This window comes from Magnolia sinica, chromosome 1 (genome assembly GCF_029962835.1).
Source record: "Magnolia sinica isolate HGM2019 chromosome 1, MsV1, whole genome shotgun sequence".
Classification (NCBI taxonomy): domain Eukaryota; kingdom Viridiplantae; phylum Streptophyta; class Magnoliopsida; order Magnoliales; family Magnoliaceae; genus Magnolia; species Magnolia sinica.
In genome coordinates, this window is record NC_080573.1 from 4,773,450 (window position 1) to 4,845,538 (window position 72,089).

Genomic DNA, 72,089 nt, shown 5'->3' on the forward strand with positions numbered 1-72,089 from the left:
TTAACTTGTTGATTAGGTCACAAAAACATGGATGACGAGAATACCCTACTATCGGAAGCATCCAAAATTGATGTTGACCATTCATGCGCAGCTACTTTTTTTAATGTTAGCCATTCAAATGCTGGTTTTTTTTTTTTTTTTTTTTTTTTTTTTAAAAAAATTTTTATACGAGCACCTCTCACCCCTGCACTCATGCTGTAGTGGGATTTCACCACATGGGTACTCAACCCTAGACCTCGTATTGAAACTCTTGGGAGTATGCCAACAAGGCAAGCATAGTCAACATAAGATTTCATCCCCTTCATATATTGCAAAATGACTTTAATTGGTGTGAAAAAAATGGATGGACGGAGTGGATAGTATTCTTAAATCACGCTGGGACCCATGCACACACTACACATAAAGCTACACATAATGTTAAGCGAGCAAACTATTCGAATTTGGTTCTGTCAGTAGCGAATTTGGATCAAGCTAATATTTGAGTAGTCTCTACCCTATCTTTAGCATATTCATATATCAATCCATAATCTCTCTTTATATATATATAGTCCCGGTCTCCTGCACACAAGGCCGTACGGTGCTTAAATGCAAGCTTTTATAAGAGCTGTAGGTTTATACTCATCGGCTGAGATTCAGCAGCTGGGACAATGAGAGACTCTGCAAAAGATGACTCGCGCGACAAGATTTTTGCAATCTCAAGGGAATTGCAGAGATTCCCTCGTGCTCACGGCAATGGCACCTTGTTCACAATAGTAGTTATTGGACAATGCTTTGTGAGTAAATCATGTTGTAGGTGTTTTATCCATACCATTCATCTATTTTTTTCATATCATTTTGGAGCATGAGAATGAGGTAGATCCAAATCTCAAAGACCCACGGAACAAGAAAGCAACGATGATTGAATATATTCTAATTGCAAGCATTTCATAGGTCCCGCCAATTTGTCACTCGTGCAAGACACCCAATCCATGCAAATGGTGGGCCACATCATGAAGATCACGTGGGGGGAATCAGGATAGTCCACTGGGACACACCACCTATCTACAAGGTGTTTGGACTCTGTGGACCCCACCACCTATCTACAATCGTCACTGAACAATGTTCCATGCTTCCGTGACGATTATGACTGTTGATATTTAGAGTTGAATGCAAGCCATTGGAAAACTTCTTTTCATTGTCTAAGTGCATCTACCTATAGTGATGGTCATGATCATCTATTCAACCTAAGTTTCTTATGGAGGCCCAGATAGCATGGAGTTCATAACATGAATGGTTTTGATCATTGCAACCATGGGTTATTTGGGCCCCAGTGTCTGGCAAACACGTGCTGGCTTCTGAGTCTGTGACAAAGGCCAAATTAACTCATTACACAGTATGGTCATCTTGAAAATTTGTTAGTACCATAATCCTATACTAGTTTGCACCATTTAAAATGGTTGTGATCTGTCAAACGTACACATGCATGGCATAGTTGCAAGGCAATCCAGATGGTCTAAATCACTGACTCAACCGTGGATGGAGCATAACCAGGAATTTGCAATGATAAGTAGCTATCCAATTTTCCCTTCGATTTCGGACCACTCGAAATTTTACTTTTAACAATCCATTTGATAAACATTAATTGGATAGTTAGGATTGGTTGATCATTGCAATTTCAATGCTATCCCCCACATGTAATAGGACCCACAATTTCGATGGTCTGGACAGCAAAGCAGTACATCAATGCCCACATGAGAGGATTATCGTCCGGGCCAAGATTTGGGCCCACCGTGTTGTAAGTGTTACACCATTCATCACTTTTATCAGATTATTTTTAGGTATTATCCTAAAAATGAGGCATGTCCACAACTCCAGTGGACCACATGAAAGGAAGTTGAAGTGATAATTACACACCATTGAAACCTTTCTAAGGGCCACCGTGATGGTTTTTTTTATTACCATCCAACCTATTCATAAGGTCATGTAAATGTGAATGAAGTGAAAACACAAATATAAGCTTGATCTGAAACTTCTCCCGCTCCCAAGAAGTTTTTAAAGGTGGACGTCCAATCCCCACTTTGTGGTCCACTGTAACTGTGGACCTGCTTTATTTTAAGGATCATACCTTAAAATGATCTGACAAAAGTCATGAACGGCATGAATAAAACACTTCCATCACGGTGGGCTCCACAGAGCCCTACTCGGATAAGAACAGGTTTAAGGCTTTTGTGAGCAAAGGGAGGACAAAGCTAGGGTTTTGTTAGAAGTGGGCATCAAGCCGAGTCGAGTCGAGGTGGGCCAAGCTTGGCTTGGCTTGTCGATGCTGTACTCGAGCTCGAGCTCGGCTTCGAGCTCAACATTAAAGCTTGGCTTGTTTGCTAAAGCTGTCGAGTCGAGCTAGTGGTTTGAGTCAAGTCGAGTTTACCTCGAGTCGAGCTCGAGCTTGTTGGGTGAGAGAGTAATGGATTTTGTTCTTGATCTTCCTCCATTGATAAAAAAATTCAAAAATCTTAGGAGAATCAAAGAAAAACCCGATGAAAAAATCAAAAAAGCTTCGAATCAGATGAGGAAACCTGTAAGAACCGATCTATTCTTGATCCTCTTCCACCAACAGAAATCCAAGTACTAAAAAACAAACAGAGCATAACATAGATCAGAAATCCAAGTAAAGAGCTCTAGTCAATCAGATGATTGGATTTCCTTGAAGCTCTAACAAATTTGAGAAAAACCCATATCGAATTTCTTAGGTTTCTCGCCCAAGAAGTAGATCTCAAGAGATTGAAATCATACTATTATGGAGATGAAATGAAAACTGGTGGTGGTGGTCCGGGTGGGCGTGCGGCTGGCAGCGGGTAGAGAAAGAGAAGAAATTGAAAGGGAAATGAAAAGGGGGTGTGTGCGGTTGAGTAGAGACTCTAGGGCTTCTTTCCTTCTTCTTCTTTTTTTAAAGTTAAAACTTAAAACTTATATTAATATAATATATATATTATATATAATATATATAATATATAATATATTTATTAACCAAGCCGAGTCGAGCTCGAGTTCGAGCTTCAAGTCGAGTTGAAATGCCCCCTGGTCGAACTCAACTCGAACTCAACTCGAGCTTCAAATAACTAGCTTAACTCGGCCCGAATCGGCCATTCAAGCCAAGTTAATCTGAACTGACTCGAGCCAAGTCGAGCGAGTTTTTCGAGCTAGCTCAACTCATGACACTCGTGGCTGGTGGTCGGTCATTTGTGGGCCCCACCATGATGTATATGTTTCATCCATTCCGTTAATCCCTTTTTCACAGATCATTTTAAGGGTTGATCCCAAAAATGAAATGGATAGAAATCTCAGGTGGACCACACCACAAGAAAACAATAGTGATTGGATATCCACCATTAAAATCCTCATAAGGCCCACTGTACTATTTATTTGACATCCAATTTGTTGATTAGGGCATGCAGGCCCAGATGAAGGTAAAAAAAACAAAGATCAGCTTGATAAAAAACTTTTTTGGCCCCAAAAGGTTTTTAATGGTCGACCTTTATTCAACATTGTTTCCTGTAATGTGGTCTAGTTGAGATTGGGATATACCTCATTTTTTGTCTCGTCTTATAAAATGATCTGAAAAAATAGATGGATGGCATGGATGAAACACATACATCATTGTGGGGCCCACAGAGCACTGACCACTAGCCATTGGCTAGTAGCAGGAAGAGTAGCCAATCCGTTCCCTCCGGTAAGGTACCGTGCACGAGGGGACACGGATTTCTTGTGGAAGCCTTTCGCAGGAAGTTTCTGCGCAAGATTCTGGGTGGGGCCCATTTTTATGTTTTTGAGAAAGCCACTCCGTCCATCCGTTTTTCGAGTTCATTTTATGACATGCAACCAAAAATGAGGATGAAAAACTCAAGTCAGCCAAACGAGAGGAAATAGTGGGGATTTAGTGACCACCATTGAAATATTTATATGGCCACAAAAGTTTTGTATCGGTTTAATTTGTTAGTTTTTTCACTTCCGTCAGTGAAAATGACCTTATAAACGGTTTGGATGAAATATAAATATCAACGTGGATCCTAGGAAGGTTCCAATGGTAAGAATTCATTTCCCTACTGTTTCATCTCGTATGGCCCACTTGCGCTTTGGATCCTCATCATTTTAGGTCTTATGTCTTAAAATGAGCTCGAAAAACGGATGGACGGGTTAGATTTCTCACAAATATCACATTGGGCCCCACCCAGAATCCTTGCGCAGGAACTTCATGTGAAAGGCTTTGGCAGGGAATCCACATCCTGAGCAAGGACGTGGATTGGATACTGACAGGTTAGCTACTGAAGTGACGTCACCAACTTCTGTGGGCCCCACCATGATGTATGTGTTGTATCAACACCATCCATACATTTGGGAAGTTTATTTTAGAGTATGGTCCAAAGAACAAGGCAGATCCAAGGATGGGGTGGACCCCACCACAAAAAACAGTGATGAGAGTGACGCCCACCGTTGAAACCTTCCGAAGGTCCACCATGATGTTTAGTTGAGATCCCACCTGTTCATGTGTTAAAGCAGACATGAAAGAAGGGAAAACACAAATATTAGCTTGATCAAAAACTTTCATGGCCCTTAGACTTTTTAACAGTGGGTGTCACTCTCCCTGCTGTTTTTTGTGGTGGGGTCCTCTCGAACATTGGATCTAATTCATTTTTTGGATCATGCCCTAATATGATCTCTCCAAATGGATGGACGGTGTAGATACAAAACATACATCATGGTGTGGTCCACAAAACTTGGTGACGTCACTTTAGTAAGAGTCTTGCTATTCAACATGCAATTCCCGTGAGATTGCGAAATTCTTGGCACGCGAGTCATTCTTTTGCAAACTCTCTCATTGAGAGAGTTGTTGAATCCCATCCGATGAGTGTAATCCAAGAGCTCTTATATAAGCTCGCATTTAAGCACCATACAGCCTTGTGCGCAGGAGACCATTTCTGTATATATATATGTTTTGTACAGAAACATATATATATATATATATATATATATATATATATATAAAGCTAATATGTGAATAGTCTCAATCTTTCAGATGAACCTTTTTAAGGAGGGTGTTGTAAAAGGAGTTCTACTCTAACTTATATATTAACCAAAAAGGCACTATATGACAACTAAGGAAGGGAGAGAGTGAGAGGATTTTAGAGAACTTATATTTGGTAAGTTTATTGTCTTCCTTTTATTTTTTTTTATTTTTTTTGTGTATTTAATATAATTTGACTTAATCTATGCAATGAATTATATGAATCAACCACGCATTCATTACATTGATCTGTAAGTAGATACGATGCAAAGATGATAAAAGTCTAAAATCTCATAAGAAGTTTCTTGTTACAAAGACTGATCGGTATGCATTTGGTCGAATCATATTAAATTTATACGAATCATATGATATCTAAGGCCAAATTATATAAGGGCCCTAACTTCTATATCAATCTGACCATCGGATGGGCTATATAGTAAGATTTGTAAATGTTTAATAAGAAAAACTTAGATTTCTACGCAAGTGTTAGTATCATTTAGCATAGAAGATCAAGATAGGCCATCGGTGTATGTGCGGTTAAATTTACACCATTCATTCAATGTGTAGAGGAAAAATATGTTAAGACCTCAAAAATCTAGTGATCCAATCATCTTATGAGTCACCCTAATCAATCATTTGTTATTCAATTTCAGAATTTTTTTAAAAAAATAATAATTTTGATAATTGAATTTAATGAACATATTATATATGAAAACTTCAATTATTTGGTTATTTAGTATTTGGCCACCTAAGATGTTAATCAAAAGTGGGCCGCACTGTGTAATATAAGTAAAAGAATAACAATGTTTTTTTTTAGATGAATAACAATATTATGGATATAATTGATGGGATTTCTAAATTTAAACTAAACTGATTACCTTATAGATTCTACACTACTAGACCCAAGTGAGTAACCTAACGTGTCTCATGATTCATTGGAATTAAAATAAATTGTTTGTGATGATTTAATTGATTGATGTACTGATTGGAGTATTTTGTTACGATGTACGCTATGGTAAATCACATGTTAATATGTGTCAAATTGCATGAATTATGATAATTATACATTAAATTCACATATGAATGTTCTGATCAAAATAAGTAACTATGGTAATTAAGAAAATAATGCTTACATACATCATCCCGTATTTATTGCATTTGCATAATGTATTGTCGATCCTATGGGCCCTTCGTAGAAAAAATGTCGATCTTAATAGAGCGTTACTAGAAGCGGACTATGCTCCAGTCTACCGAAAGATGAAAGCTTACTGAAAGGTGAAAGCCCTTCTAAAAGGTGAAAGCCTACCCAATGGGTGGACACGAGTTGATGATCTACAAAAAACCATATAAATAACCAATTAGCTAATGAATTGGCATAAGAACAAGAAGTTATGATTGAACTGATGCACAACATACGTGAGATATGCACATACCTATCAGAAGAGGAATTGGCCGCATTTGGACAATTCCTGATTATTTAATTAGAAATTTATTTGTTAGGATAATATGATTTTTATATAATAAATGATGATATTAATTATAACATTTTAAGCATTTGATTAGCTTTATTTAATTGAATTGTTATAGGTCCATAGAAAGTATTCATGGGTAAGCTACATTAACTAATGAATAATGTCTAATTTATGTTGATTTAATGTTTATGTATATTGAGGATGGGCCGATGTTAGTGCTTAAATCATTTTGAGTGAAGGATTGTGAATAGAACTAGTTAGAATGTAAAAATAGATATTACTTTTGACCTCTGAATAATCGTATAATCGAATTAAGTTAGTACACTTTATGTACGAGTTACGACTCGAAACTCAGGTTTACGAGTGCCCACGCTATAATTGAATTTCGAGATGTAACACATCAAATTCGCTCCCACTCTACAATAGAAAGTTGGAGAAAATTGATCCGAGACATCTAACGAGGACTTGAATGCATATGAGAAAAATGAATGGTTAGGCAAAAGCCAACCAATTCTTGATATTCAACATACACATTTGAAGTGGCACTACTGGATGTCCAGAATCCGGAAGTTATGTAGCAGGGGGATTTTTAAAATCGCCCTTATCCCCAGAGAAGCAAACGGGGCTACTAATAGGTTGGCGAAAGTGGGAAGCTCTTCTCAATCTGACCACCAGTTTTGGAATGTCCTCTACCTCCCTCGGATGATCAAGGGTCGTTTCCTTTTAGATAAAACCGGTCTAGGATCTGTTAGGAAACTCAGAAATTTGAAATTTGTATAGATATGATAGGCAGGTAGTCAAGATACTGCCTCCCTGCCCGAAATACCATAGGCTGTAATCCTTCTCTACATTTATGAAAGCTGGTGGGCCTGCAGCTAGCATCACCTTTTTGGAAAAAAAAAAAACATACACATTGGACCACCTTTTATGAGTGGACCATCTTAATTACTTTGTCATGGTAGGTTCCACGCCGCTTCCACCATATAAATGATCAGGATACTCTTTATATGACAAAAGTTGACACGTTTGCTGAGAGTCAACTGCACAATAATTTCTCTTCGCAACGGCCACCTCATTAATTTTCGACGGTGTGGATTCAGAGGTTTTTCCGGATTAATAAGCTTCTGATCTCCCGTGCGCTTGAATTGCTAGTATCCCGTGTCATTAGTCTTTTTCAGTAACATGACCTAATGACTAGTAGCATACACGGCAGGAACATGAAACCGCAATGCATTGGGTCTCAAGGTGTCTAGGCATGATCATTGTAATTGTGCAGGAGTAGTACGTTCCCTCCAGGATAGGCAATCAAATATATATATATATATATATATATATATATATATATATATATATATATATATATATATATATTTGATTGCCTATCCTGGAGGGAACGTACTACTCCTGCACAATTAGTTTGAAAACACAAAAAACTCTTATCCAACTCAAAACCCTTGAAGCCGCCACATTATTAATGACTTTCCCGTTAAATAAATTCAGCCAGTCTTGTAAATTCTCCTGCATCATAATCTCACTGGCCCACGGCTCTTTCGCTGTTGAAACATGCTCGATGGGACCCACAGCTTTCCTTGCTAGCTTGGGTCTACGTGAGGGGGAGTGGATTTGTTGTTACCCAGGAAATAAGATAGTGGGTGTTTCTCTGGCCGTGGGGCCCACCTTGATCTATGTATTCTATATCCACGCTGTTCATCCATTTTGCCAGCTCATTTTAGGGCATGGCCCAAAAAATGAAGCAGCTCCAAATCTCAGGTAAACCACAGCACAGGAAACACCCGCTAACATGTTCCCCGGTGTGGCGCAAGGCACTCACCACCCTCTACTGCCATATGATAGGCCCAGCTAGCGTGATGTATATGTTTTATCCATACCATCCTGTTACTTGATATATACTCTGGCAGAGGGTGATGGTCGATAATCTGGCGGCCTGTGACTGTAAAGTAGCATTCATTAACTGGATGTAAACCACCCATATCCGGAAATTCGGTGTAGGTAGATCGTTATCTCAAAATTAGATTGGTGGAACAATATTCCTAACATATCTAATTTGAGGATAATCTTAGTTGGGACCGCAGGCTGTCTTTCATGTGGACTGTTATTTGTTTTACTTTTTGGTTTATAGTCCATCTAGATTAGGGTGAACGGTTTTTATCTGAGCTATCAACGCACTACGTGCACGGTTTTTGAGTTGAAACTTCACATTCGGCTTCTGGAGAGATTGCAGAGAGAATTCGCAGGGCACACGTGCCAAAATGGCATAAGTGTATGAGATATCCACCATTCATCAGGTGGGACACACGAGGAACATGTGCTGGTCAAAACATCAAACCCCTCGAATCATCCATTGGGCTTAAATGCACATGAAAAAACTGAACGGTTAAGGAAAAGCCGACCAATTCTCAAGACAGAACATACACATTTGACCACCTTGATGAGTGGACCATCTTAATTATTTGGTCAGCTTTGGTTCCCCCTGCTTCAACCATTATCCTCTCTAAATGTGAAAAGTTGGCACGTTTGCTAAGAGTCACTCAATCTTTTTCCACAAGACCCACCTCATTATTATTTAATGGTGAAGATTGTTGGGTGAAAGGCGGAATCATACGGAGATGAATTTAGGATAACAATCCAATAGTTCCAAGCAAATGCAAAGAGAATACAACGATTTAACGTGAAAAAACTCCTTCAGAAAAAAACCATAACACAAAGTGACATAAAATTCACTATAAAAGCAAAAATTACAAAGAGAGAATGCTTACCATTCGAACAACCCCAAATCTATCTTTACTACACCTATTTGAAACCCTAGAACTATTTAAAAACCCTTGGCATACCTTTCAATCCCGTTTACACTTATATATATAGCTTTGGAAAGAATCCCAAACGACTTTGGAAACAAATCACATAATTTCGTAGTTTTGCGAAAAATCCGCGTATAGTCTGTCGATACCATCAACAAAGTATTGATGGCATGGAACTAATCCTGTAGATGACATCAAACTGATCGTGTAAATGGCATTAAAGGCCTATTAATGACATCGAAAAAAAATGTCCAGTTAGTCCAGCAACCAACTAAAGAAAATTTAGAAAATATCGATGGAATCAAGAACTATTTGATGCCATCGAAGGTGACATCGAACAGACTGTCGATTGCATCGAAAGACCCAATAACAAAGTCGATTTAAGACATCTTATTACAACAAGGATTACCTCTTTTTTTCGAGTTAAGAAACTTCTTAACTCACGTGTGCTTGAATTGAGGAAGATTCAGGGAGGAGTTTGTCAAATGCACTATCTGATTCAAACTCCGACACCGAGAGTCTGAGAAGGAAGGGAAGGGGAAGGAAGAGTGGGTGGAAGAGTAAATCTTTGCATTTTAGGAGGAGCAGAAGCCACAATTGATCCACGGAGAGTGAATCTGTTGAGGAATCAAGCACGTCAGAGAGCTCCTATCTTTCTAGTGATGAAGGTGTAAAGTGGAGGAAGAAATCCACGAAAAGCCGACACAAGCAAAGGAAGGAGAGGAGCCGGCGAACAAGCAGGAAAATTAAGAGGAGTTATCGCCGTAGGAGCTCTGACATAAGCAGCAATGCCAAGAGTGAAAGTGAGGACTATGATTCTAGCCAATCCTCTGAGGATCAAACAAAATCCAAGAAGCGACGACGTTCCAACTTGTCTTCTCATCCAAAACGGAGGAAGTAAAAGAAGCAGGTGGAATCAAGGAGTGGCAGTTCAACTGGGGGTTCTTTTGATTCAGGCAATGATGCGAAAGGCAATGTTAAAGTAGTAGACGAGGTTATAGCATTCAAGGAGATGATTGAATCCCAAAAGAAACCCGCCCTAGACGAGGTTATAGCATTCAAGCAGGTCATTGGAGATGTTCAATTATGAGGAGAAAGCAAAACGTGAGCACAAGGTTATGGCTGGTCTGCAGCTTACATTTGTGGAAACGAGAGCATGAACAGCCTCGAGAAAGCCCCTCGGAAGAAAAACCGAGAAGGGGGATAGGGGAAACAAAAGATAACCAAAAAAGCTGCACAACGAACACTATCCACTCTCTCTGATGGACCCCAAGCCGACCTTGTCCAGGAAAATAAGGCCTCTAGTATGCAGGGGGAGGTCTTTGAATGATGACCAAACAACGGTTGTCTGTTTTGCGCTACGTAAACACGCCAGGCTATCCACCGGCGCATTGCCTTCTCTAAGAATGGCTCTAAAAACGCAGTTGGTTGCCCGACTCATATTTGCAATCCAATTCAACCACGGTTTCCACCTCCAAGAGGGGGTGGCTAAGCCATTAATCAAGTCTGCCACTACCTTAGAATCTGTTTCCACCTCAACCATCGTCAGCCCGAAGGAGACACAAAGGGAAAGCCTATTGCAAACAGCCCTTAACTCTGCTATATTATTTTGAGCCCATGCCATAGCCCTTGGCAAACGTGAAAATCATCGACCCGTCCTCATTTCTACAAAGAACCCCACCTCCAGAGAGGCCGGGGTTTCCCAATGCTGAACCATCCAAGTTCAACTTATGCCAGCCAACAGGTGGACTGTTCCACCGCACCACCTAGAAGGAGCAAGGACTGTGCACAGTTGGGTAGGGCAGGCCACGAATTGGAAGAGCACCACTGGTTGTATACAAGGACAGGGGCGTACGCTGATTAAGAACACTAGAGATCGTAGATAGCCACCATGAGATGCGCCTAATGGTGGCCGAGATGGAGATTGGGGTGCCATCAAACCGGCACCCATTTTTTGCTTTCCAAATTTCCCAAACCGGGATGGAGACTGGCTGGTCTGCAGTGGTTGGTGCAACGTCATGTCGGGCAGGTTATTGGTCCGACACATGATCCGTTCGCACCAAAAGCCACTGATGCTGCTGATACGTAATCTATTTGTACATTTACTATTCACTGTGTGCATGACTCTTTTGTTTACATATTTTCTAGAAGAAACTATCAAATGCTCGGCAAAATGCGGAAACGGATTGGCTACTCCCCCTGCCAGCAGCCACTGGTGGTCGGTGCTCTGTGTGCCCTACTATGATGTATGTGTTTCATCCATTCCGTTCATCCATTTTTATAGATTATTTTAGAGTTTTATACCAAAAAGGAGAGGGATATAAATCTCAGGTGGACCATTCTACAGGAAAACAATGGTGATTGGATATCTACCATTAAAATCGTCCTAAGGCCCACTGTACTATTTATTTGACATCCAATCTATTGATTAGGTTACACAGGACCAGATGAAGGGAAAAACCAAATATCAGCTTGATCCAAAACTTTTATGGCCCCCAAAAGGTTTTTAACGGTCCACGCTCATTCAACACTGTTTCCTGTAATGTGGTCCAGTTGAGATTGGGATATATCTCATTTTACCTCTTATACCATCAAATTATCTGGAAAAATAGATGGACGGCATGGATGAAACACATACATCATGGTGGGGCCCATAGAGCACCGACCATCAGCCTTTGGCCGGTGGCTGGGGAGTAGCCAATCCGTTTCCGCAAAATGCGCTCAGTAATTCGAATTTCAAGAATGGCTGCATGGCTGCATGTGGTGCCAATTTCAGATACTCTATTTCGAGTGAAAAGACGGGGACTTGTGTGGCTTGTTAATAGGGCTGTTGATGGGCCTGGCAGGTGACGATTTTGAATTGTCCAGGCCGTTCGTATTCAAAGTGTGGCATTTGCTAGGCCCAGCGGTAGCCCATTGACAGCCTTACTTTTTAATCATCACTTTCTCATTTAACATAGAAAATAGAACTATTCTGTATTACTTTGACCTGGGCTAGTTATGTACTCTCATGTTGTGAATACCCAGTACATTTCCTTTCAAAGAAAAAAAAAAAAAACACGTCTGCTTGAATTTCAATGATCCCTTGTCATTGTGTCTTTGTTTACCAAAATGACCACCTGTCCCTTGAATTGTAGCATACACCTCGGGAGCACCTTGAACTGCACTCCCTCAGCCCCAAGGGCACTCAATTCAACCATATTACCGACTATGAGTAGAGCTGGGCATCGGTCCAAGTCGGACCGGATTGGGCCTAACCCGGTCAGATCCGAAATTCTAATAGGCTGACCCGAAATCGATCCGATCGAGACCGAGTCCAGGTCACCTAACTCGGACAGATCCAATGCTTAATTTATTTGACCCGATCCGAGTCTGACTCGGTCAGGGAAACTAAGTCGGATCGGGTTGGGCACTATTTGGATTATTTGATATGGTGTGGTCCACTTCAGTCTTCAATGTATCATAATTTTTTGTTCAACGCCTAAAATGATATGTCAAAATGGATGAACGGCTTAGATAACATATATACATCAAGGTGGGCCCCACATGACTATAAAAAATTTGTATTAACACCTGCTTCCTGTGTTATCCCATCGAGCAGGCTACTGAAGTAACGTCACCAAGTTTTATGGGCCCCACTACGATATATGTGTTATATCCACACCGTCCATCAATTTTGAGATATCATTTTAGCATGAGCCAAATAATGATGTAGATAAAAATCTGTAGCGGATCACATCACAGAAAAAAGTGGGTAGAATGATTCCCACCGTTGAAACTATCCTAAGGCCCACTGTAATGTTTATTTGAAATCCAACCTGTTTAAAAGTTGAAAAATAAAGAAATAAGGGAAAACGCAAATACCAGGTTGATTTAAAACTTTTGTAGCCTTTAAAAGTTTTTAATGGTGGGCGTCACTATCCATAGAGCTTTCTATGTTGGGGTCCACTGGAGCTTTGGATTTCATTCATTCTTTGGATATTGCCCTGAAATGATCTCTCCAAATGGATGGAAGGTTGGATACAAAACATACATCATGGTGGGGCCCAAGGAACTTGGTTAAGTCACTTTAATACATACTCTCGCAGCCTACCGTGTTGACGTGCAAAGCAAGTAATACAGAATACAGCTGTTGCCCGCCTGTTGACGTGCCGTGCAAGTAACTCATACTCACAGGCGAGTGAACTCTGTTGGGGCCCACCGTGAATGCATGTGGTGTATCCACGCCGTCCATTCATTTTTTCAGATTATTTTAGCTGTTGAACCCAAAATTGATGAATATCCAAAGCTCAAGTGGACCACACCATAGGAAAAAGTAAAAATATTGATTTTCACTCCGGATTTAGCCGGATCGGAACGGTCTGGATCTATTCTGATCAGGTTTTCAGATCGGAACGGTCCGGATTAACCACTACCCGATCTCGATCCGAAAACTAGTCGGATCTAAATGATCTTACCCGATCCTACCCGATCCAGGCCGTCAGTTCGGTTCGGAACGGGTTGGATCGGGTCGGATCAGGTCGGATCTACCGGATCGGGTTAAAAATGCCCACCTCTATCTATGAGCAAGAAGTTCCACAAATTTCACAAAGAACAGCCAATCCCATCAATAGTTTGAAAACATGAGAAATCCTAATAAATTCAAGAAGAAACAAACAGTCAAATGAAAGAGTGTCAAACGGTTCATAATCGATGAGGGAAGTAGCCCACTAATCCAGTGGTTACGATGAACTTATGGTGGGCCAGTCGGATATGTTTCAATTAACGTACATATTGTGACCCAAGAAACTGAGGACTACAATTTTGAGTGCTCCCAAGGCGCAACTGACTTCTCCAATAGTCAAGTCATAGTTTGAAAAGAAGACCATTGGAGAAGTCATAGTTTGAAAACATAAGAAATCCTAATAAACTCAAGGAGAAACAAACAGTCAAATGAAAGAGTGTCAAACAGTTCATAATCGATGAGGGAAGTAGCCCACTAATCCAGTGGTAACGATGAACTTATGGTGGGCCAGTCGGATATGTTTCAATTACCGTACATATTGTGACCCAAGAAACTGAGGACTACAATTTTGAGTGCTCCCAAGGTGCTACTGACTTCTCCAATGGTCAAATATGGCTACTAAAGAAATTTTTAGTATTAAGGCAGGCTATTTAGCACTGAAAAGAAGACCATTGTTACATGCACATGACCTTCTGGGCTAGACTTCTTACAGTTCAAGAGGTCTCATGATATATGAGAATGAAAGACCATTTATCCCCCCTCTTGTTTATCAATATCATGGCTTCTAAGATTTCATTTCAATATGCTTTGCACGTTTTCTTGTTTGTCATTCCATCCTGCACTTCAATCGACACCACTAGCCTTAATAAATCCATCACGGACAACCAAACCCTAGTTTCATCGGCTGAAAAGTTCGTGCTAGGGTTTTTCAGTCCTGTCGGTTCCCTCAACCGCTACGTCGGGACATGGTACAACAACGTCAGGAACCAAACGGTCGTGTGGGTCGCCAACAGAGAAAACCCACTTACAGATTCTTCCGGCATCCTCACCATCAACAATAGCAACCTCGTCATCCTGGATGGGAGTAGCACTGTCGTGTGGTCCACTAACGTTTCGACCATCGCAGATTATTCAAGTGCTAGGCTTTTGGATTCGGGAAATCTTGTTTTAAGCTCTGGAGATTATGAAAACAATGTGAAGGTGGTGTGGGAAAGCTTCGACCATCCTACAAATTGGTTCCTTCCTGGCATAAAACTAGGGAAGAACGCTAGGACTGGTCTTGACTGGTACCTCACGTCATGGAAGTCCCCTAATGATCCAGCTCGTGGGGACTTCTTGCTTCGTATCAATATTCAAGGTATACCCCAGTTCTTCTTAATGAAGGGATCAGATTCACGTTGGAGAAGTGGGCCATGGAATGGCAAGAGACTGAGCGGTTCGCGCAGTATGGATATTGAATTTATATCCACCAACCATTATGTTTCAAATGACGAGGAAACTTACCTCACATACAATCGCACTGACACATCGGCGATCTCCTCGTTGACTCTCGATACCACAGGCCAGCTTCAATGGTTAACTTGGATCAAAAGAAGCCAGACATGGAATCCTTACTGGTCGTCGATGGAGGACCGATGTGACGCTTATGCCGAGTGTGGGGCCTACGCCGCCTGTACTACTAATAGAGTGCCATGTGAGTGTTTTCATGGGTTTGAGCCCAAGTCACCCCAAGACTGGTCACTGAGGGATGGATCAGATGGTTGTGTTAGGCAGGCCAGATTGGAGTGTGGGAAGGGTGATAAGTTCATCAAGATCGAACGCGCGAAGCTGCCGGATACCTCCATTGCACATAAGGTCGCCGGAGTGAGGATCGACGAGTGCAAAGATGTATGCTTGAACAACTGTTCTTGCACTGCTTATGCTAGTGCTGATATTAGCCAAGGGGAGAGTGGATGTATGATCTGGGATGGGGATTTGATTGATCTCAGGGTGTTTTCTGATGGAGGGCAAGATTTTTACGTACGTGTGGCTGCTTCAGAACTAGGTACATGTGTTCGCTTATCTCTTCTTCTTTTTTTTCTTTTCTTTTTTTTAAATGAGGAATTATGATGGCAAAAGGGGTGGCAGATGTATACAAAAACAGACCGTGGGGCCAGAATCCAGTGCAACATGGCGTGTAAAACGCACCCATGCTGGTAAGACCCACCCACCATGTTGTATATGTAATCCCATCCTTGATGTTAAGCACTGGAGCCAAAAATCTTAGGTGGGCCAAACCACGAGAAACAATGAAGATGGGATGCAAACCGCATAGGTTTGTATGTGAGGCACCATGGTGTTTATCTTTCATTATAGCCGTTCATCAGGTGTAACTCACCGTGATGAAGGGAAGAAACAAAAATCAGCCTAGTCCAAAACTCACGCAGGCTACACCTTGTGAACATAGAGATCTTAGGAGAAACTTTTTCGTTGTTCTCTGATGTGTGGCCCATATGAGTTTTTGGAACGAGCTAATCTTTTGTACGTAGGGTGAACAAAAGGGTTCTCACCTTTCAGGCCCTGTTCAGATCAAGTGTTGTACGATTGTTTTGAACTAGTAGATGAAGAGTCTGATTGAGCCAATATTGAATATCAATGGCTTGATTGGACTGATATTGTAGTTGAATGGTTTGATTCAAATAATGCTAAATGTGAACAGCCCAATTGGATTGATATTAAAGATGAATGGTTTGATTGTTAAGATAGTAAAGAAAGAATATATTTTATTATTATTTTTAGTCAACAAAGCTACTGCTGCTAACTGCTACTGCTGTGAAGAGAAAACACTTGCTGTTTTTCTGATTTTTCTACACTTCACAACACCGCTATTTATAAGATTAGCTAGTGTTTACAAAAGACATTGTCGCCCCTGTCTAGTACATTTACCCGGAGTAAATGGCATTGGGTAGCCAAACAGTTCTTATAGAGAAACCAACAATCTGGTTGAATCTAGATGAGATAGGGGAGGATGTTGGGGATTTGTGATGCAGAATCACACAGATCTAGATCTAGGATAGCAATTCAATAGTAACAAGCAATCACCAAAAAACGCAAAGATTTAACATGGAAAACCCTTGCGGGAAAAACCACGGCACAAAGCGACAGAAAATCCACTATGAAAAGAAAATTACAAGAGAGGGGACTTTACCCGATTCGAACAACCTCGAATCTCACCCTTGCTATACCCTTCGATAACCCTAGAACCCTTTAGAATGCTTTAGAATAATTTCTTATACCCTAGAAACCCTAGGGACACCTATTTATAGTTTAGGCAACTTCCCTTTTACATCTCTACAAAAACCGACTTAAATTTCCGCAGTCCGCATCAAATTTGGAAACGAATTTGCATAATCACGACTAGTCGAGCCAAGTCCACGACTGGTCGAGGGACCCTACAACCGGTCGAGCGGCCCGGACACCAAAAGGTGAGCTCGCTGGACTTTGAGTCGAGCGGGCCACGACCGATCGAGTGGACCCTCGACTAGTCGAGCGGTCCGCTCGATCGGTCGAGCGCGGACAGTCTTGAAGACTTTCTGATAACAATCTCCACCAAGTCTTCAATCTTTAACCCTGTAGCTTCTGGACATCTTCTCTTATCTCTTCATTTAATCATAGTTTCAATCAACGCTTCTCGTGCATACTCTGTCCTTCTTTTATGTCATCGCCAAGCCTAGAGAAGTTGCACAGAACCTAAACTTCTTTGTAGGAATGACCTTAGTGAGCATGTCTGCTGGATTCACGCTGGTGTGAATCTTTTCCTGTGTGACGCCTCCTTTCTCAAGCATCTGTCGGATAAAGTGGTGACAAACATTAATGTGTTTAATACGTGAGTAATAAACAGAATTTTTAGCCAAATTGATAGCGCTCTCGCTATCACAATTAACCGGCACGACCTCCTGCTGAAATCCCAATTGATTTATTATGCCTCTGATCCAAATACCTTCTTTAAACGCTTCCGTCACTGCCATATATTCCGCTTCAGTTATGAAAAGAGCCACCACTTACTGAAGCTTTGACATCCAACTGATTGCTCCACCCGATAATATAAACGAGTATCCTGAAGTAGACTTTCCGAAATCTATACTACCTGCGTAGTCAAAATCCACATAACCTACCAACTTTGTCTGTCTTTTCAAAAGTTAAGACATAGTCTTTCGTACCTTGAATGTATCGAAGTAGCAATTTCACCACTTCTCAATGTTACTAGTCGGGGTTTGACATGTATCTGCTCACAACACCGATTGCATGTGAAATATCCGATCTCGTATATTAAACTGTCAACCGCATTCGAATAGGGCGCATGAGGCATAACTTGCTTTTCCTTATTGAATTTAGGACATTGTTCTGAGGAAAGCTTGTAGTAAGCAACATGGGGAACGCTCACTGGCTTTGCCTGATCCATCCCATACTTGATTAGTACTTTTTCTAGGTATTCTACCTATGATAACCAAAGCCTGCTCTTCTTCCTATCTCTATGAATATCTATGCCAAGAATCCTCTTTGAAGCCCCCAGATCTTTCATCTCGAATGTCCCTGATAACTGAGTCTTCAGTACGTTGATTTCAGACATATCATGACAAGTGATCAACATATCATCAACATACAATACTAGGATTATGAACTTTTCATTACTCAGTGTCTTGTAATAGACACAGTGATCGTATTCACTCCGATTAAATTTCTGTCTCATCATGAAAGAATCAATTTTTTTATACCACTGTCTAAGCGACTGTTTCAGACCGTACAACGACCTCATTAACATGCAAACCTTTTTCTCTACTCCTTTAACTTCGTAGCCCTCTGGTTACTTCATGTAGATCTGTTCTTCCAATTCTCAGTTTAGGAATGCAGTCTTCACATCCATCTGTTCCAGCTAGAGATCATATTGGGCAACCAGCGCCAACAAGAATCCGATAGATACCTACTTTACCACCAACGCGAATATCTCTGTGAAGTCGATTCCTTCTCTCTAAGCATAACCCTTCGCTACCAACCTTACTTTGTACCTATCCTATTTCCTTTTGAATAACCACTTGCATCTAATCACTTTTTGACCCACAGGAAGCTCCACCAGCTCCCATGTGTAATTTTTGTGCAACGAGTCCATCTCATCATCCATAGCTACCTTCCATTTTTATGCATCAGGTTCATCAAAAGCCTCCTGAATAGTAGACGGGTCCCCTTCATCTGTAATGAGGGCAAATGCAATTTAGAGTCGTCCATATATCTTGCCGGTAACCTACACCACGCGGTGGGTTCCTTCTCACAGGTAGCTACTCCACCTGATCATGTACATCTGTCTTCGCATCTGTCTCTGCCTGAGTATCATCTGTGTCAATCTAAATGTCTACGATCACCTTTCTGGCTCCTCTTGCTCCTCTTGATTATTCTTACGAAATAGGGAGCTTTCATCGAATTCGACGTCATAGTTAGTGATGACCTTGTATGTGACCTTATTAAATAACTTGTAAGCTTTCACACCAATGCCATGCCAACAAGGATATACTTTTTGACTCTATGGTCTAGCTTATCTCTCTCAACTGACGTTACGTGAGAGTAAGCCTCACAACTAAATATGCGTAGACCTAAGTAGTCAATTTTCTGACCACTCCATACTTCCTATGGGATTTTATATTCAATTGTCGTTAAAGGAGACCGGTTCACCAAATAATAAGCCGTGTTAACGGCCTCAGTTTATAGGTTCTTGCCCAATGCAGCATTACTTAACATGCATCTGGCCCTCTCTAGGAGAGTTTGATTCATTCGCTCAGCCACACCGTTTTGCTCGGGCGTGTGGCGCATTGTGTTGTGCTTAATGATCACATCATCTTTGCAATAATCATTAAACTCAATGGAAGTAAATTCTCCACCATTGTCAGTCCTTGAATCCCTCTAGAAGTGGCCCAACGCTCAAATCAGCCCATAAACCATTAATTTTGGGCCCACCTGAGATCTGGATATGCTTAAAATTTGGTCTCAACCCATTATCTGAGGAGACAAGACGGATGAATGGAGCGGATTTCCTGGATCCATCATCATGGACTCCACATGAGTTGGATGTGCATATAGTGTACACGCACGTGAGCTGCACCAGACCAGCCGGTCTGGTCAACCCGATGCTGACCCGTCTCCTTCTTCCGCAGTAACAGCGGACAGACGCTGTCCGTCCATTTTTCAACAGTGGGCCCCACTCGCTCTTCAGATTTTAAATCCGGACCATTCATTCGCTCCAGAGTATAGGCGTAACCATCGCCTAGGAGGCGGAACTCCAGAAGACAATGGAGAGATGATTTCAGCTGTCCAAACGTAAGATAAACGGTGGAAGAAAAATATTTGTGGACCACACCAAAACTCGACAAAAACCAGCCCATTCTGACTGAAAAATCGAGAGGAATCTGATGGACGGGGTGGATTTCATCATAAACATCACCACGGGTCCCACAGAACATGTCAGCGCGTCCGCGTAAGCCTTACGCGCGTCCGGGAAAGCCGGAAGTTGCGGGAAGTTGCGGGCCTCCATCCGTGAACGGATCAGCGATCCAAACCGTCCATTTGATCATACAATGGGTGCTTACACTCACCATGCTGGCAGATTTCAAAGAGGGGAAGACTCCTTCTCTCAAACTGAGTCCAAACGCAATCAGGCTAAGCGGTTCCTGGCGTAGAAACAGAGTTCCGCGAGGAATCTGCCGCGAATGATTTCGCAATCCAGCCAGGCCTCTCCTGCACTGCCCCTGGCACCTATAAAGAGAGAAGAAAGGAGATTTTGAGGGAAAATTTTTGGAGGGATGTGGCTGGACGATTGCAAGAGAGAGAGAGTTCCGGTTTTTTTTCTTTCTTTTCCTTTTTATTTATTTCTTTCCTTTGATTTTTTTTCTGTGGTTTTAGCATGATCATGCTAGGCTAAACCTCTTAGCTGGGGCTAAGAGGTGAAGCTTGTAGCCTGATGGGAGGTTTTTTTTTTTTTTTTTAACTTATGCCTTTTTTTTGTTTAAACTGAACTGATGTTGCTTTTAGTTTAATTAAAGGAATGTTTCTTGTCTTTAATGGCCTGTTGTGACTGAAATTACAATGGATCTGCAATGGCCTTGAATATCTCTTTTTTCCTTTTAATGTATATGACGTCAGGAAGCCCTGTTGTTCACCATCGCCTCCTGGGCATGGTCGGATGATGATACCCTTTCTAACTTTCATGCATTGTTGATTGGTTGGTAATTAGTTTAATTCTGTTGTTTGCTTTGCCTCCCGGGCATGGATTGATGATGGAATCCATTCTAATTCATATACCTATCATCTTTTGAAAACCAGATCAAGTAACGTTCAGTTTAAATTTCATAATTCTTGATGCAGGCATAAGATCTCCCTGATCCCTATAAGTGGATCCTCTGAATCCCTAGTTTCCTTCCTCTGAATTACTTAAGTTTTAGATAATTATTCCACAATGATTCCTTAAATTCTATTTGATTTAGATTGCATCTTAGTCTAGTTTTAGTTCTACTTGGTTTCAGATAACATACAGGTATCAGTCCCTGTGGATTGACGGTTATGATTCTTTGAAATTAATTAGTTTTAGAATTAGTTTGAGATTAGGATTTTACTAACTTTAGTTTTAGATTTTTATTTCTATTTGATTTTTAGAACTAACTTGTTTCCTGTTTTGTAGGATCCTGACATAAACTTCTAAATTGGTAATCCTTTTCTAATTCCTCTACTTTTTCTATTTTTAGAATTAGGGTTTGAATTTTAGAAATTTTCTAATTCTAGTATTTTCCTTTTTTTTTTTTTAGAAATAGTTTATTTTTAGAAACTTTCGTCTTTTGTTTTTAGAAACTTAGTTAGTTATTTCTTTTTTTTTTTTAGAGTTTCTTTCTAATTTTAGAAACTAACTCATCTTTCCTTTATTTTTAGAAATTTTCTAATTCTGGAACTTTCCTTTTTAGAAACTAACTTTCTATTTTTATTAACTTTCTAATTCTAACTCTTTTAGAATCTAACTTTGTTTCCTAATTTATTTTTAGAAATTTTCTACTTGTAGACTTTTGGTTTAAAAACTAACATTACTTTAGAATTTTTAGATTTAGAAACTAATTTCTGTTGTTTTCTTTTGCAGGATCTTAATATAAGAATCTCTAGTCTGGTAACATCTTTCTAACTTCTCCTCTTACTTTATGTATTGCTGTAGGATTTTTCTTTTTTCTAGGATTAGACTCAGAGTTAGGGTTCTACCATGGAAGCGTGGGTACGTGCATATGCCGAGATGGATAAGAGATATTGGGGAATGCCTGAGGATTGTGGAATTCAACGTATACCTCAAGATTTTTCTCCATCGAGAACAGACATTGAGAACCGACTAGAACGTTATGTTCCATCGGTTAATAGGGCCGTATACGATCGTAATTATGGAAATGAGGATTATTATCAACCATCATATCCTCCCATGTATGATCAGTATGACTATTACCAGGGGAAACATCAAAATTTGGGAGATGAACCAACTATATGTTATAATGATTATCCTCTTGGATACCCTACCATTGATATCCAACCAGAAACAATCCAAGAGGATTCAGCTCAGCGTAGCCTGGCCTATCTTACGGAAATGAGAAAATCGTTGGAAGCGCTTAATTCGCGCCTTGATAAGATAGAGGAGGCTCGGTTATCTCAGCCACAATTCATTCCAGAAATACAATGCGAGAAAAGTGATCCTAACTCGCTTTTGAAGAACTCTGAAATTACAAATGAGGAGTTGGATTCCATTAATGAGCATACGGTTCAATTTTTCGATGAGTTGATCTCGATGACTGTTCAAAGGAATGGTTAAGATATGTGGGTATCTTTCAAATATAGTGATGATGACACACTTTCCTCACATGACACACAGGATCTCAATGATGAGGTAGAGGTTAGTTTTTTCAAACCTCAACCGAACTTAGGTGTAGAATGTGAGGAGAGCAACCCCATCCCAAGTGTGTACTGCACGGAATTAGACGATGATGCGTATTGGGATGATGATCATGAATGTACAGCCCAGAATCCCCTAGAATCAATCTCAAGTTTAGTCCAGGTCAATGATCAAGACATACACGAAGTGGTCGGTCATAATGAGCCACTCCCCTCACCTGACATGTCTGATTTTAAGGTGGAGGATGAGCCCCTTACAATCGACCCTTTTAACTCTTGTGAAACATGTTTGGACTACTCCTCTAAATTAAATGATGATGTGATTCGGGAGAAGGACGAGTTGCTCGCTACGACCTTGGAAATTGAAACCACTAAGTTGAGGCCATCATCTGAGCTGTACACGTTTGACAATTCAACGCCTCGATTGAGTAGTTTCAATGAACAAAATGATCACATCGATGCTTCTCCTATTGATTTTCAATCTATCTGTGTAGGGCTGGAGCAAGAGAGCACACCTCCGTTTACCTTTAAAGACAATGGATTCCTTGGGTAGATCATCACGAGCTTTAATGTGGAACATAAGTCACGCTCAACTGAATTTCCTTACTCTTTAGATGATTGTTTGACACACTTTGCAGATTCAAATAATCCCATGATAAGAGACATAGTGAATGCCTTGCAAGAAAACATCTCGGTAGTCATCACTGACCGAGAGAACCCTTACTCTGAAGCCCTTTCTTCCACAGATCCTGAATGTTTACCATTAGGGGAGGAGGAGCTGAAAATTGAACTGGAGTTTGCTACTTTGGAATGTGTTGAGACTACACCACTTCCTGAATATTTTTTTCAATTTGATCTACCTGTAGTCTCTGATTCACCATGGGATACTAACTTTGTAACTTTTTTTGACACAGGTGAATCGTATATACTATAGATACCTAAAGCACTTCAACGGAAAATTTCTTATGAGGTACATAAGTTTCTCCGGAAGGTCATGCTCCAAGGAGTCCAAGCCTATTGCAAAAAGGGCTTTTGGATGATCCTGTTGAGGAACTTACTGAGAAACTTATCATGATATTGGCCAGAAGAGGAACCTTGCGGCTTGACTCAATAGTTTTTCCTTGCTTTCTTAGGACTAGGGTAGTTTCCTTTATTGTTGTTTTAGGATAGACGGTAAACTTAGCGCTCATGGGAGCCAATCTAACTTTTCATTCCATTGCATTTTCCTCGTTAGTTAGATCAATGTGTGGGGGTAACAAGTCTGCAAACCCTCACGAGACTACAACTCGTCCACTAGGGACAACCTAGGGGTTTAAAGGCTTGTTGCATACGCTAAATGCAATCGAGAGTGGTGTAGGTAGGATTTTATTTTTTTTATTTTTATTTTACTTCTATTGGTTTCTCTCTTGTGCTGACCCGATCTTACATAGATATCTTTGGAAAGCCTTTTGATTCTTTCGTCCAGGTACTATCTTTCCATCACTCCTCTTATATTTTTGTTGTCCCATGTGCATTGCATGCTTATTTCTTTTACATTGAGGACAATGTAGATTTTAGGTTGGGGGTGGGAGATTAGGTTTCCTAATCAGCATTTTCTTGGTCTTGAGCAAAAATTGTGAAATTTTTTAATTTTTCTGGACTTTCTTGTGAATTCGAAGGGATTTTGACGGCCATCTAGGGCACTTGGAATTTCAAGATACGTGATGTTGGTAATTTAAGACGCTTGGATTCAGTATTTGTTGGATTTCATAGTTAAGTTTGAATTGTTAATCCAAAATTAGAAGTTGTAAACATTGATTGAGTTATGATCTCACATGTCACATCTCGCTTTCACATTAAGGTTTCAGTTTGATATTGAAGGATTTACTTGGTACTCACTAAGCTTGAAAGGAACCAACCTGAGAAATTGAAAGGATTGGGCGAATGGTCTACACCATAGGTTTGCTCCCTATAGGTGTAGATTTAATTCCTATGAATGATATGTGAAAATTTTGGGTATACATCGTCATCATAGGTTTGCTCCTGTAGGTGAGGATTTGATTCCCCTTCTTGGTGTCACTACAAGAACTCTCACTTTTAGCGACGAAAATTTTCGCCGCTAAAAGTCAAATTTTCGTAGCTAAAGCGTTTAGCGACGAAAGTTTTCGCCGCTAAAAGACCGATGTCGAAGCGTTTTATCAGTGAAAATTCGAATCATCGCTAAATGCAAGCTTTTTAGCGACGAAAATTTTCGCCGCTAAAATCACAAGACTTTTAGCAGCGAAAATTTTCACCGCTAAAAATAAATTACAAAACTTTTAGCGACGAAAATTGTCATCGCTAAAAACTATACAAGACTTTTAGCGGCGAAATTTTCGCTGCCAAAAATAAATTACAAAACTTTTAGCTACGAAAATTATTGTCGCTAAAAAGGAACTTGTAGCAGAAAAAATTTTCACTACTAAAAAAATTGTTCCATTTTTAGAGACGAAAATTTTTGTCACAAAAAAACTGTACAAGACTTTTAGCAGCGAAAATTTTCGCTCCTAAAAAATCGTTCCACTTTTATCGACGAAAGTTTTCGTCGCTAAAAAAACTGTACAAGACTTTTAGCAGTGAAAATTTTCGCGACTAAAAATATTGTTCTACTTTTAGCAACGAAAAGGTTCGCCGTTAAAAAATTGTACAAGACTTTTAGCAGCGAAAATTTTCGTAGCTAAAAAATAAATTACAAAACTTTTAGCTACGAAACTTTTCGTCGCTAAAAGTCTCTTTTTAAAAAATTATTCTAGCTCAAAATTCTGCACAAAATTCCTGATATACACCTGTTAATAATATATTTCATCATATTCATCCTGATATACACCTGTTATATAATATATTTCATCATATTCACATTCACATCCATCTAAACCCAAACAAGAAAATCCATCCAAACATAAAACTACATTCATCCAAACACAAACAATCTTATCCGCATCACACTCATTCACGCATAAATACATATAAGTTTACATAATAAACAAATATACAAAAAATCATTGTCTTCTTCCTATTTCGACAACTTCCTTACCACCTACTTTCTAGTCAAGTTCCATAGCCATGTACACTTGTTTCCTTGTCCTTGCATCTTAACATCATCGCCATCTTTCTCTTTTATAAGCATCAGTGATAATTACAACTTTTGGAAGGGCCACCATGATGGTTTTTTCAACACACCAACCTATTCATAAGGTCATGTAAACCCGGATGAAGTGAAAACACAAACATCAACTTGATTGGAAACTTCTACAGGTCCAACAAGTTTTTTATGGTGAGCGTTCAATCCCCACTTTGTGGTCAACTTAAGCATTAGTTCTAACTCATTATATTGGGCTTGCCTAAATGTGATTCACATATCCAACCCACTCATTATGTGTGTCCCACTTGGATGAGGGGTCAGACCAAGTTTTAGCCGCATCCAAAACTCATGTGGGCCTCATCAAGTGTTTTTATATTTTTTAAGATGTCTTCATATAGTTTTAAATGGTATGGCCCACTTGAGTTTTGTTTATCGATGATTTTTGAGATATCTCATAACTTAAGGGGACACATCAAATCCACGGTATTGATGTTTGACACACATTATGATGGGGCCCACAAAACTTACTAACTTCAATTCTTCGAAGAAAAAGATGCACAAAAAATAGACACGAATTAGGTGGATCCCTGACTCTGGGGCCCAGCACGCTCCATAGTCAAGGATCCACCAAAGCCCCATTCACAAAAAATGAGATTTTGTAAAGATTATCAGGTCAAGCCAGTCCTTAAGAAAATCACCAGCAGCTTAAGTAAAAAAATTACACGTACCAGGCAATTAGGGCATCTATGGCCCACCAGACCAAAAATTCTAATCACTGTATGTGTGTTACATTTAAGACAATTAGCTGTTTATGCTGAAGAGAGTTGGGTCCTGGCTTAGCACTTGAGATGAACCACCAGCCGCCATGAATGTACATGGTTTATCCACGCCGTCCATCTGCTTTTACATGTCATTCTAGGGGTTGAAACCAAAATACGAGGGTATATGAAGCTGAAGTGGACCACATCATGGGAAACAGTGGGAACAATGATTTCCACCGTTGAAACCTTTCTAGGTCCCACCGTGATGTTTATTTGTCATCTAACCTATTTATAAGATCGTACAGACATAATGAAGGGAAAACCCATGTATGAGCTTGATCCAAAACTTCCGTGCCCCAAGATCTTTTCAACAATTCACTGTATACTATGGTGTGGTCCACTTGATCTTTGTAAATGTTTTTTCTTTTTTTTTTTTATCTTTCTTCTTTCTCAAACTATAAAATTGTATGGTAAAATCGGTTGAGTGTGTTGAACTTTTTTTCTGGCAGTTCCTGAAATAGCTCGAGGAAAGCACAAGTGTCATTGTACGGACAGAAATAGCATGCGAAAGGCATTGAGAGATATTTTGAACGCTTTTAAGAAAATACAACTAGTATTGAGCTCAATGATACACATCATTTGATGATGAGGCACGGCGGAGAAGTCCAAAAAATTGCAATTTTTTTTTTTTAAAATTTTTAATTTGATATATCTTCAAGAATTTGATTAATAAAACACTTAACATCCAACAATAACTACACTTTACGAAAACAAAGGTGGATTTGAAGCAGACACATGATATGCAGTGTGGGAGACAGATCACAAGATATAGAAGTAGAATACCAAATAGACCGAGCACCTTAGAAGATTCATGTTACTAAGGTTATGGTAATGATGGTGACAAATGTAAATACTGCAATACTAATGTTTAAGTTACAAGATGGAAACCGATCCAAAATGGAACCTTGAGAATGGCAGAGAGATAAATTGTTGTCGCATGTATTTCATGAAGAAAACAAATCTAAAACAGAAAATCCAATGGTAGTAGTAAATGACAGAAAAAAAACTGTGTTAAATGGTTGAAAACTCATATTTTTAAAAATCTTAAAATGTAAAGTTGACACTGAATATTTCTTTATTGATATTAACTTAAAATGGTGGTGTTTCTTTGTTAAAGTTAGTGTTGAACTCACACCATAAACAAACTAGAAAACTCATGTTAAAAGAAAAGAGTCTTGAAAAGGGGTTTTCGAAAACCCCTTTTTTGAACCCTAGCATGCGACGCAAGCTCTCCTCCACTTCTTTGATTCTCTCAATCCACAAGGACATTGAAGGGGAGATTTCGGCCGATCATCAGAGCTTGCAAGAGGGTCCATTTGTTGTTTTTTTCAAGAGCATTGGAGTTGAAATGAAGGAGAAAATCAGATTTCCCCCTTTCCGCATACATACGGCTATGAAATTGCAATTTTTAGATTTTTGATTGATTGAATCTCTCTTCTTGAGCTTGCAAGAGGTATGTTCTTGCTCCTTAATGAGTTCATCTCTCCACCCTCTCTCTCTCTCTCTCTCTCTCTCTCTCTCTCTCTCTCTCTCTCTCTCTTCCTCTCTCTCTGATCTCTCCACCCCACCGTTGCCGCCAGCCCTACCTACGAACGTGAGGTATCTCTCTCTCTCTCTCTCTCTCTCTCTCTCTCTCTCTCTCTCCCCTTCTCAATCTCTCTCAATCTCAATGTTGATTTATGAATTTGGGGATTTAGTAATTTGTGGATTTGCAATTCGAATGTGTACCCTCATTTAGGGATTTGCAGATTTTAGGGCTTACAGATTTGAATGGGGACCCTGAATTTGAGTTTTTCTGATTTTATAAATTAGGGATTTGGGGGTTTTAGGATTTTGGGAATCTGAGAATTTTTAGAATTAGGGATTTCACCTTCCAGATTTGAAAGAGCAACTTTGGTCTCAAGTTGTGCAGTTTGGATTCACTCAAAGATTTTCCATGCATGTGTTTTATGCAAAAATGTTGGTGTTGTTGTTTGGCCATCTTCTGTATCCGGTCAAGGACCATCAATGGGGAATTTGGCTATTTTTTCTTCACTTACTCGTTGTTGGGATGTGTTGAATCCTCTGTTGAATTCCATGGAACTCGAGATTTCCAATGTTTGAATGCCCCAAGTTCCATGGATTATTCCGAACTTGACCGTACTCAACCTGCATTTGCTCAACCCAAACACAACCTGAATTCAAATTGGATTATTGTTTTCAAACCGAACCAACTCAAGGACCTTGACAGCCTCAGCCAAAATGACCCAAACTCAGGTTGTCTCAAACCCAAGTTGTAGTCCTAATTGGGTATACCTAGTTCTCTAATTACAAACAGAGAGTCTGAATTTCTTCTTCCTAATTATGTTAGCCAAATAGAGAGGACCGTAATAGAAAAATACGAGAATCTCTACAAATTCTCCATAAAATCAAGGTTTGTTGGATTACCTTGATTTGTTTGACCGAGTTTGATTATTTGCTGCCAATCTGGCATCAACCCCACTTTACCCTGCCTTGGGAATGGTTGGCCTGTTGCTACCATGTGGAATTACAATGCTTAACTAATGTCTATCATACCATTTGGATTCCTCTAATATTTTATTTTGTAATTCTTCTATGATCTCTAGAATCTTGTATGCTTTGGAGAACTAGCCCCTCAGATGTTCTCTATAAGAGGGCAACATGCTCATTGATGTGTTAGCTAAGGGATGGAACTTAGACCTTTTTTGATTACCGGATTCATTTATTCATGATCTTAATGGATTGTGTTTCCTTTCCTGCATCTGTTTTCCATTTAGAAATATATTCCTTCGAACATAAAACCTTCTAACCATTTACTTATCTATGGTGCCATCATCGTCATCATCCTTATCATAACCTTGTCCTAGCTATTCGAGGTCGATTTCTCATGATTTTCTTTGTAAAGGTTTTACCACTGGCTGTCCACCTAACATCAACTCTCTTTTGCCTGGGCTTGGGACCAGCTAGAGTGTCACTAGTAGGCGGAGTTGCAATGCCTATCTGTAGTGTCTATCATATTATTGGATTCCTCTGTTGTCATCCATTGTAATTCTTCATTATTCTCTAGATATCTCGCGTATTCTAGAGAAGCAACCTATCGGTATTCATACAAGTGGCCAACACAATCACCAATGTTTTAGCTGATGGATGGGGACTCCTTTTTTGTATGTTGCCAATAAAAGAAAAATGCTATATTTTGGTTGTGGATCAGTTTTATTGTTTCCCGATGTCCATTGTTCTTCAAAATTTGCCATTTTTTTAATTAAAATTTTTTTTTTCCATTTTGGCAGGAACAAGGCATATCAGTTCTAAATGATGCAATTAAAGCTTGCATAGAAGAGATAGACCGGCACAAGGGGAAACTTGTAGTGAAGGAGGCACCTAGAGCTGTGAGTTATATTCTCATTGATAAATCTCTATTTGAACATAAAAGTTTCAGGCTGCTTTTGGATGCACTACTGAACTGAGTTGCAATAATTAGTTTGTGTTTGGAAAGCTCCAAAATTGATGTTCAGCGCTGTTTCCACCATGCTTAATTGAGGTTGAGGGTTGCAAATATTTGAAAAAGACCATGTACAATGGACAGTTCGCCTGATGTATTTTTTTCTATCCGGCAAACCAATTTGAAATCACCATTCAGCTTTGTTCTTGTATAATAAGAGTTGAATGGGAGTTGAGCCAAGTAGGCTGATGCAACTAGAGTTGAAAGAAGCAAATCACTGGAACCTGAAGTTTTATGTGTTAGATCTAGAGTCATGGATAATCACAAAAGAAAGGATAATGTTTAGGGCTTGCTCCGCACAAGGCTAATGCATCACACCCTAAGTCATTACACTAGTGGAAAAATATTTTATGTTGTTGTAAACACCTGTAAAATGCATCGTTTGGTTTTGTTGTTCACATTTTACAGATGAATGTTGCAAGTCTACTTCTATTTGCCCATCTAATCAACTAGTAGAGTGGAAATTTATTAGAACCACCCCTCTGATTCACAAGCAGGATGACCCACCATATATGATCAATGGCTTAGATCATAATATCTAAGTGAATGGATGGGATGGGCCTGTTTAACGTTTACAAATTCAAATGCTTTTGGTTTTACTACTCACAATTCAAAATTATTTATTTATTTATTTATTTTTCTAGGTGTGTTTGATTTTTTGAATTACCTTATTTTTTATAGCAAATAACCAATTATGATTTCTAACACCTGTTTGTTGAGAATATTCCCTCAAAAATCAATTCCAAAAAAGTTTACTTAAATTCTTGAGATCCACCTTGATATATGTGACTTATTCATGCGGTTCACCTATTTCACTATAGCATTATAGTATTTTAGGACATGAGTAAGTTCGATCTAAAACTTGGTGTGGCCCTAAGAAATTTTCAATGGTATAAGTTCAAGTCCATTGTTTCCTATGGTGTGGTCCATTGTTTCCTATGGTGTGGAAACACTACAATGTATTTGTTATATCCACACCGTCCATCCATTTTGAGATATCATTTTAAGTCTTAAGCCAAAGAATGAGGCAGATAAAAACTATATAGTGGACCCCACCACAGAAAACAGCGGGGAGAGTGATTACCACCGTTGAAACTATCTTAAGGCCCATCGCAATGTTTATTTGAAATCCAACCTGTCCAAAAGTAAAAAATACATGAAATAAGGGATTTATTCCAAAAATGAGAGGTATATAAATATTGGTGGGCCTATTTAGATGCTGTAAGTTCTTTTAAGTTGTAAGTGACTTACCCGTAAGTCACTTACAAGTGAAAGTTACTTACAGGTATGGAGTAATAACTCAATTTATGCTATTTTGTTAAGCCCATCAAGATGAATATTTGAGATATTTATTAAGCTAAACCAATCATCAAGTGGGCTATAAAAGTGGGCTTACAAATTCAAAATATCTATAATATGGAGAAATAACTCAATTTAAACATTAAGAATAAACTTCTTCTGTGAAAAACTCAGCAACACAAACATGGTGGGTCTAAGATCCCGATGGAAAAATGGTTGGGCGAGTGGATATATAACACATCATCAAGGTGGGCCCACGACAAGGGTAACACCTACTATTGTGTTACCATGATGGGTGTCGAACATCTACCTAATCAGTCAAATGCACCATTCTATGTTGGGCCCGGGGCTTAAAAATGAAGTCAATCCGTGGCTTTTTTGGGCCACACCACGTACAAAAGTTGAGAGGGGTTACCCTCCATTAAAATATTCATGATCATTTGTTGGGCTCAACAAGATGTGGTTCACAAATCCAGCCCATCCATTATATGTGTCCCACTTGGATGAGTAGTCAGACCAAGTTTCACAAATCCAGCCCATCCGTTATATGTGGCCCACTTCAAAAAGAAGGAATGGTTTGGATTGAAATTGATCATCCACATGCACCTGAGCTTGAAAATTTTGTTCTAGTAACATGGTAATTAATTAATGGGTTTTCCATTGTTGAAACCTTGCTAGGCTCCCTGGTGATGTTTATTTGTCATGCAACCTATTCATAAGATCATATGGGCATGAGCAAAGGGGAAACATTAAAATAAGCTTGATCCAAAACTTCTATGGCCCTTAGGAAATTCTCTATAGTAGATGTTCAATTCACACTTTTTCCTATGGTGTAGTCCATTTGAGCGTTTGATATGCTTCATTTTTGAGCTCAAGCCCTAAAATTATCTATTGAAATGGATGGACATAGTGGATAAAATACATAAATCATGGTGAACCTCAGCATGCAACCTACTTCCGATAAACATGGTGTATTTCTTGGCAATCCCCCACGTGGCAACAGATTAGTGTTTGGGGTTCAGAAGTGTGTCAAATAGGTATTTCACCAACCACTTCCAAATATGGTTTTGTGCCACTACTTAAGGGAGCCACACATGACCCAGTCAAATCCCACCATGTCAAGGCCTTTGTGTTTAGAGAGGTCTGATTCAATCCACTTCAAAGCCAGGCGGGTCGCTATTAAATATGTGATCATCCACATCCCACCATGGATGGTTTGGATTGAGATTGAAATAGTTCATTGTAATATGGTTGTTTTATATGCAAATCAATCAGGTGGTGTGGACATTGGTTTCATTTCTTTATAGGCTTGAGCATTTTATGAAGAAGTCAACATCTTTTAATATTCATATATTTCTTTTGTTAATGATTTAAATAATCCCTTCCCTTCTCTAATACAATATATGGACACACACACCTGCACATGCATGCAGACATATATGTTGAGGTGCATATGAAATAGACACACACAGCATCCATGTTGTAATTACAGTTATCTATAATAGCATTTATATTTCTAAGTCAATTATAATCTTTATATACCATTCTACCCTTTCATAAGTGACTCCAACATCCATGTTGTAATTACAGTTATCTATAATAATAATAATAATTCGTTCATTATAGTGCATTCATAATAGTTATCATTGTGGTTACAGTTATTCATTATGTGACAGGTTTTCAGGTGAGATGAACGAGTTTCAAAACAAAACAATCTGGGATTTGAGAAGCGATTCCCAAGATGTATGTGTGTTTCAATGGCCATCTTGCACCTTGAAAGCATACAATGGAAGGTAAGGAAAGCCTAAACCATTGGAGTGGCCTGGCCATTTGGACAGCCGTGTTTATGTATTTGCTCAAAATTAATGGAGCAGACCGGATGTGCGTCGGAGCTATCCGGATGAGCGGGGTTCCTTGGAAGGTGGGAACCGCAGTTATGACCATGATGAAGTCATCCATGGAAGCATTGGAGGGGCCTGACCATTTGGACAGGCCGTGTTTATGTATTTGATCGAAATTAATGGAGCAGACCCGGATGTGCGTCGGAGCTATTCGGAAGAGCGGGGTTCCCTGGAAAGAGGGAACCGCTATTATGACCATGATGAAGCTGTCTCTTTTTTATGGACAGCATTGGAAGGGCCTGGCCATTTGCGTCGGATGGCCGTGTTTATATCTGCATTTGCAGGGACCATACCCTTAACCTAAACCAAACCCTATGACCTAAAACCTTAACCTATAACCTAAACCTCAACCTTAACCTAAACCTAAACCTTAACCTAAAACTTAAAACCTAAACCTAAACCTAAAACCTAAATGTATTCTCAAATCCCTAAACCTAAACCTACACCTAATCCTAATCTTAACTCCCTAACCTAAACCTATACCTAAACTTGAAAACCCAAACATAAACCCGATCCCGAACCCGAACCCGATTTCTTAAACCTAAACCTTAACCTATTCTCAATTTCCTAAACCTATATCTTATAACCTAAACCTAAACCTTAACCTATACCTATAACCTTAACCTAAACCTGACCTAAAACCTTAACCTACATCTAAACCTAAACCTAAACATAAACCTTAACCTAAAACCTAAAACCTAAACGTAAACCTAAAACCTAAATGTATTCTCAAATCCCAAAACCTATACCTATAACCTAAATCTATACCTATAGCCTAAACCTAAACCTTAACCTATAACCTAAACCTAGACTCATAAAACCTATTCTCAAATCCCAAAACCTATACCTATAGCCTAAACCTAAACCTTAACCTATAACCTTAACCTAGATTCATAACCTTAATCTAAACCTATTCTCAAATCCCAATACCTATACCTATAATCCAAACGTAAACCCGATCCCGAACCCTAACCCGATTTCCTAAACCTAAACCCTAACCTATAACCTAAACTTATACCTATAACCTAAACCTAAACCTTAACGTATAACCTAAACCTATACCTATAACCTAAACCTAAACCTTAACCTAAACCTAAACCTATTCTCAAATCCCAAAACCTATACTTATAGCCGAAACATAAACCATAACCTTAACCTATAACCTATACTTACAACCTTAACCTAAACCTATTCTTAAATCCCAAAACTTATACCTATAACCTAAACCTAAACCCGATCCCGAAACTGAACCCGATTTCCTAAACTTAAACCTTAACCTATAACCTAAACCTATACCTATAGCCTAAACCTAAACCTTAACCTATAACCTAAACCTAGACTCATAATCTTAACCTAAACCTATTCTCAAATCCCAAAACCTATACTTATAGCCGAAACCTAAACCTTAAGCTTAACCTATATCCTATACTAACAACCTTAACCTAAACCTATTCTTAAATCCTAAAACCCATACCTATAACCCAAACCTAAACCCGATCCCGAACCCGAACCCGATTTCCTAAACCTAAACCTTAACCTATAACCTAAACCTATACCTATAGCCTAAACCTAAAACTTAACATATAACCTAAACCTAGACTCATAACCTTAACCTAAACCTATTTTTAAATCCCAAAACCTATACCTATAACCCAAACCTAAACCCGATCTAGAAACCTAACCCGATTTCCAAAACCTAAACCTTAACGTATAGCCTAAACCTAAACCTTAACCTATAACCTAAACCTAGACTTATAACCTTAACCTAAACTTAAACCTAAACCTATTCTCAAATCCCTAAACCTATACATATAGCCGAAACCTGAACCTTAACCTTAACCTATAACCTATAACCTATACTTACAACCTTAACCTAAACCTATTCTCAAATCCCAAAACCCACACCTATAACCCAAACTTAAACTCGATCCCGAACCCGAACCCGGTTTCCTAAACCTAAACCTATACCTATAACCTAAACCTATACCTATAGCCTAAACCTAAACCTTAACCTATAACCTAAACCAAGACTCATAACCTTAACCTAAACCTATTCTCAAATACCAAAACCTATACCTATAACCCAAACCTAAAGCCGATCCCGAACCCGAACCCGATTTCCTAAACCTAAACCTTAACCTATAACCTAAACCTATACATATAACCTAAACCTAAACCTTAACCTATAACCTAAACCTAGACTTATAACCTTAACCTAAACCTATTCTCAAATCCCAAAACCTATACCTATAACCCAAACCTAAACCCAATCTCAAACCCGAACCCGATTTCCTAAACCATTCCCTAAACCTATAACCTAAACCTATACCTATAGCCTAAACCTAAAACAAAACCTATAACCTAAACCTAGACTCATAACCTTAACTAAACCTATTCTCATAACCTATAACCTATACTTATAACCCAAACCTAAACCCGATCCCGAACCCGAACCCGATTTCCTAAAACTAAACCTTAACCTATAACCTAAACTTGTACCTATAGCCTAAACTTAAACCATAACCTATAACCTAAACCTAGACTCATAACCTTAACCTAAACCTATTCTCAAATCCCAATACCTATACCTATAACCCAAACCTAAACCTATAACCTTAACTTAAACTTAAAACCTAAACCTAAACCTAAAGAAAAACATATAACCTTAACCTAAACCAGAACCTATAACCTGTAACCTAAACTTATAACCTCAAACCTAACCTTAACCTAAACCTAAAACCTAAACCTTAACCTATAAACTAAAACCTAAACCAAAACCTAAAACCTAAATGTATTCTCAAATCCCTAAACGTAAACCTACACCTAATCCTAATCTCAACTCCCTAACCTAAACCTAAACCTAAACTTGAAAACCCAAACCTAAACCCGATCCCGAACCCCAACCCGATGTCCTAAACCTAAACCTTAACCTATTCTCAATTCCCTAAAGCTACAACCTATAACCTATAACTTAAACCTATAACCTAAACCATAACCTATAACTTAAACCTATAACCTTAACCTAAACCTAAAACCTAGACTTAAACCTAAACAAAAACCTATAACCTTAAACTAAACAAAAACCTATAACCTATAGCCTAAACTTAAACCGATTTCCTAAACCTAAACCTAAACCTTAACCTATTCTCAATTCCCTAAAGCTATAACCTATAACCTATAACCTATACCTAAACCTAAGCCTAAAACCTAAACCTAAACCTAAAACCTAAATGTATTCTCAAATCCCTAAATCTAAACCTTAACATATTCTCAATTCCCTAAACCTTAACCTATAACCTAACTTAAAACTAAACCTATAACTTACACTTACAACCTAAAACCTAAATGTATTCTCAAATCCCTAAACCTAAATGTATTCTCAAATCCTTAAAGCTATAACCTATAACCTATAACCAAAACCTATAACCTAAACCTAAACCTATAACCTAAACTTATAACCTATAACCTAACCTTAACCTAAACCTAAACCTATAAACTAAAACCTAAACCTAAACCTAAAACCTAAATGTATTCTCAAATCGTTAAACCTAAACCTACACCCAATCCTAATCTCAACTCCTTAGCCTAAATATAAACTTCAAAACCCAAACCTAAACCCGAACCCGAACCCAATTTCCTAAACCTAAACCTTAACCTATTCTCAATTCTCTAAACCTACAACCTATAACCTAAATCTAAACTTAACCTAAACCTATAACCTTAACCTAAACCTAAAACCTAAACCTAAACCTAAACCTAAACCAAAACATATAACCTTAACCTAAACCTTAACCTATAACCTATAACCCAATAACCTAAACTTATAACCTTAACCTAAACCTAAAACCAAAACCTAAACCTATAACCTAAACCAAAACCTAAACTTAAAACCTAAATGTATTCTCAAATCCCTAAACCTAAACCTACACCTAATCCTAATCTCAACTCCCTAACCTAAACATAAACCTAGACTTGAAAACCCAAACCTAAACCCAATCCCGAACCCGATTTCCTAAAACTAAACCTAAACCTTAACCTATTCTCAATTCCCTAAAGCTATAACCTATAACCTATAACCTATAACCTAAACCTAACCTAAACCTATAACCTTAACCTAAACTTAAAACCTAAAACCTAAACCTAAACCTAAAACCTAAATGTATTCTTAAATCCCCAAACCTAAACCTATACCTAATCCTAATCTCAACTCCCTAACCTAAACCTAAACCTAAACTTGAAAACTCAAACTTAAACCCGATCCTGAACCCGAACCCGATTTCCTAAACCTAGACCTTAACCTATTCTCAAATCCCTAAAGCTATAACCTATAACCGACACTTATAACCTAAACCTAAACCTATAACCTAAATGTATTCTCAAATTCCTAAACCTACACCTACACCTAATCCTAATCTCAACTCCTTAACCTAAACCTAAACTTGAAACCCCAAACCTAAACCCGAACCCGAACCCGAACCCGATTTCCTAAACCTAAACCTTAACCTATTCTCAATTCCCTAAACTTTAACCTATAACCTAACTTAAACCTAAACCTTAACCTATTCTCAATTCCCTAAACATTAACCTATAACCTAACTTAAACCTAAACCTATAACCTAGACTTATAACCTAAACCTAAACATATAACCTAAACCTAAAACCTAAATGTAATCTCAAATCCTTAAACCTAAATCTACACCTAATCCTAATGTCAACTCCCTAACCTAAACTTAAACCTAAACTTGAAAACCCAAACCTAAACCTGATACCGAACCCGAACTAGAACCTGATTTCTTAAACCTAAACCTTAACCTATTCTCAATTCCCTAAAGCTGTAACCTATAACCTATAACCTAAACCTGATTTCTTTTCATTTGTCTGGATCACCTCTCATATGTTATCTCTCTTTTCATTTATTTTTTTTCCATAAGATTGTTTGTGTTTAGATGGATGCAGTTTATGTTTAGATGAATGTAGTTTATGTTTGGATGAATTTACATAGTTTGGGTTTCGATGGATGTGAATGTGAATATGATGAAATATATTATATAACAGGTGTATATCAGGAAGAATATGATGAATTATATTCTAACAGGTGATATATAAAAAAAGAGGCTTTTACCTACGAAATATTTCGTAGGTAAAAGTCTTTAGCGACGAATATTTTCCTCGCTAAAAGTCTTATCCACGTTTTTAAAATTGTTACAGCCTTTAGCGACGAAAATTTTCGTCGTTAAAAGTCACATCCAGGTTTTTTAGCTACGAAACGTTTCGTAGCTAAAAGTAATCTTAACTGGTTAAATCCTTATTGTTGCAGCTTTTAGCGACGGAAGTTTTCGTCGCTAAAAGTTTATTCCATGATTTTTAGATACGAATAGTTGTGTAGCTAAAAGTAATTCATTCAATGTTTTGAAAAATTGTTTACAGCCTTTGGCAACGAAAATTTTCGTCGCTAAAAATCTCGTTCACAAATTTTAGCTACGAAAAGTTTCGTAGCAAAAAGTAATCCATTCGAGTGGCTTCAAAAATGGTTGTGAAAATGATTGTAGCCTTTGGCGACGAAAATTTTCGTCGCTAAAAATCTCATCTACGATATTTAGCTACGAAAATTTTCGTAGCTAAAAGTAATCCATTCGATTTTTAGTAAAAGGTGTTTGTAGCCTTTAGCGACGAAAATATTCGTCGCTAAATGTCTTATCCATGATTTTTAGCTATGAAAATTTTCGTCGCTAAAAGTCTCGTGGCTAAAAGTACACTTTTGGCGACAAAAAATTATTTCGTCGCTAAAAGTGACTTTTAGCAACGAAAATGAGTTTCGTCGCTAAAAACCCTCTTTCTTGTAGTATGTCACTTTTAATGGAAAAATCAAAAGTTAAAGAATAAAAAGATGATCCGTGAGGCAAGTTTTGGTTATCATGAATCTTCTTATTGGTTACCAATGATATCCTCAAATAGAGAAGTGAATTTTAATGATGATAAGTGAGATTACACTGTATGCTTATAGATCTCAATGATTAGAATTTTCCTAATTAATAGAATAATACTTTGAACTTGATTATGAAGTTTACCGTGCGCTTGAGTCAGGAGAAAGTAATATCCAACATTCATGAATATGGGAATTCTCATATCTGGATTATTCTACAAAAATCACTCGAGTTTATAGAAATTGTTCTGTAATTCTCAACTTACTTTTCGCATGCTTTGCTCGGGACTAGCAAAATGCTGGTTGGGGGTTGTGTTGAGGGTCAAATATTGCATATTAGACCCCAGTTATTTCTTGGATTTACGAACATGATACCGTTTAACGACCCGCTTTAATCATGTTTGTGATGCAGAGTGTATTTACAAGCGTGGACTGAAAAGAGAGCTTAAAGCATGGATTTAATGCTCCGATGACACTAAAGGCAAGGGACGGACTTCAGAGGACCAAGATCGACGGAATTACACGCCAGGGATCCGCAGAAATCAAGAAACTGAAGCTCAAGCGGCCTGAAAGTCAGCCAGAATACAAGATCACTGGGTTTCCATCATCTGTTCGGCTCAAAACTTTATTCATGGCTCGAGGACCCAAAAATAACCGTACACGTCAAATTTCAGCCATTGAATCCCTCTGGAAGTGGCCCAACACTCAAATCAGCCCATAAACCATTGATTTTGGGCCCACCTGAGATCTGGATATGCTTAAAATTTGGTCTCAACCCATTATCTAAGGAGACAAGACGGATGAACGGAGCGGATTTCCTAGATCCATCATCATGGACCCCACATGAGTTGGATGTGCATATAGTGCACACGCACGTGAGCTGCACACGCACGTGAGCTGCACCGGACCAGCTGGTCTGGTCAACCCGACGCTGACCCGTCTCCTTCTTCCGCAATAACAGCGGACGGACGCTGTTCGTCCGTTTTTTCAACAGTGGGCCCCACTCGCTCTTCAGATGTTAAATCCGGACCGTTCATTCGCTCCAGAGTATAGGCGTAACCATCGCCTAGGAGGCGGAACTCCAGAAGACAATGGAGAGATGATTTCAGCTGTCCAAACGTAAGATGAACTGTGGAAGAAAAACATCTGTGGACCACGCCAAAACTCGACAAAAACCAGCCCATTCTGACCGAAAAATCGAGAGGAATCTGATGGACGGGGTGGATTTCATCAGAAACATCGCCACGGGTCCCACTGAACACGTCAGCGCGTCCGCGTAAGCCTTACGCTCGTCCGGGAAAGCCGGAAGTTGCGGGAAGTTGCTGGCCTCCGTCCGTGAACGGATCAGCGATCCAAACCGTCCATTTGATCATACAATGGGTGCTTACACTCACCATGCTGGCAGATTTCAAAGAGGGGAAGACTCCTTCTCTCAAACTGAGTCCAAACGCAATCAGGCTAAGCGTTTTCTGGCGCAGAAACAGAGTTCCGCGAGGAATCTGCGGCGAATGATTTCGCAATCCGGCCAGGCCTCTCCTGCACAGCCCCTGGCACCTATAAAGAGAGAAGAAAGAGAAAAAAGGCAGTGCTGGAAGCTGGAACGTGAGAGGAAGTGCAAGAGAGAGAGATCCGGTGTTTTTTCCTTTTTTTCTTTTCCTTTTATTTATTTCTTTCCTTTGATTTTTTTTCTGTGGTTTTAGCATGATCATGCTAGGCTAAACCTCTTAGCTGGGGCTAAGAGGTGAAGCTTGTAGCCTGATGGGAGGTTTTACTTATGCCTTTTTTTTTTTTTGATTTAAACTGAATTGATGTTGCTTTTAGTTTAATTAAAGGAATGTTTCTTGTCTTTAATGGTCTGTGTTGTGATCGAAATTACAATGGATCTTGCAATGGCCTTGAATATCTCTTTTTCACTTTTGATGTTTATGACGTCGGGAAGTCCTGTTGTTCACTATCGCCTCCTGGGCATGGTCGGATGATGATACCCTTCCTAACTTTTATGCATTATTGATTGATTGGTAATTAGTTTAATTGTTTTGTTTGCCTCCCGGGCATGGATTGATGATGGAATCTATTCTAATTCATATACCTATCATTCTTACGAAATAGGGAGCTTTCATCGAATCCGACGTTATAGTTAGTGATGACCTTGTATGTGACCTTATTAAATAACCTGTAAGCTTTCACACCAATGCCATGCCAATAAGGATATACTTTTTGGCTCTATGGTCTAGCTTATCTCTCTCAACTGACGGTACGTGAAAGTAAGCCTCACAACCAAATATGCGTAGACCTGAGTAGTCAATTTTCTGACCACTCCATACTTCCTATGGGATTTTACATTCAATTGTCATTAAAGGAGACCGGTTCACCAAATAATAAGCCGTGTTAATACCCTCAGTTTATAGGTTCTTACCCAATGCAGCATTACTTAACATGCATCTGGCCCTCTCTAGGAGAGTTTGATTCATTCGTTCAGTCACACCGTTTTGCTCGGGCGTGTGGCGCATTGTGTTGTGCTTGATGATCCCATCATCTTTGCAATAATCATTAAACTCAGTGGAAGTAAATTCTCCACCATTGTCAGTCCTTAAAACCATTATTTTTCGCTCTAACTGTTTTTCCACTATTACCTTCCATTGCTTGAATATGGTGAAAATTTCAGATTTACGTTTCGTGTAGTAAACCCAAACTTTCTCGGAGTAGTCGTCAATGAATGAAACAAACCATGACAACCCCTCAATTGAAACTTTTGGCGATGGCCCCCATACGTCAGAGTGCACATAATCAAGCACTCTCTTACAAACATGTTTTCCAGATTTAAAAGACAATCTAGATTGTTTACCATACATACAATGCTCGCATATATCTAAATCAAAATTTTTAAACGACAGAATTAAACATCGATCAGAAAGTACCTTCATGCATCGCTCGTTCATGTGGCCTAGACGAGCATGCCACATACGTAGAGACGTGGAATCTTCAATAGCTGTTGCCGCTCCACCTGTTGAAGTGCTCTCAATCAACTTGTAAAGGTTTCCATGCCTCTGCACTCTCATAACCACGAGTGCCCCTTTTGAAACTTTAAGGACGCCATCAATACCGATGAACTTGCACCCTATAATCTCGAGTGCACCAAGAGAAATCAAACTTTTCTTCATGTCAGGAACGTGCCTGACGTTAGTCAAGGTACGCTCCATCCCATCAAATATCTTTATGCTAGCCGTACCAATAGCCACAACATTACAGGTATTGTCATTGCCCATAAAAACATGTCCACTATCGCATTCCTTATAACTAGTAAACCAACTCCGATGAAGAGTCATGTGATAAGATGTTCCTGTGTCAAGTATCCACTCGTCTTTATAATTGTCATGTAAGTGACTAATCATAGAAACAGACAAAACATCACCACCACTTAATTCATCATCAGATGTGAATTTTCTTTCTTCGTTTTATGATTTCTACAATCCTTCTTCATGTGTCCAGACAACCCACAATTCTAACACTTCAATTTTCCTTTGCCATTACCCTTGGATTTGGATCCAGGCCTTGAGGATCCTGTACCTCGCTCAGAATCTCTGCCCCTCGTAATCAGTGCATCGGAAGATGCCCCCATGTCGTTGTTTAGCTTTCTCATAGCCTTCCCTTGAAGGGCTGAGATAACAGTGTCAATACTTAGGGTTTTATTTACTGTGCACATCGTGTCCCTTAAAGACTCATATGAAGCAAGAAAAAAATTCAATAATATATACGCATGTTCCTCTTCTTTGACCCCTTCCTCCATATCCAGTAATTTGCACATCAATTTATTAAAGTTGCTGATATGAGCTTCTAGATCTCCACCCTTTATCATCTGAAGGTATAACATTGTAGCTTCAAGTGTAGGCGATTTTCAGATGATTTATTTACATAGATGTTCTCTAACTTCGCCCACAAACTAGCCGCAGTTGTCTCCCTCAAAACACTATAGAGAACCTCATCTGTGAGACATAACGGATAGAGGTTAAAGCATTGCTCTCAAGGTTTTCCCATTCATCATCTTTCATGGTAGATTTTTGCTCCTTAAGAGCCTTAATCTCGCCTTGCTTAGTTAACAGGCTAATCATCTTAACCTCCACAACTCAAAATTATTTTTGCTCTAGTACTTCTCAATATTAAACTCGTCGTTTCCCATTATTATTAATCTTACAGATTCAGATCTGTGCCCCAACGATTGCTTTAATACCACTTGTTGGGGATTTGTACTGCGGAATCACACAGATCTAGATCTAGGGTAGCAATTCAATAGTAACAAGCAATCACAGAAGAACGCAAAGATTTAACGTGGAAAACCCTTGTGGAAAAAAACCACGGCACAAAGTGATAGAAAATCCACTATGAAAAGAAAATTACAAGAGAGAGGACTTACCCGATTCGAACAACCTCGAATCTCACCCTTACTACACCCTTTGATAACCCTAGAACCCTTTAGAATGCTTTAGAATAATTTTTAATACCCTAAAAAAGCCCTAGAAATACCTATTTATAGTTTAGGTAACATTTCTTTCGCACCTCTGCGAAACCGACTCAAATTTCTGCAGTCCGCAATAAATCCGGAAACGAATCTATGTAACCACAACTAGTCGAGCCGAGTCCACGACTGGTCGAGGGACCCCTACGACTGGTCGAGCAATCCCCACGACCGGTCGAGCGACCCGGACACCAAAAGGTGAGCTCGCTGGACTTTGAGTCGAGCGGGCCACGACTGGTCGAGTGGACCCTCGACTGATCAAGCGGTCTGCTCGACCAGTCAAGCGCGGATAGTCTTGAAGACTTTCTGACAACAGACGATGCATCAGTTGGATGAATCTGGATGAGGCAAGGAGGATGCATATGTTGGATGAATCTGCAAAGGCAGGGAGGATGCATGCATCTGCTTTGCATGTTCCAACATTGATTAGTCCAAAGTTGAATATCAATTGTCCAATTTGACTAACATTTAAGATGAACAATCTGATTTTGTTGAAATTGGAGATTAATGGTCCAATTAGCTTGGGATTAAAAGTCAATCGACCAATTGGATTGATTTTGAAGCTAAATGGTTTGATTAGAACGAACATTCTCATGAACTCATGAGAAATGACTCTCTCTCTCTCTCTCTCTCTCATATGTATTTTCTCCATTTTCTGGACGTATAGAAAATGCAAGTGTGCGAAAGAAGAAACGACTAAAGCCACCTCTCATGGTGCTAGTTGTAGTGATCAGTATTCTCCTGGGATCTAGTTTTCTCTTAGCACCCTTCATAAGTTATCGACGGAGGCGACAGCTGAGACTTCAAGGTAATCTCACACTCTCTTTAGTGAACTATCACGACATACATGCCAATTAATTGATAATAGATGGCTTGTTTGTGTTTCCTACATTCTGAACCAGCCCAAAGGGAAACCAGTCAGGAAGTGCTACTGTTTGATCAGTTGGGTAGAAATATAGCAGCTGCCAACAATTTTAGAGATGTAAATAACCTCGGAAGAAATGGGACTGATGATTCGGATTTTAAATTATGCAGTTTTGCCACCATATCAGCTGCTACAGATAATTTCTCTGCAGCAAATGAGCTGGGTAAGGGTGGATTTGGCCCTGTTTACAAGGTAATACATAGATATTTCTTTCATCAATTTAATTATCAGAAGTATGTTATATATATACTCTTTTGGGGAGAAGTATCACAGAGATTTGTGTAGAGAGAGGTTGAGGCCATTTCGCAGCACATGTGCCAACATGGCACAGACATGACATTCCATCAGGCAAGCATTAACATGCTAGAATCATTCTGCTACAATCCTTATGTGGGAAGCTAGCACATTAGGAAAATGGATGGTTTTAAGGACAACCATCTACGTTTAAGGAGGATATGCTTGCTGCCCACTTGTTCAGTGGACCACTCTAATTTTTTGTCGAAATCATGTTCATGGTGTACCCCTATAAATGGTCGTCCGGATCTCTCCCAAGTGTACCAAAATGGCACATGTACCCTATAAGCACATACAGGATTACTTACATGCTGGCTTGAATATGCCATCATGTAGAGGGGCCGCTCTATACACCATGACATCCACAAATACGTACGCTGAGCCTCACAGAATTCTTTGAAGAAATTTTTTGAGTGTTTGCACATGAAACTTCATTCTTAATATTTGAGTAGAGGTTGGTCAACCTATGCTTACGAGGAATATCAGATCAGATTCTTTTAATTTGAAAGGGAATGTAATAAATGTCGATGGCTACTTCAGGGGAAGCTGGTGGGGGGACAAGAAATAGCGGTAAAAAGACTTTCAAGAAGTTCAGGACAAGGACTTGAAGAGTTCAAAAATGAGATAATACTAATTGCGAAACTCCAACATATGAATCTTGTTAGACTCTTTGGTTGTAGTATTGAAGGAGATGAAAAGATATTGATCTATGAGTATATGCCCAATAAAAGCTTGGATTCCTTCCTCTTTGGTTTGTCACATTAAAACTTTCAGTTTTATTAATGTTTCTATTCTTTAACTGATGGATAAGCTAAGTACCAAATGCACCCAAAAAAATATGCCCTCTTACATGCACATTTGGTAATGTATCCGTGCCAGATCCTATTAAAAAAGCGCTACTGCATTGGGGTAAACGTGCCCACATCATCGAAGGGGTTGCTCAAGGCCTTCTTTATCTTCACAAGTACTCCAGATTAAAAGTCATTCATAGAGATCTAAAAACCAGCAATATTCTGTTGGATGGTGAAATGAACCCTAAAATATCGGATTTCGGCATGGCACGAATCTTCGGATGCAATGAGTCCGAAGGAAACACAAACAAGGTTGTTGGTACATAGTAAGTAAAACCAATCCAAACTGTTTTTGACTAGCATTTTTCTCATCATTCAATATAGTTGCTGTGGTACTAAAACTTGTTCTATGATGTAATTCAGTGGTTATATGTCTCCCGAGTATGCTGTAAAGGGCCATTTTTCAATAAAATCTGATGTCTTCAGTTTCGGAGTCATACTGCTAGAGATCCTGAGCGGCAGGAAGAACAACAGTTTCCACCACTCTGACCGTTATCTCAACGTTCTTGGATATGTGAGAAACTAAACTAAATCTACATTTATCTAAAATTTCTTTGTGACTACATGATGCGATATTTTCAGTGAAATGGACATATTTCAGGCATGGGAATTGTGGGAAGGAGGAAGGGTTTTGGAGCTGGTGGACCCAATGTTGGGCGATTCATCTCCAACGTTTGAGCTATTAAGGTGCATTCATGTTGCGCTGTTGTGTGTGCAAGAACATGCGGCGGACAGACCCACCATGTCAGATGTTGTGTCCATGCTTGGCAATGAGACTATTGCTCTGCCTACTCCCAAACAACCTGCATTTTCTTTATGGGAGGATTGATACTGATGCACAGTTACAATCAGGCAAGGAACTTGTTCTTCAAATGATGTAACAGTTTCTGAGGTGGAAGGCCGATAGTAAAATTAACTTCCGCTGCCATTTTTTATCGTCGTAACTTGTGTCCGCCTCTTGTATTTCCCATATAAAGATATAAAGGAATTTGGTGAAACGAATGAGCTGAACTGTGTCCTAAAATGTATGAAAAATGATCTTTACGTAGTAATATTGGTATTTTCATCTCATAGTGGAAATGATGGTTTCTTTATGCTCTGTTTGGGTATAGCAACCAAGTTTTGGGCGAGGACATGTTAGCAACTTGAACAGATCTTGCACACGTCCAGGAAGTTGCATTTTCAATCTCTCCTCACGTGTGTCCATATTCAAAATCCAGATCTTCTTTATTCAGTCTTCTTCTCCATCCATCACAAAGGCCCACGATACACTTGATCTTGATTAGGCTACCATAAAATCATATGTATGGTATTTTTCACAGCGGGCTGTACACATTAGGCCCACTAAATGAACAATGTTTATTTCATAACATACACAGTAGCAATGAATAAAGACTTCCAATGTAGAATGAACTAGAGTGGCCCTCATAGATAAACTTCATGTGGAAATGTGCGGCCCAGATCACTCTGGATTTTCTTCCTTACAATATTTGCAGGCAAGGTCCAGGGATGAATATTTAGGTTCAACGGCTAATCAATCTGGAACTGATACTGGACTATCTAAACGCCTGACAGAGTGGTTTGCCTAGAGATGATTTACTACCACACTGGGGCCTTGGTGTATGGCTAGCGGTTCATCTCAGGCTGTCCTTAGCTCGGTTACCCCACCTAGCTAGATTTCTGTATGATATCACTTCATCCATCAGGTACGCCCTCTCGTGTTCATTGCAGAGATGTTTATTTTTTATTTTATTTTTTTTTTAATTTTTTTTTTTTTTTAAATCCAAATATCAGGTGAGCCGCACCATAGGAAAATTTGTAAAATCACACACCGAAACTTCCAATTTCAGGTGATGTTGGGCACCTGAGTTTTGGCTTGGACTAATTTTTGTATAGTCCCTTCATCCAATTTCAAGTTGTATGGCACATGGAAGGTTTCTACCGTTGGAGTCCCTCTCCTATCATTGCCTGTGGTGTGGCCCACCTAATTTTTGGATGGGCCTGAATTTTGGGCTGAGGGTCAATCATGTGAGCGCACACCTAAGGAATTCTTTTTATGAACTTAACACACGATCAAGCGGCTCAGATTCTTAGGTGGAGTTGTTAGTTTGGCCTCCTCATTCCTCATGCTTCCTTGAGTGACTTTCCCTGACATTTCTCTTCTGGACTATTTGGCAAATAATTTCAAAAGTGTGAACTTGTCATGCTGGACCCGGAAGTGTGGAAGAACCCTTAAAACAGCTAAAAACTCGAATCGGGATCCATTCCGGTTGAGGCAACTCAAAGACGTGACTCGACTATATTTTCTAAGTATAAATTATTATATAATGTGTACTTATAAAGAATATTTAAAATATTTAATTTTTAACTAAATATTATAAAATAAGAAAACTAATAACAAAGAATTATGTATCCTATTGTGTATTTCCATTTCTAATGAATAATAGTTTTACAAGGCGAATGACTCATCACGAGTGACCGTGAGTTGCGTTGAGTCGACCTAGTTTCCCAGTTGACTCAAGATCAAGTTTCCTAAGCACTCAGCTCGAAATCTTGTAGTGTCAAGTTGACTTGACTGAGTTTAGAGCTGAGTCAGTGAGTTTTAGAACTATGCTAGCAGGGAACAGCTTGTCTGAGTCACCCATATTTGAATGATGATTTATGTAGCTGAACCAGATGAAGCCTGAGTTATACCACGTCGAGTCGCATAAGACTCCTACAAGTCGTCAGTTCATGAATTAGACAATCAAGGAAGAGGGTTTCATTGAAATTTCGTTCTCTCGTTTTAATACAACGCTTATCGTCATTGCTCCATGCTAGTCAGCAATTACGGTGCGTAATGATACCGTCAGTTAGATTGCAACAACGGCCATTTTCCTGCTTGACGCAAGCAGAGGATCATCTGTAACACTTACGACTCACAATTACCCTTATTCATTACGTTTATTACAGCTGTACCCTTCAATTATGAAAACGCGTGTAGAATTGTAGAAATGAAATGAGGCCCACCTTCATTAACTTCACCCTTCAACGCCGTCCACCTGTTTGTTCAGGTCCTTTTTTGTCACGAGAGCAAGTACGAGGAATACAGGAGTAGTTGGTCGGCCATATGAAGTCTCAACAGTGGATAATTTGTTTAAATGAAATCATGTTGATGTGGTCCACCTGATCATTTGATCTGCCTCCATTTTTTTATCCATATCACAATTAAATCCATGTAGTTGAATGGACAGTGTGGATCATCAGAAAAATAAAAATAAAAAACGATGCGCCCTACACGCCTTAAACCTAGTGGGTGCGAGGGAAATCGGATTGCCTACTGAGTATGTGAGTAAAAACAGTTGAGCCCACCTTGAATGCACGTGGTTTATCCGTACTGTCTATACGTTTTCCCATCTAATTTAAAGGGTTGAGCCAAGAATTGAAGCATATCCAAAGATAAGTGGATCATACCACTAAAAACGGTGGGGGTAAAGATTTCCACAGTTGAAACCATTCTAAACCCCACAGTGATGTTTATTTCTCATCCAACATACTCAGGAGATCATAAAGACATGTATGAAGGGAAAACCAAAAAAAAAAAAGCTTGATCCAAAACTTTTGTGGCCCTCAAGAATTTTTCAATGGTAGACATTCAATTCAATTGTTTCAAGTGGTGTGGTCCATTTAAACATTAGATACTAAAATTATCTTTTAAAATTGATGGACGGCGCGGATAAAGTTTATAAATCATGGTGGACATCATATAGTTTACTCAGTATGCTAAGCATAGTGAATTACTACGCAATCCGCTTCTGGTGTGAGGTTCAACATCTAGGGGCTAAGTTATGCATTTTCAGCATATTAACTCCGCGGGTCTGTTTTTCCATTTCATTGTAGGATATAATCCAAAAGATTAAGCATATCCAAATCTCAAGTGGATCACGCCATTGTAAACAGTTGTTAAAAGCTTTTTATTGGCTAGAAAACTTCTGAACCAAGGTGACACTAGTGTGGGGTTCCAGTCCTTGCCTGAGTGGTAGACTCTTAGGAGCTTCAACACGAGGTCTTGGGTTCGAAATCCACGGGTGGTGAAATCCCACTACCGCCTGCGTGGGTGTGTGTTATAAAAAATTTTAAAATTAAAAAATAAATAAATAAAATTTAAAAGAAACTTATAAAAAAAAAAAGGTGATACTTTTCTGGTTTGGTCATCCAGATCTTTGTGACCCTATCAATGGGTTGGTTCGCAAATAAATATTCCAGTGGCCCCATGAAGTTTTTAATGGATTGAATTTCATCAAAACTTTTTCCTGTGGCAGGTCCATCTGCATTGTTTTTTGGATAATTCTCTGAAGTAACTGTCAAAATGGATGAACGGTGTTGACGTATGGAATATACGTCAAAGTGGGCCCCACATGGATCCACCAACCTTGGTGGATACGGTGATATGTCCAAACCAGATTGGATGCATGGCAGGGTGACCTACTTCCATCTAATGGTAGCTTGATTAGCTGGAATTAGCCAATTCAAAAGAGATTGGAGAGTTAGCAAGTTACTCGGATCTTTAATTAATGAACTAGTTCCCAAATCTTGTTCGAGCTTGCCACTCCCCACTCCCCAATGCCAAAGATGAGGTCGAACTGTCCTAGAGTCCTTATAGGATTTGGAGTCTGATACATGCATTTCCATTAAGTTACCTAGTTAAACTTGCCACCTCATGTGCCACGGACGGTCCGTCGTGGTAATTGAGAATTCATTCGTCATTGGATGAAATTGTATAATAACCCAAATTTGTATAATAATTTACACATGCTTGTACTCACACAAAACTACTATACATGGAATGTAGTAAACATCTAAACACATAACTGATTATAAAAAGTATCCTTATCAGCCCTTTTGGTGGGTGTGCTTGAATTTCGGGGACGAAATTCTTGTAAGGGTGGTAGAATGTAATGACCCAGAATTTTGGTACACGTGCGTACACATACATGTATGTACAATTGCCTTCATTGGAGTATACACACATAGACCCATGCATACATCCACGCACCCATGCACACATGCATCTATCGGCTCATGTAAATTGTAACCGTTGATGTGTGATCGTTTTGCTTAGTGTGAACTATTAATTAATGTCATTAATGATTACATGATTTTGGTAGAATATATATAAGTTTATTTATAATGCACTCTCTCAACTCATATACTTAAGACCACGTGTTTAATTATTAATTAATCCAAATCTAGCCAACATCAACTATTGACTATGCACTGAGATTAATTTGATCTTAACCACTAGATTGTTGTTAAAAAAAATAAAATAAAAATCAAGAATAACCCATTTTCTGTGGGAACCAAGTCCACCGTCCGCTTGTGTGTGGCTCACCTGAGTTTCGGATCAACTTCATTTTTTGTCTTATATCTTCTCTTGGCCAGACCGAGATGATGGACGGATTAGATTTAAATTATTGTTAATGGGACCCACTATATCTTAAAAAATAAAAATAAAATAAAAAATAAAAGTTACATCTTCCGCACGACTAAACCACCTTCTCCACTTTCCTTCCGTTTTGTACGGTAATAGCCGCCGAACCTCCCACTAAATGAAACCATTCCATGATTCTCACTCCTCTATTCCATTACGCATCCTTTTATAAAAAAAAAAAGAGAGAGAGAAAGAATTGAAAGAATCAATCAAATAAAAAAAAATTAGAGTGGGAGAGAGAGAGAGCGCTGTAAATCAAGAGAGAGAGATTAAAGCGAGGCCGGATCGTCAGACTTTAAGGTAGGTGATCTTAACCTGAAATTTACCATTTTCAATTTTATTATATCTATTTAATCCAAATTTTCGTAGAAATATTATTGTTAGTTAATTTAATTTTATTTTTTTATGTAGGGAATCTACGCATTTAGGAATTTCTATTTTATTCTATTTTAAATATTTAATACTGAAATAATTTATACATAAATAAAATAAAATAAAATAAATTTATAGAATAAAATAAATAGTTTATTTAAGATTAATTTATTAATTCTTAAATGTTTTGTTAAGAAAAAAAATAATAAAAATTTTAAATTAAATTTCAAATAAATTATAATATCCTACAATATTTTACAGTACAAATAGAATATATAATTAATTATTTAAAGTATTGATGATTCATTATGCAGAATTGTGAATATAAGTGATGTAAGATTGATAAGTATATATAAGCAAATATGATTATGAAAATAAAAATAAAAATATATAATAATAATAATAACAAATTATAAATTGTATAATTGTAATATGTAATCAGTATTAATATGACATATAATAAGATATATAATAAAATAAAATAAAATAAAATAAAAAGGTTTATAAGATTATTAAGGTATAGTAAAATATAAATATTATGTTTCATAATAATATAGTAGTAATACAATATAATTGTAGGTTACAAAAAAAAATAATGACAAAATATATAACATAATTAAAGTAAATATGTGTAAGATAACATTATATTATATAATTAATACATAAATATTTAATATTATTTATAAGATTATGTTATAAGTAACAAAATAGAAAAGTTGTATTTGATAATATATAAAAGTTGTAATAAATATAATTTTTTATTATTATTTTTTTTTAAAAAAAAATTTATGTAAATGATGATATTAACAATTTAACATAAAAGTAATATAATAATTATATTAAATGTATCAAACAAAAATAAATTTATTAATTTAGATAGTCAATTATAAAACAAGGTTAATTATACTGAAATAATGTTGTAACAAATAATTTATATAATAATAATAGTATCCAAAGTCCAAACTAATATCTTCCTTAACCTTATTCAATTTAGATTTAAAAATAAATAATAATAAAATTCTGAATTTAGATTTAAATAGTTAGATAAAAAATAATAATAATAATAATAAATTTTAAATTACTAAATAATAATTTAATTACTTTATTAATGTTATAATATATAAATCAGTGTGATAAGTTTTGTTCGGTAAAGATTAAAATCCAAATTTTAATTTTAAAATTTGAAGAGTTAATTAAATTAAATTTAAATGAATTTATTTAAGAAAATTTTCAAAATTTTAGAATTGAAACTACATTGATTAGATTTCTATATTTTTAGAATTTTAGTGATTAATGTATATTTAAAACTTTATTAAATTAAAATTTTAATAAAGTATGATATTAGATTTTTAACTTTAAAAAAAAATTAAAAAAAATCTTTTCCTTGTAATTCAAAATTTTTGTTTAAATTAAAATTTAAATAATTTATCGATTAAACCTAAATATACATTCTCAATGAATTATCAAAGAGAAATTAAAATTTGTTATAAAATAATCAAGTTATTTCAATATATATGTGTGTGTGTATTTGTTAAGTTTATGTGATAAATAAAATAAAAAATTTAATTTGAGAATTTAGTGAATAAAAATAATAAATATTTCTATGCTAATATTTAACATTATTTAAGTAAAAAAAAATAAAATTAATTAAAGTTAGAATTTAAATAAAATTTCTTGTACACTATTTCATTGTAATTCCTAAATTAAATAATAGTAAAAATAATATTTTATTTAAGTATTTGAATTATTAAAGTTTTAACAAAATGATATTTAGAATTATTAATTCGAAATAAAAATTTATATTGTTGATATTTTCGATTGTAAAACAGTAATTCATATTATATACCATATCAGCCCAACAACATGAACAGTAGAAAATCTTGATTGGAAACAGCCACGGTTAAATAGACTAACCTGAAATCCTAACCATTCATTAAATAGACCACTTAGGTGTTATTTTCTTTTGGTAGATGGTGTCCTGAAACTCAACTTCTCACGCATCCAGCGAGTGTAGACAGCAAGTTAATGCTATGTGTTGCGTCAGTGGGAGAAACTCGTTGAGAGCGTAAGCGTGGGTCAGGTCTAGCATGCGACGCTAAGTAGGTCGTGGGCGTATGGTTTAGTCCAGAAATCGACGGTCCAAATATCAGGTGGGTGATTCTCCTCCATTTATGAACTTTCTGATTTTATGTATTTTAGAAAATTTATTTATTTGACATAAAGACTTTAAATTAATATTGTCAAATTCCTTTATACGTAATATCTACTTTTCTAAATTTTAGCATTTACTGAATCTGATTAACTTGTAGAGTTAGATTTTAATCTAACTTTTATTTCTAAAATTTGATGTTGAGATTTAGACCTTAAATCTGTGTTAGAGTAATTGATTTAAATTAATTGATTTAAAATAATATTAATTAATTTGATTTTAGCTTGATGTTTCAGTAAATTTTAGGAATTGAATTTTTACGGCATCGAATTTCTGCACATTTGTATAGAACTTACATTGTTGTATCGAGATTTAAATAATTAAATTATTTCACTACTGATTTTGGAATAATTCATGACATGAATTCATCTCTACTGATTACGAAATTATGGAAAAAGAAAGAAAAATGAGAAAATGATTGTGGTATTAGCAAGTAGGGCAATCGTGTCCCTTGGGTGAGAGACCCTAAAGCCAGCAAGTAGGGCAATCGTGTCCCTTGGGTGAGAGACCCTAAAGCTAGCAAGTAGGGCAATCGTGTCCCTTGGGTGAAAGACCCTAGAACCCGTTGGATCCTTCGGAGTCTCCTTTGTGTACGGCGTATGAGTACAATTGTGTGCGCGGACATACGTCAGAGGTACAACTGGAGCAGTAGTCTGACTAGCTAACGTATAAATGAGTCCCTCACCATGAGGTACTGGTGTATAGGCGTTAATGCAACGTGGTCATACACCTAGGTACGGTGTTGTAAGATGTGATGATTATTTAATTTTATTCTTGAATTCATGATAGTGTGGCATTCAATACGTTTTTATGATTCTAGCATCGCATTCATGTCATATGAAATATTTAATATTTTGATTCATATTTTGGAATTTCAGAAAGTACTTTTATTATTTATTCGTTTGATATAAATCTAGAAATTTCATATTTGGTTGGATAAGATCCCACGAGCGGTTGTGCTCATACCCAAAATAACAGTGTTTCAGGGCATCAGAGTTTAGTCAAAGGCAAAGTGGAGTGAAGATCCAATCATCAATTTACTTATCTTTTATTTGTACCGATGGAAAAAAAAAATGTATAATAAGAACTTAGAAGTGAGTTTAGGCTGTAATAGTTAAAGATTGTATTTGATGAATATTGTTTATTGTAATGAGTTTTAATTAAGTGTGGTTGTGAATGTTTAATATTAAATCATGACCTGCGATTCGGACCTGGGTCTGGCCAACTCGGGTACCGAATTTCGGGGCGTGACATTGGTATCAGAGCTTAGGGATTAGATCTATACTGAAGTATATCCAAATCTTAGGTGAATCATAATAGAGTGAACATTGGCAATTGACCATTAAAAACTAATTGTGGGCTGCAAAAGCTTTGGATCAAGTACTGATATTTATATAGTCACTTCATATAGGTCTTTGTGATGTCATGGTTGACGCAAGAATAAACGTGATGAGGTCGATCACGGTCCTCCTTAAGGATAACTACTTTGAATCCATGAAATTTTTCCGGCCTCCTCATAGAGACTTTTCAAATCCATGAGGAAAAGGCAATAAAATAAAATTAATATTCTAGAAAATCATAAATTGATTGATTGATGAAAAAAAAAACAAGTCTACAATCCTTTAAATAGGGATACCAAGCCTTAGAATAAGTTTCATAATTAAACTATAACTAAAACTCCCTAAAATCCGTTAACCTACTATAAATAGTGAGTGTCCTATTTGATTTGACCACATTATTCTCCTAATTATTTTAAGAACTATCAATATTGGACACAACTCCTAAAGCCCAACAAATGAAGAGTTACAATCAAACTAAAACTTACAAAAAATAGTAAAAACGGAAATAAATAGGGAATTCGACCGTTAATCCAATGGAATCTCGTAAATTAAGAGTCGCCAACTCGGCTAAATTAGTTCGTCCTACTCTAAAATTATATATAGTATGTCAAGTAACTCATTCTGCTTTGCGAGATACGTCTGTTTTAAGGTTATAACGATCTTGATGACTTTTGCCTTTGATCGGGTCTTTCAATCCATCTTAGACATGAAAGAGTCCACTGTCATTGAATGCAAAATATTTTAATTTTTCTAGGGCATATTATAATTAGTCTTTCCTTTCTAATTTGTTGACTAGGTTACAAAGACGAGGGACGACGGAAATACCCTTTATCAGAGTCATCCAAAATCGTTGCAGCGCCTATGAATATTTTTTTAATGGTAACCATCAAAGCACAAGTACTTTTTTTTAATGGTGGCCAATCAAACGCCAGTATTTTTATTTCTTTTACACAAGCACCCCCACACACACAGCCCCGCACTCGTGCTGTAGTGGGATTTTACCACTTGGGTACTCAAACCTAGTACTCGTGTTGAAACTCTTGGGAGTATGCCACCAAGGCAAGCATAATCTACGTAAGATTTCATGCCCCTCGTATCTTTGAAAATGACTTAAAATGATGTGAAAAAATGGATGGACGGAGTGAATAGTATACCTAAATCATGCTGGGACCCACACACTTTAGAAAGTAAGTTACGAATAATGTTGAGCGAGCAAACTACACCAGCGGATTTGGCGTAACCCACGTAACAGCTTAGTGGTGTACCGTTACCGTGGGCCCACTTTGATGATGTGTTGTATATCCAGGCGGACCATCAGTTTCTCCGGGTTATTCGTCATTGTTTATATATAGTAGTATGGTCCATCTCATTATTTGGATCTTTGTGGCAATTAGGTTTGCCTCCTAAAATGAGATGGAAAAACAGAAGGACGGCATGGATATACAAATAATACATCAAGGTAGGCCCCACGCGGTGAGGGTCACACCTACTACGGTGTTACACAGATAACATCAAATTCGCTACCGCTCTGCATTAGAAAGCAGGAGAGCATGGGTTGATGCATTAACGTGGGAGGATCTTAAATTTCTCGGAGACGTCTAATTAGGACTTAAATGCATACGAGAAAAATGAATGGTTAGGAAAAAGTCAACTAATTCTCGATATTCAACATACACATGAATGGACCATCTTAATTACTCGAGCTTAATCCGATCCGGGCTGAGTTCAGGTCAGCTGACCTGCCGGACTGACCCGAACCGAGTGGAACTAGGTCAGGGTAACCGAGTTGGATAGGGCGTCATAATTTTCATACCATGTTTTCAATATGATTTCATCATCTCACCCTCTGAAAAGGATTAGTCGTAGGTGAAAAACACTAATGGTCAGACATTGAATATCGTCCGTACAAGGTGGACCGAGAACAATGGCCTAGATTACGCACAACTCTTAGACTATGAAATCACCACTGCTTTTGATTTTTCCCAAGTGGGTCATCCAAGGTGGGACCCAAGAGACAAGCGGTCTGGTTCACCATGTGGCGAGGATAGTTGGTGGGAGCCCCACCCCACGAAAAAAAAAAAAAAGAAGAAGAAAAAAGCAGAGGACAGTTTGTTCCCTGCGGTACGGACATGTAGCTTTCAGTCAACGCCCGAGACACTCGAACTTTCCAAGAGACACTGTCCGGATTTGAAAACTTTTTGCAATCCGCTTTTGAGGCCAATGAAAACAAGAGGTGCAAGTTTTTCGTTCCATTATTTTAATAAAATCCAGCTACTCAAGTAGGGCTAGGGTTTTCATTCGGGAAGGGATAGTAAAAAACAAAAGAAGTTAAAATACCTTTTATAGGATCGGATTCTACATCGGATCAGTTCGATTTGATCACTGACCTGAACATCGGTTCGGATTTCGCATCGGATCGGTTTGAATTGGTCAGTGACCTGAACTCAACTCACTATGCAGTTGGATTTGAGTGCTACTCGATCCACCTAAACTGGCCTTTGGTTCGGGTCAGATTCGTCTGTTCGGGTCGGATCCCGCCCACCTCTTCGGTCTCCAGATGTGTGCGTGCATTATCATTAAAATCTTACTGGAATAGTACTTACGTACCCTCTAGGATAGGGAGTCAAAAATACATAAATAATATAATATAATATATAATAATACACTATAGTTTGAAAACAAGAAAAACTCGTAGCCAACTCAAAACCCTTGAAGCCGCCGCATTATCAATGACTTTCCCGTCAAACAAATTAAGCCAGTTTTGTAAATTCTCCTGCACCATAATGTCAATGGCCCACGGCTCTTTGGCTGTTGAAACATGCTCGATGGGACCCACTGCTTTCCTTGCCAACTTGGGTCTATGTGAGGGGAGCGGATCAGGTGTTACCCAGATAATAAGATAGTGGGTGTTTCTCTGGCCGTGGGGCTCACCTTGATGCATGAATTGAATATCCACGCTGTCTATCCATTTTACCAGCTCATTTTAGGGCATAGACCAAGATATGAAGCAGCTCCATATCTCAGGTAAACCACAGCACAGGACGTGTTTCCGGGTAGCACACTAATTGTGTAGCAAGGCACTCACCACCCTCTACTGCCGCATCATAGGCCCACCGTGATGTATATGTTTTTATCCATACTGTCCATCCATTTTTTAAGATCATTTTAAGGCATGGCCCAGAAAATGAAACAGCTCCAAATCTCGGGTAAACCACAGTAAAAGAAAACACCCACTAGCACATTAACTGTGTAATGAGGCATGCACACACCAACCTTTACTGCTCGTTAAAAAACTCTGTGAGGCCTACCGTAATGTATAAGTTTTATCCACACCGCCCAACTGTTTTTCCATATCATTTTGGACCAAGACCCAAAAATTGAAGCATATGCAGAGCGCAAGTGACCCTACAAGGTTTCAACTGTAGGCATTGTTATACACGTTGTTTTCTACGGTGTGGTTCACTTGAGCTCTGTATCTGCCTTATTTTTGGGCTCAAATTCTAAAAGGAGCTGGAAAAACGGATGGACAGCCTGGACTAAACACAGAGTCAGGTCACCAGGGATATCCAACCTGGTCTCCAGGCAATCCGCGTCCAGTTACATGATACTCTGGCAGGGGGTAATTGTCGATACTCTGGCGGTCTGTGACTGTACAAGTAGCATTCATTAACAGGATGTAAAGCACCCATATCCAGAGATTCGGTGTAGTTAGATCGTCATCTCAAAATTAGATTGGTGGAACAATCCTAACATATCTAAATAGAGGATAATCCCTATTGGGACCGCAGGCTGTCTTTCATGTGGACCGATTCATCAGTTTTACTTTCTGGTTTATAGTCCATCTAAATTAGGGTGAACGGTTTTTATCTGAGCTACCAACGCACCATGTGTACAATTTTTAAGTTGAAACTCCACACTCGGCTTCAGGAGAGATTGCAGAGAGAATTCCCAAGCCACACGTGCCAAAATGGCAGAAGTGTATGAGATCTCCACCATTCATCAGGTGGAAGACACAGGGAACATGTACTGGCCAAAACATCAAGCCCCTCCAATCATCCATTGGGCTTAAATGCACATGACAAAACTGAACTGTTAGGTAAAAGCCGACCAATCCTCGACACAGAATATACACATTTGACCACCTTGATGGGTGGACCATCTTAATTATTTGGTCAGCTTTGGTTCCCCCCGGCTTCAACCAGATAAATGGCCCGGATCCTCCGTAAATTTGAAAAGTTGGCAGGTTTGCTGAGAATCAACCGCTCAATCTCTCTTCGCAAGGCCCACCTCAGCATTATTTAACGGTGAGGATTACCTCATTTTTTACGGTTAAGAAACTTCTTAACTCACACCTCGGCTTCAGGAGAGATTGCTGAGAATATACACATTTGACCACCTTTACGGTCTTTTTTTTTTTTTTTAATACCAAAATGACCACTCGCCATTGACTTGAAACATACACCTCGGGAGCACCTTAAATTGTACTCCCTCGGCTCCTGATGCGCTTAATTCAACCGTAGTACCGTCCACGAATAGGAAGTTCGAAAAAAAATCACAAAGATCAGCCATTCCCATCCATAGTTTGAAAACATGAGAATCATAATCGATGAGCGAAGTAGCCCACTAATCAAGTGGTTGCGATGAATCGTACATTTTTCAGCCAGTGGCCTACACATGGTGGGCCAGCTGATATGTTTCAATCACCGAACATGTGACCCAAGAAACTGAGGACTACAATTTTGAGTGCTCCCAAGGCGCAACTGACTTCTCCAACGGTCAAATTTGGCGACCAAAGAATAAAAATTTCGAATATTAAAAGCTATAGTATAAGCAGGTAAGCCATTGGGCATTGAAAAGAAGACCATGGGTTCATGCACATGACCTTTGGGCTAGACTTCTTACAGTTTAAGAGGTCTCATGATATATAATAAGAAGAGAAGACCATTTATACTATTTCTAACATATGCATGTTTGTAAAAATCCCCTCTTGTTTATCAATATCATGGCTTCTAAGATTTCATTTCTATATGCTTTGCATGTTTTCTTGTTTGTCATTCCATCTAGCACTTCAATCCACACCATTAGTCTTAATGAATCCATTATGGACAACCAAACCCTAGTTTCATCGGCTGAAAATTTCGTGCTAGGGTTCTTCCGCCCTGTCGGTTCTCTCAACCGCTACGTAGGGATATGGTACAACAACGTCAGGAAGCAAACGGTCGTGTGGGTCGCCAACAGAGAAAAGCCAGTTACAGATTCTTCCGGCATCCTCACCATCAAGAACGGCAACCTCGTCATCTTGGATGGGAATGGCACTGACGTGTGGTCCACTAACGTTTCGACCACCGTCACAGATTATGCAAGTGCTAGGCTTTTAGATTCTGGAAATCTTGTTTTAAGCTCTGGAGATGATGAAAACAATGTGAAGGTGGTGTGGGAAAGCTTCGACCAACCTACAAATTGGTTCCTTCCTGGTATGAAACTAGGGAAGAACTCTAGGACTGGTCTGGACTGGTACCTTACGTCATGGAAGTCCTCTAATGATCCAGCTCGTGGGGATTTCTTGTTTCGTATCAATATTCAAGGAATACCCCAGTTCTTCTTAATGAAGGGATCAAATTCAAGTTGGAGAAGTGGGCCATGGAATGGCAAGAGACTGAGCGGTACGCGGGGTATGGATCTTGAATTTATATACACTAACCATTTTGTTTCAAATGATGAGGAAACTTACCTCACATACAATCTCACCAGCACATCGGCAATCTCGGCGATGACTCTGGGGACCACAGGCCAGCTTCAATGGTTAACATGGATCAATAGCAGCCAGACATGGAATCCTTACTGGTCGGCCACGGAGGACCGGTGTGACGCTTATGCTGAGTGTGGGGCCTACGCCGCCTGTACTACTAACACAGTGCCATGTGAATGTTTTCATGGGTTTGAGCCCAAGTCACCCCAAGACTGGTTTCTGAGGGATGGATCAGATGGTTGCGTTAGGCGGGCCAGATTGGAGTGTGGAAAGGGTGATAAGTTCATCAAGATCGAACGGGCGAAGCTGCCGGATGCATCCGTTGCACGTAAGGTCGCCGGAGTGAGTCTCGACAAGTGCAAAGATGTGTGCTTGAACAACTGTTCTTGCACTGCTTATGCTAGTGCTGATATTAGCCAAGGGGGGAGTGGATGTATGATCTGGGATGGGGATTTGATTGATCTCATGGTGTTTCCTAATGGAGGGCAGGATTTTTACGTACGTGTGGCTGCTTCAGAAGTAGGTACGTGTATTTTCTTATCTGATGCTTCTTCTTTTTCTTTTTCTTTTTTTAATGAGGAATTATGATGGCAAAAGGGTCGGCAAATGTGTACAAAATCAGACCGTGGGACCAGAACCCAGTGCAACAAGGCGTGTAAAACACCCATGCTGGTGAGACCCAACCACCATGTTGTATTTGTATTCCCATCCTTGATGTTAAGCACTGGAGCCAAAAATCTTAGGTGGGCCAAACCACAAGAAACAATGAAGATGGGATGCGAACCGCATAGGTTTGTATGTGGGGCACCATGGTGTTTATCCTTCATTATAGCCGTTCATCAGGTGTGACTCACCGTGATGGAGAGAAGGAAAAAAAAAAGTCAGCCTAGTCCAAAACTCACGCAGGCCACACCCTGTGAACATAGAGGCCTTAGGAGAAAATTTTCCTTGTTCTCGGTGGTATGGCCCATATGACTTTTTGGAACGAGCCGATCTTTTGTACGTAGGGTGAACAAAAGGGTTCTCACCTTGCATACACACCATGGTGGGCCGTACAGATTTTGGGTGTTTTAGGCGCTGTGTGAAACACGTGCCGTGGACAATTCGGTTCACTTTTAGGGCCCGTTCAGATCAAGTGTTTTAGCACCATCTAATGATGTGTGCTTAAATATGAAAGGCAACACTTACATAAAGGCTTAAAAAAATTGTATTATACCACACTGCCATCTAACTTAATATCTCACGATGTCAAAGATCACTTTTTAATAATAGCCTCTTAAGTCTATAAAATCAGCGGAGAACAAAGCCGTCTTAACTCTAGTCAATCTAAATACACACATTTTTTATTCAACATAATATTGTTATATTTTATTTTTGTCTTCATGGACGTTTATCCTAATTTAGCCTCTCGTACTTCTGTCAAGCACAGTGTTATAGCAAGTTCTAATCAATTAGCATAGTTTTAGTCTAATTTAGTTTTCATTCACTTTTATCTAACACATTATCACAAGAAGTTGGGATTTGTTTAGTTCTCCATCTGCGACCTTGTCATCGGATAATAAATATCCAAGTTCTTACTTAACAATTTCATCAGGTCATGAACAGTTGGCCAAACCACAACCATCTCATAACCGCCAAGGTTTAGAGGACCATTAATCATCAATGGTCGTTTTGTCAGGTCAGACTGCCGTTTGTAATCATTATTCTCTGTGTTTTTTATTTATTTATCGATTATACTGTATTATTCATCAATTCAATACAATTGACACTTGACTTTATTTCTTGCTTTTGAGTATATCACATTGTTGTTAAACAATCCAAGTTATCACCGGCATAATAAAAATTTGTTGGTTCCAATGTAAAAATAACTCATCCAAAGGATTAATCCTCCCTTTCACAAATTGTTTAATTCATTGTCATCGGTGGCCAGGTAAACAGCCGATCTTCTCACAATCTTAATATGTCTATTTCAGCACTTAGGAATACAAGGTGTTAGGCTCAATTAGAGTCATATTCAGTTCTGGCATGCCTGGCACGTACATATACATGCTCGTAGCTAGTGTGACCATGTGCCCCAATTAAAGCCAATAGGACCAGCCTGATCTGCAGGCGTCCTATTTCCACGGCAGGCAACCATGACGGATGGGTTGAATGATACACTCCTATGTGAGCCCCACACGCGATACTTGATTTTATAAAATGCTGCTACTCCATTCCGAGGTATTTATAAAAAGCCACGGCAATGGCAAATGAACTAATACAACCAGTGTAATCAATATGGACCGCTCATTCCAATGGCAAACGAACCAACGATTAGATCATCCAATCAGAGTAGGTTTTGGGAGGACGGGCAATAGAGAGGTTGAAACCACTCAATGGATAGTCTAGATGAATGTTTGGAACTTTTCTTTAACTTCGTAATGAAGCATTTAACTGCCGTTTTGCTGTGGGGTTATATCATTTAAAGTAGGCTTTGCAATATAGACTATCACCCCATTTTCACTAATCCTATTAAACGGTCAAAATGAAGTTCCATCAGAAGAATCGACTAGCTCAAAGAAGAAACCGACGGTGGTGATTATTGTAGTATCGATCATCTCGGGAATGCTTCTCTTGGGCTCATGCGGCTACTGCTGGAGAAAGAAGAAGAGCAAAAGAAAAGGTACATATGACTCATTTGATTAACGAGTTCGATTGACCTGAGCCCTACCTTTGGTTTTGGCTGTAACCCTATAAGGCCACGAGTCCATCACCACATGCAGTTCACATGAAATTATGGTGTGGTGATTGGAACTGCCTTCTTTGTGGAGTTGTATGTCAACTTTCGGAATTTTACCTTTCAATAGTCCACATACAACTTTTTATATCGAAGGCCAGGATCACTAATTCCATGCTAATTTAGATCCATGGTGGACCATGCTCAAAGCTCTCAGAAGATGGATGGTTCTGATCACCTGAATATCAGCATGCAGATCCCTCGTCGAAATGTGGACTACATGAATTTGAGTCATGAGTAGCAAAAATCCAACTCGGAGTCCACAGAAGTGGATGTAAGCCCAGGCCCAGCCATGCCATGAGCAAATCAGGATGGGCCGAGCTAGGCCCACCACCAAAATATTCAATTCTCCATTTCTTGGTTCTGCTGGGCTGGCCCACTTTCTTGGCCTTTAGTCTGTCCCACACAATCAGTCGATGGGCCTAAACACACGGGTCCCAATCAGCCCAAGCCAGTTGCCACCCTGGTAGTTTAGCAACTTTTGATGATGTTTTCAGGTGGTGGGGAGGAAAGAAAAAGTGATATCCTTTCAACAGAGCTTGAAGAATCTACAGAGAGCCCAGATCTTCCATTGTTTGATTTGAGCATTATAGTAGGTGCTACAGATAATTTCTCTGCAGTAAATAAGCTTGGTGAAGGTGGATTTGGCCCTGTTTACAAGGTAATTCCTCTTTTAATGTAAGGGCGCATGTACATTTACTTGTTTGTTTTGTTATAAGGATTGTCGATGTGAACTGTCTGTAGCCTGAGATCCCAAGTAATCCTGACATGATTCAATTAAAAAAGTTGCATTCACATGTAACATGTGGAGCTCAAAATGAAAATTTTATAATCATCATTGCACGAACATAAATCTATGAATTGATTTGCAAGCCCACATCTAACAAGCAGACATTACACTTTTCATTGAGTCACGTCATGATTACAGGAATTCTATGTTTAAAACAATCCAGGGCCAAGGAGTGATATTTACGGAACCTCATCGATGCACCATTCTTTTCCAGTTTTGTTAATAAAATGCTACAACTCTATATTATTGTATTACCAAAAGCAAAATAATGGAAGGATTTAACGATTGGGGCGGGTGCAAATGGAGGTTTCATGTATCAAATGTGTGTAATATTAATATTGTATGTGAAGTATAGGTCACATATTTTCACAATATACATATGGCCGATCTGCCAAGTGAGTTCCATGGTTGGGTAATCCAGAACATTGGTTTGCTATGTTCATAGTGGATGGACTGTGCCTCAAAAATCTCCTCAAAAGAATGATCTTAACCTTTGTTCCATGGGAGAAATACAGCAACAGATGCAGCCAACCAAAGTCTAAATATCCGTAGCTGGGATCTCTTACTTTGAGAGATTGTTTTTTTTTTTTAATAGAAATGCTGCATTAATGGGAGGAACCAACAGACACTATGGTCTAGATTACCAACTTAATAGACCAATAGTCTGTATTATCAAACCATAGCACCCATTTCATAAATGAATGTTCATTGCCGACCACATAGTACATCATTCTTAAAGGGGATGGATTATATGTTCTCATTTGCATACACATACATACATAGGAGTCACTGCTCATGACACACGTCCTTTTTCCTCGCCCACTGTAATTTTAAAAGAAGAAAGGCAGCAAATCTGTCTTAAGATGTTTAACTATTTAAGTTTAGAACCCACATATCTATCATTCTTTCAGTCTCATCTCTCCTTGCTTTCTACATTTCCTTAGATCTCATTTTACATCATTTTTCCAACGTTCCCTTTGCATATGATAATACAATAGTAGAAAGTTGCGCTATTGCATATCGCCTAAAGTAGATTGCGAAAGATGTGTCTGTCAACTCGCAAGTATGATGCATTGTGCAGGGTGAGTTGATGAACGGAGATGAGATAGCAATTAAAAGACTTTCTAAAAGTTCTGGGCAAGGGATTGAAGAATTCAAAAACGAAGTTGCATTGATAGCCAAACTCCAACACCGGAATCTAGTTAGGATGCTCGGCTACTGCATTCAAGGAGAAGAAAAGATGTTGATTTATGAGTACATGCCCAACAAAAGCTTGGACTTCTTTATTTTCGTATGAATTTCTTTTTTCATTCTTTTGTGAGGGGGAAACGAAATTATAAATTAATGGAATGAATCAAATAGTTATAGTAAAATCATAAAACTGAATATGAATAAAATGTTTTTAAAAAAATGATACTTCGCTTGAGCGCCATTTGGATGGGTGGGAAGCTTCACCATAAAAATTGAATTTTTGGTGTAGTACTTCTTCATATATGAAAATGAAATCCATAGCATATAAAAAAAAAAAAAAAAAGTAAGGGACATGACTCTTCAACAAAGAAACATGAACCTTTTCAACTAAGGGACATGTGGCTCTTCAACAAAGAGACATGAACCTTTTCAACTAAGGGACATGTGACTCTTCAACAAAGAGACATGAACCTTTTTAACTAAGGGACATGTGACTCTTCAATAAAGAGACATGAACCTTTTCACAAAAGTGCAATAATTCAACACTCCCCCTTAATGCACTTTCTGAATTACTCCCGACATTTCTGGAAGGTGACAAAAACTTTCTTTAGGGAGTGCCTTGGTTAATATGTCAGCCATTTGTTCTTTCGTCTTGCAATACTTCAACTCGATCTCGCTACTCTCAATAACTTCGTGGATGAAGTGATGCTTGATCACAATATGCTTCGTCTTGTTATGATATACTGAATTTTTTGCAATTTAAATGGTTGACATGTTGTCGCAATATATAGTAGTTCCTTCATTTTGCTTTTCCCCAATATCTTCAAGAATTCTTCGTAACCATATTGCTTGAGAAACTGCAAGAGATGCCGCCACATACTCTGCTTCTGCTGTAGATTGAGCAATGGTACTTTGTTTCTTCGACGCCCAAGAAATTTTCCTGGATCCAAGAGAGAAAGTATATGCCGATGTGCTTTTCATATCATATATGGATCCTGCCCAATCACTATCTATATATCCTACCAATTTTGTGTTTGGAATAGGAGTATACATGATTCCATAATCCAACGATCCTTGGATGTATCGTAACACCCTTTTTGCAACTCCTAACTGAGTTTGCTTTGGACAATTCATAAATCTCAAGAGTAAACTCGTAGCAAACATAATATTAAGCCTAGTAGTAGTGAGATACAAGAGGCTTCCAACGATACTTCTGTACAATGATTCATCCACCTTTTTTGAACCATCATCTTTTATCAGCTTCTCATTTATTACAAGAGGAGTAGTAACTGGGTTGCATCCTTCCATGTTGAATTTTGCAAGAATAGATTCAGCATACCTTTTTTGAGAAATGAAGATTTCATTTTCATCTTGAGAAACTTCTATTCCCAAAAGATAACGCATCATGCTAAGATCATTCATCTCATATGTCTTCATCATATCGAGTTTGAACTGATGAAGCATACCATAATCATTTCCCATGAGTATCAAATCGTCAACATACAATGATACGATGAGAATAGATGTAACTTCAGTCTTGACATATAAGGTAGGCTCACACTTGCTCCGATGAAACTTATTCTTGGCAAAATAACCATCGATTTGGCTATACCAATCACGCGGCACTTGCTTTAGTCCATACAACGCTTTCTTCAACCGATAGACTTTATCTTCTTTACCCTCCACCACAAATCCTTGTGGTTGAACAACATAAATTTCTTCATCGATAACACCATTCAAGAAGGCTGATTTGACAGCAAGCTGAAAAATAGACCACTTCCTTTGAGCTGTAAGTGCAATGAGGGTTCGTATAGTTTCCAATCGAGCAACGGTGCAAAGGTTTCATTATAATTGATGCCTGGTTGTTGTGAAAACCTTTTGCAACGAGCCTTGCCTTATATTTTTGGATTGATTCATCTAAATTGAGTTTAGACTTGTAAACCCATTTTACTCCAACAACATCTTTGCCGCTTGAACAATCAACTAACTCCCAAGTAGAGTTCTTCTCGATCATGCAAATTTCCTCTTCCATAGCTTTCACCCAATTGTCTTCTCGAGCTACAACTTCAAAGCTTTCCATTTCTACAATCGAAAAATTGCAACGCTCGTAGATGTCTCTCAGACTCTTCATTTTTCTCGGGGGCGATTCAGATGAAATACTTGAAGTTGTTGATGGAGAACTTGATGATGCGGATGGAGTAGCTTCTGGTGAAGAGAATGGAGTTGTGGGTCCATAATCTTCTTCATCATTTTCTGCTTCTGTTTCTTCTTCCACATCTTGAGTGCTTTTCGGTTCATCTTCTTATATAAGAACGGCTTGTTCTTATATATTTTTCTTTTTCCAATCCCGTCCTATATTTTCACTCAACAAAGCATCTCAACTAATCATTAGCTTCCCCGTCTCAAGGTTATATACTCAATAACCTTTCGATGAAGTACTATAACCAATGAAAATACAAATTTCAGATTTTTCATCAAGTTTTTGATGCTTTTGAGATGGAATATGAACATAACAAATGCAACCGAAAATTTTGAGATGTTTTATAGAAGGCTTGTGACCTGACCATGCTTCAATCGGTGTTTTCCAATCCACAACTTTTGTAAGACTTTGATTAAGCAAGTAAACGGCTGTAGACACAGCTTCAACCCAAAAAGTATTTGGGATGCCTTTCTCCTTCAACATAGAACAAGTCATTTCAACAATTGTTCTATTCTTCCGTTCTGCAACATCGTTGTGTTGAGGTGTGTAAGCAACAGTCAGTTGCCTCTCGATTCCTTCCTCTTCACAATATGTGTCAAATTCGTTAGAGACATACTTGCCGCCACGATCACTTTTCAGCATCTTGATTTTGAGACCACTTTGTTTCTCAACTTATGATTCGAATCCCTTGAAGATTGAAAGAGCTTCTGACTTTTGCTTTATGAAGTACACCCACATCATTCTTATATAATCATCAACAAAGATGATAAAATACAAGCTTTCACTAAGTGATGGAGTTTGCATTTTTCCACAAATATCAGTGTCGATCAACTCCAAGGGTGAACATGTGGTTCTTGAGAAAGGTGCACGATGATGCTTTCCCAATGCACAACCCAAGCAAATGTCATTTTTAATTTTGATAGACGGTAAACTATCTACCAAATTCTTATGATCCATCAACTTCAATCCATGAAAGCTCAAATACCCCAGTCTTTTATGCCAAAGCCAAGATTCATCAAGTGTCTCGACTTTCCGTGCACAATCGATCGAATATCGTAACTTAATAGGAAAATTACGATATTTCTCCATATTCACCTTAGCAATCACTTGATTTGTGTCATTCTTGTCATAGATAATGCAAGAATCATTTTCAAAGAATATAGAGTGCCCATTTTGAACAAGTTGCCCAACACTTAGCAAGTTTTGATCCAAGTCAGGAACAAGTAAAACATCTTTTATATACTTGACCCCTTTCTTGGTTTTAATGGCAATTGTCCCATTTCCATTTGCTTCCACAATAGCACCATTTCCCATACGGACTTGAGATCTGACGGATGAGTTGATATTTGTGAATATCCGATCATCACTTGTCATATGATTGTTGCATCCACTGTCCAAGTACCATATGTCTTCAGTTTGAGTGAGTGAGTACTGACATGCAAAAAACATGTTTTCTTCAACTTTTTCTTCAGAGAAGTTTGTAGCATGCTGATTGCCCTTGAAACGACAATCCTTCTTTATGTGTCCAAACTTTTTACAGTTAAAACACTAAGGTTTGCCTCAATTCCAGCACTTACTTTCAATATGGCCAGTCTTTTTGCAAAAGTCGCAGGTAAGATTTGAATTTTTACCTTTGTTTTGATTTTGTCATTTCCCTTGCATCGATTTTCCACCTTTCTTGTAATTGTCTTGATTCTTTTCGGGACCAACTTGTGTCTTCTCGGAAGAACTTTGTGAACCAATTGAAAGTTTTGTTTGAAACGCACTTTCAACTGATTTTTCTTCATGCCTCAACAATCTTTGTTCATGTAATTCTAAAGAGCCCATCAACTCAACCACTAATAAGGTTGAAAGGCCCTTATATTCCTCTATTGCAGCAACAGTTGCATCATATTTTGCAGAGAGGTTTACTAAAAGCTTCTGAACCACCTTTTCATCAGAAATAGAATCTCCATAGATCCTAATCTGATTCACTATTTCAATCACTCGTGAAAGATAATCTTTCATCTTTTCCGAGTCTTTCATTTTCAGATTTTCATACTCCCTCCGTAGAGTTTGTAACTTGATGGTAATCACTTTAGACGTACCTTTGAACTCCTGTTGTAAAGTATCCCAAGCTTGCTTTGGAGTTTGAGATGGAATGATTCTAGAGAAGATAGAATCAGAGACACTTTGTTGGATGAAGAAGAGGGCCTTCACAACTTTTTTCTTATTCTCCTTCAGTTGTTCTTGTTGTATGGATGTGAGATCGGTTGTAGTTGGATAACCAATTTCAACAATCTCCCATAGCCCTTGAGATTGGAACAAGGTTTTCATTTTAATGCTCCAATGATCAAAGTTCTCCCCTTCTAACACCTTGTCAAGACCCGATACGTGGCTCTGATACCACTTTGTAGGCTATTGTAGCCTTTTTACTTAGTAAAAATAACTTAGAAGGGAATAGGAGAAAACTAATTTTTGTTGTAGTACTTCTTCATATATGAAAATCAAATCCATACACATACTTATAGCATAAAAAAATAATTTAAAAAAAAAAAAAAAAACTAAGGGACATGACTCTTCAACAAAGAGACATGAACCTTTTCAACGAAGGGACATGTGGCTCTTCAACAAAGAGGCATGAACCTTTTCAACGAAGGGACATGTGGCTCTTCAACAAAGAGACATGAACCTTTTCACAAAAGTCCATTAATTCAACACTCCCCCTTAATGCACTTTATGAATTACTCCCAACATCTCTTGAAGATGACAAAAATTTGTTTAGGGAGTGCCTTGGTGAATTATGTCAAGGCCTAGACATCATCTAGTGATCGAATGCACCTATGTTACATGATAACCCAAATATAAAATTTCCCCTCTATCATCCAAACGCAGAATATCAACATTCATTGAAGTCTATGTCTATGATCTGAAGATCCATGGACATGGGCGTCCCCGTGGGTGTTAAGATAGTTTTACAACTTGTTGGCTAGACTCGAAATTCGGTCTGAGTCGACTCATGTCGATGAAATTTCAAGTTGAGTCACCAAGAAATCAGCAGGTGGGTGTGAATGGTCACCAATCACACCCATCCATGACTTACTAACTTGAGCCTGACTATCTATCTTTATGTGAACTTTGAGCAGATCGAACAAGGCGTGTTATGTTGGATTGGGAGAAGCGCTTCGACATTATCATCGGGATTGCTCGAGGGGTTCTTTATCTTCATCAAGATTCCAGACTGAGAATCATCCACAGGGATCTGAAGGCCAGCAATGTTTTGTTAGATGCCAATATGAATCCCAAAATTTCCGATTTCGGGACAGCAAGAATATTTGGTGGAGATCAAACTCAAGCAAATACCAACAGAGTGGTTGGAACAATGTAACTATACTCACACTATCCATCATAATAGTTTAAAAACTTGAAAACTCAGCTCGACATAAAACCCAGTCTAGCCAGAATGGGGGCCGAGCATCAGATCTCTCTTTCCAAGAACGCAGCTGAGCTCCCCATCCACATTAGGGGGCTTATCTTCTTGGACAAAGTGGGTCTATAGGCAACATTAGAGAGATGAAGCCGCGAGCCTAATGGCGTCCTGCTGATTCTCATTTTTGTTTTCAGTTTTTAGTTTTTCTATATGATACGCTTCCCCCGGAGATTTTTACTCCCTCGGGTAGCCCGAAATGAGGTGTGTAGGCTGTACATGGTTTTCCATATATATATATATATATATATATATATATATATATATATATATATATATATATATATATATATATATATATTCCAGTTCAAAAAAAAAAAATCATGATGGGATGGGCCTGAATCCTTAGGTCCTAGTCTGGGGTGGGCTGGGCTTGGACTAGTCTTTAGCTCGTGGATGGCTTGGAATGCCTGGGTGAGGGCCATGTGTGGCCCATTTTCTACCCTCACACCACACATCATCTGTTTTAGTGAGTGATTAACGATCTTTAGTTGCCCTAAACACTTACATTGGTCTGTGAAATGCAGTGGTTATATGTCTCCAGAGTATGCGCTGGACGGACTTTTCTCGGCAAAATCAGATGTTTTTAGCTTTGGAGTATTATTGTTAGAGATCATTAGTGGA

General features: G+C 38.5%; 3 protein-coding genes across 3 annotated transcripts in view; all 3 read left to right on the forward strand.

The window, feature by feature from the left end:
* The first annotated feature begins 14,471 nt into the window (after nucleotides 1-14,471).
* Nucleotides 14,472-46,982, forward strand: LOC131237284 (receptor-like serine/threonine-protein kinase SD1-8). The gene is made up of 7 exons (XM_058234981.1): nucleotides 14,472-15,877; nucleotides 44,500-44,640; nucleotides 44,735-44,949; nucleotides 45,592-45,802; nucleotides 45,931-46,168; nucleotides 46,266-46,416; nucleotides 46,504-46,982. The coding sequence occupies exons 1-7, from the start codon at nucleotides 14,566-14,568 to the stop codon at nucleotides 46,729-46,731; spliced, it is 2,496 nt and encodes an 831-aa protein (XP_058090964.1). The 5' UTR covers nucleotides 14,472-14,565; the 3' UTR covers nucleotides 46,732-46,982.
* A 13,263-nt stretch (nucleotides 46,983-60,245) lies between these two features.
* Nucleotides 60,246-65,906, forward strand: LOC131224095 (G-type lectin S-receptor-like serine/threonine-protein kinase At1g11410). The gene is made up of 4 exons (XM_058219674.1): nucleotides 60,246-61,565; nucleotides 63,582-63,725; nucleotides 64,316-64,479; nucleotides 65,690-65,906. The coding sequence occupies exons 1-4, from the start codon at nucleotides 60,257-60,259 to the stop codon at nucleotides 65,903-65,905; spliced, it is 1,833 nt and encodes a 610-aa protein (XP_058075657.1). The 5' UTR covers nucleotides 60,246-60,256; the 3' UTR covers nucleotide 65,906.
* A 5,209-nt stretch (nucleotides 65,907-71,115) lies between these two features.
* The window catches only part of LOC131237289 (G-type lectin S-receptor-like serine/threonine-protein kinase At4g03230), a 1,502-nt gene continuing 528 nt past the window's right edge, over nucleotides 71,116-72,089 (forward strand). Inside the window, exons 1-2 of the mRNA XM_058234991.1 lie at nucleotides 71,116-71,362; nucleotides 71,993-72,089. The exon at nucleotides 71,993-72,089 is cut by the window's right edge and continues 54 nt beyond it. Of these exons, the coding sequence (XP_058090974.1) occupies nucleotides 71,142-71,362; nucleotides 71,993-72,089 (318 nt within the window). The 5' untranslated portion in view covers nucleotides 71,116-71,141. The remainder of the gene's footprint in view (nucleotides 71,363-71,992) is intronic.

What these genes read in the sequence shown, in the direction of transcription:
- LOC131237284 (XM_058234981.1), top strand. Translation starts at nt 14,566, where the DNA reads ATGAGAATGAAAGACCATTTATCCCCCCTCTTGTTTATCAATATCATG. An exon ending in GCGACAGCTGAGACTTCAAG is followed by an intron (nt 44,641 to 44,734) that starts GTAATCTCACAC and finishes ATTCTGAACCAG; the next exon opens with CCCAAAGGGAAACCAGTCAG. An exon ending in AACAAGGTTGTTGGTACATA is followed by an intron (nt 46,169 to 46,265) that starts GTAAGTAAAACC and finishes GATGTAATTCAG; the next exon opens with TGGTTATATGTCTCCCGAGT.
- LOC131224095 (XM_058219674.1), top strand. Translation starts at nt 60,257, where the DNA reads ATGCATGTTTGTAAAAATCCCCTCTTGTTTATCAATATCATGGCTTCT. An exon ending in TGTGGCTGCTTCAGAAGTAG is followed by an intron (nt 61,566 to 63,581) that starts GTACGTGTATTT and finishes AAGTTCCATCAG; the next exon opens with AAGAATCGACTAGCTCAAAG. An exon ending in GATTTGGCCCTGTTTACAAG is followed by an intron (nt 64,480 to 65,689) that starts GTAATTCCTCTT and finishes TGCATTGTGCAG; the next exon opens with GGTGAGTTGATGAACGGAGA.